This window comes from Thalia democratica, chromosome 8 (genome assembly GCF_965202585.1).
Source record: "Thalia democratica chromosome 8, ktThaDemo2.hap1.1, whole genome shotgun sequence".
In the NCBI taxonomy this organism is placed as follows: Eukaryota; Metazoa; Chordata; class Thaliacea; order Salpida; family Salpidae; genus Thalia; species Thalia democratica.
The window spans coordinates 13,172,606-13,244,694 of record NC_139172.1 but is presented as its reverse complement, the minus strand read 5'-3'; the positions used below and the strand labels follow the sequence as shown (position 1 = coordinate 13,244,694).

Sequence of the window (72,089 nt, the reverse complement as noted above, 5' to 3'; positions counted from 1 at the left end):
TACTTTTTTATATGTACAGAAAACAACAATGACTAAAATAAAAATAATACTGAGAATTATAATATTTCTAGTTTTATTACTTCACAAATAACTTTTTTCGAACTTAGAAAATTAAAAAATATAAAATGAAAAAGAAATTTGTTTAATTATTTTATTAAATAAATACTTGCAGTTATTTATGCAATTCTTAAAGTTAACTTTGAATGCTTTATTGAAACGTACTTATGTATTCATCAATTAATTACAATAATATTTTCAAACTTTCTGTAGCTTTAGTACTTTCAAATATATTTGAGTGATTTTTTTTAACTAAACCATTTAAATCTATTTTAACTTCATAACAGTTGTGGTTTTTTATATGTTTCATTTTAATAGATTTGTTTATAATGCTATTATTATCTTTACGTTGCAGCATTTATTCGCAAGCACCATGCATTCGAAGTTTTTTTTCAAAAGATATTTTATCATATAAAAGCTAGGTACATACCAAAAAAAAAGTTCTTTCTTGTTCTAGAAGGTCTGAAGTTTAGAAAACTGTTTTTATTTTTAATTATATAATTTTTAACTTACCTTCAATTACGTCACAGTAGTTTTTTTTTTCTATTTATGATACCCTAAAAATACTTGTTTCGGAGAATTCTCCTATAAAGAGTCAAAGTTGGTCTTTAAATATGGTATGGGCGTCTTTCCCAAGGTCTGTAGTTTTGCAAATCAGTCTTTGATTTTTAATTTTTGACGTATTTTGTTCAAAAATGGCGTCAAAAAAAGTCATTTTTTGCTATAAAAAAAAATTTCGAAGAATTCTCATATAAGGAGTCAAAAATGGTCTTAAAAATGGTAAGGGCGTCTTCTCCAAGCCCAGTAGTTTTGCAATTCAGTTTGTTTTAAAAACTTTTATATATTAAAATATGAATTTTTTTTTAAGTGTTAGCGTCCTCTTTTAGCACTTTAGTTTTTCGAAATACTTTTAAAATTTTAAACTAAATTGTTAAACCTATCCTGATTATATATAAAGTTATTTAAGCAATTTGATATAAAATCAACTTCAATAGTATTTTAAATTGAATAATTTTTAATGATTTAATAACAATTTCAAAAAAGATTTAAATTCTGTTTGTTGTACTAGTCAAAGTCTTAATTATTTTTATAATTTTAAACAATATTAATTAATTTTATTCAGTGAAATTAAGTTTAAGTACAAAGAGTTTCAAAAAAAGAAGTAGAAACGCCACATAAAAAAAACATTAAAGTAGTTATAAAAACAAATTCGTAAAATATTTATCTGTCAAAGTTAAAATAGTGTTTTAAAACACTAGTACAATAAGTTGCAGAACTAAAATTTAATATTAACAATAAAAAGCATAGTTAATATAGTAACTGACTAAATTAATCAATTCAATTTAAAGTTAGCTAAAACAAGTTACTTTGTTATTGTAAATAAAGTAAAAACTAAGCTATTTACTGATAGCCGTTTAAAAATATTTTACAGTTTGTAAAACAAAATAAATAAATTGTTGTGCAATTTGTAGTGAAACTTTTAGTAATAAAATTGTTTTGTAAAAAAATTTTTTATTATCATGGTTTTTTTTTATGCTTCATCAAAGTAAGAAGTATAGTTTTCTTTTCTTTGTTGTTCACTGAAAACAATAAAAATAAAAACTATTTTCTAAAAAGTACTTTTACTAACGACGCTATATTTATATGATAAATTTTCTAGATGTTTTCGAACATTAATTTATCATTTACTTGTATAATTAATCAGTGGTAAGTTATAAAAGCTTTTTAAAATGTTATATTACTAAAACCTTTGTGAATTATCAAAACCGCAAAAGAATGTTACGTCAATTGACCGTCTTGAATATAATTAATAGAATACTACTTAGTCCTACAGCAAAAAAAGTCACTAAAGCTTAAACAGACTTATTTGATTATATAAAAAGTCCGAGGGTAATTGAATCTCGTTCAGTTAGTCTTCTTTAAAACTTTTACATAAGTTTATATAATATCCGAAATGTTTCAATTACGACTTAAACTAGTACTTTAGCTGACAAACATTTTTTTAAATCTACTTTTGTAAGAAGAAATGAAACAACGTAAGTAAAAAAAAACTATATAGTTTCAAGTTTAAAATCTACAGATATTACTATTCTTAAGAAATCATTTTTTGTATACATTCGTCCTAACTTTGAAAACAACAAGTCAATCTGGTCTCCCTACTCAAATAATATATTTTTACCATTTAGAACCTCTTCAAAAAAAATACAGAAAAGTCTCCAACTGCTGCAATATTTCTTGTATCTCTTACATTGAGGACATTTTATTTATTCTTATAACCTATAACTTTTCTAGAGTTTACTTAACTCAAATTACTAAAAATTTAGCAAAACATTACTGCCAAAGGAGGTATAATTGGTTCGATGAAATGGAAACAATAAAAAAAGCATATAACGCAGAAGAAAAAAAAAGCAGAGAAATAAAAGGATTTATTCAGCAGCCAAATAAAGACAAATTTGCTGTGTATATGTATACCGAGAAAGGTAATAAATAACAAACATTATATTTTAAATTTACCTATAAATGCTAACTATTTTTATTTTTAATTATATATAGTACAATTGGAAATATTAGCAAAACATTCAAAAACACAAGTAAAAACAAGCTTATTTTTTGACGCAACAGGGAGTGTGATCAAAAAACCAGCAGAAGTTCTAGGTTAAACTTGATTTATTAACAAATAATCAAAACTGCTTGGAAACAGAAATCAACTAGTTTAAAACGCTCAAGTGGAAGTAAACCAAATAAAATTTTTGATGTAATTGCAGAAGATAATGTAATTGCTGCCTCATTAACAAAAAAAACGTACTCAATTGTTTATCACGTAACTTATAACTCAACATAAAAAAAAATTATACTACAGTACGAACCAAGTAGAGTAAAAGATCAGAAAATAATTTTACAAATCTATTTGTTTTGTTACATTGTTTAAAGTAGGATGAGAATACAGCTCTACAACCCGGAGAACTTATAAACTTGTTTATTGTTTTAAACTATTTTTCTTTAGAATTTATATAAAACTCGTAACAGGTTGAATACATTTGGAAAAATGAATGTATAGAATTAATGGATGATCTTATTACGGAAAGAATTTCTAAGGACAAGAAAAACCAAATGAATTTAAGTGCACCATTGTAAAAAATTGCTAATGAAAAAAGACGAAAAAAATTATTTTTGTAACAATCTTTAATTAACGACCATAATTGCTTACTTAAATCTTTGTATAACAAAAGATATTATATAATATATATTAAATTTTTTTATAGACATGTATAACACCAGTTTTGGTGTAGTTTTTAAATAAATATTTTATTTTAATGTTTGCATACCAATTAATTTGACTAACGTAGGATATAAAAAAATTAGACTGTTATTAAGAAAAAAAAAAAAGACTTAATTAAAAAAAACTAAATCGATAGTTGAAAAACAAATTTTAATTATAAAGACCTTAAAGAAAATACCCATATCATTTTCAAAGACCAATTTAGATTCTTTGTAGGAAAATTAGTCTATACAAGGTTTTTAAGGTGAAAGTTTAAATATTTTATGACGTCAATTTTGAGAAAACTTTAAAAATAAACGACTGAATTGCAAAACTACAGGTTTTAGGGAAGACGCCCTTAACATTTTTTATTCTATATATGAGAATTCTCCGAAAATATTTTTAATGGCAAAAAATGACTTTTTTTTTTGACGTCATTTTTGAACAAAATACGTCAAAAATTAAAAATCAAAGACTGATTTGCAAAACTACAGACCGTGGGGAAGACGCCTATACTATTTTTTAATTCTTAATATGAGAATTCCCTAAAACTACTTTTTTATGTCAAAAAATTACTTTTTTTGTGACGTAATTTTTGAACAAAAAACGTCAAAAATTAAAATTTAAACACTTATTTGCAAAACTAAAGACCTTGGGAAAGACACCTAACCCATTCTTAAAGATTAACATTGACACTTTATATGAGAATTTTCCGAAACTATTTTCTTATGGCAAAAAATGACTTTTTTTGTGACGTCGTTTTTCAACAATTTAGTCAAAAATTTAAAATTAAAGATTTATTTGCAAAACTACAGACCGCGGGGAAGACGCCCATACCAATTTTAAAGACCGATTTCGACTCTTTGTAGAGCAAGATAACACGAATACCAACTTAAATGCTGCAACGTGTTATCTTTTGACTTATATAAGGTTTTTAATTGATTTTCATCACAAAAAAAAGTATATATATTATTGTTTAATGCAGCGTAAATAGTAATTTGTTAAAGTTTTGTTTCGGGTTACTAACTTATTACATCTATATATTGTTAAAAACTTAATATTTATATCTTATAAAAAACTTATAATTTTAAAATTTATAAGTTTTTTGATATAAGTTTAGAATTGAATCATGGTTTAAATTCATCAATTCATTTGACAAAGTAGTTATGTTACTAAAAATTATTTATCTTTCTCATTAAAACATTGTTTATTGTGCTTGTCCACTCTAATAAATAATAAATGACCCTGATCTATGTTTATAATTTATTACAAATTTAAGTGAATATGATTTCAACATTTTTGTTGTTATAACTGCCAGTGTAAACAATCTTATGGTGCATTAACTTAGTTTGTTTAGCACTTTTTGCAATCTAAAAAAAATGTCCAAACTTTAGATTCAATTATTTTCCTTATCTTTTAAGCTAACTAAGATTTTATTTTAGAGGATGCTCCTTTACCTTTAATTAAAAAAAATCCATTGGATTGGGTTTTGAATTTTTGAGTGGGTCCCCTTAGAATTTTTTTTTCAAATTTTTTCTTTAACAGATGTTTTAGCCAAAAGAATTTTTTTTTTAATTTTTATTTTATTTGAATACTTTTACTTTGCTGTGTTCTCAAGAGTCATTGTTTTATTTTTTCTGATTTCTAATATTTTAATAATATATACAAATATGCCCGATTGTAAATTTAAAAACCTTCATTTTTGTTAATGTAACTGTAGCAAAAAAAAAAATAATACACTTAATTATGACTATTTTAAGTAGACCACACTTTTTATTTTATTTAAACTGTTTTTATGTAGGACAAGACCCATGTACGTTTTACAAAAATTATCATTAATTGAACATGAAATCCCTCATATTTCTTTTATGAGGGATTAAGCATACTTAAAAGTTGGATGAAGATGATATACATGTTATATTTTTTGCAGCACAATTAAAATTTAATACATATGGACATTCTTAATTTGCAAGTTTCACAAAAAGTGTGTAAATCATATTTGCTATTTTTCAAACCTTTTAACAGATACTGTGGTACAATTTAGAACTACACACTTTAAGCAGCCATCAGAAACATACAGTCATCTAAATGAGAACATTTTTTGAAATAAGATTTGCAAAACTTATCTTTCCCAACTGTAACTGACCCTAGTTCATTTACACAATCTATACAATAAAAAGGATATTCATAATAACATAAAAATTAAACTCATGCTCAGATATTCCCCAACAACTTAGGTTAACATAAGTTTTTATAAGTTAACATAAGTATGTTAAACACAACTATTCTATCCAGGGAAAATTTTAGGTTTTTTAAACAATTTTGAAACTGTGAGTCAATACTGGTAAAGATATTACAACTAAACCTTGAAGTTTCTAGCTTTTTTACTATGTTTTTGCTATACTTGTTTTGAGATATTTTATACATTTTATTTTAAAAGACTAAAAATCATGTTAAGTTTTTAGTACTTACATTGTTTTAACCATCAAAAAAGTAGTAATCCTGTCTCACTGTTATTATATAAAACTTTCAGTGTGTAAAACAGAAAGTGTTATTTGTAATATTCTTGTTTCATGGTACTGTTAAATTTCATGCCATAAAGAAGAGTAATTTATATATTTCAAAAATTAGTCTTGTATTTTCTATATATAACTAACATACTAGTTGTTTTCACCATTTAAAAAAAAATCAAAGTAAATTTTGAGATATAAGCAATTGGCATTGGAAAATTCAATAAATTTTTTATAGAAGGTGTGAACCAAGAAGGCAAAATCAAAGTCTTTTATTGTAGAAGTAAGAGTACCATAAAAAATAGAGTATTTCAATAAAAGTTTTTCATCTATAGTTTTTGAGCAACTCTTTAAAAAGTTTTTTAGTCTAATCTTCAATAATTATGAAAAACCTCCAGCAGAGTTTCCAAAATATCCCTGGAATCCTGGAAAAATAAGGAGTTTGAGAAAATTCCAAAATACTTTAAGTTTTAAACAAAAATCACTAATAAACCTGAAAAACCTGAGATTTCAAACAATTTAATACATGTAAAATAATCAAAATTGGATTAGATTCAAAAAATCTATCATATTTGTAATTAAGCAGAGTGAAAACATTAAATATCTAGGTGTGGTATTAGATGACAAATTGAATTGGATGGTCCATTTAAAAGTGCCCTATGTCTAAGCTTTTAAAAAGCTGTTACATGATGTCAAAATTGAGGTATTATATTGATACAACTGATTTGAAAATGGTGTATTCAGGGTTGCCACTCGGTCAGGAAATCAGGAAAAGTCAGGAAAAATTAAAAAAAATTACAAAAGTCAGGAAAAGTCAGGAAAAAATGGGGGGTTTTGAAAAAAAGTCAGGAAAAGTCAGGAAATTTGATAAAATTTAAAAAAGAAAGTCAGATTTTGTCAGTTTAAATTTACAAAATTCCTTGTTTTCCAAAGCCTTCAAATGGTAAAAATTAATTAAAAGACCTTTAAAGTCAGAAAAAAATTCCAAAATTTTCCCAGAAATTTACAAAAATATTTAATTTTATTTCCAATGCCTTCATCTGGTATAAATTAGAAAAATATCCTTTATAAAACTGCAATAATTTTCTATTAACATATTAAACAAGTACCCTACTTGAACAAGCAGATTTTGTAAGATTTTTAGTATTGATGGTCTTTAGCAAGGACACTTCCATAGTGAAACTGTGGTATATACACAAAAGTTTATCTAGCATAGTTTTAGAATCAAAGTTTTTTTTGTTTAAGTAAATAATTGAGTTCTTTATAACTAAGCAGTTAGTTTAGTATTTTATGTAACAAGTTAATGTGTATACTTTACATCTTTATATTTTTGAAAAATGTATAGATGACAAAGTTCCTTATATGTCGTTAGTTTATCTAGATACATTGATGCTAGTAAATGCTAAAAATTTGTGTCTTTTTTCAGACAAGCTGTGTTTTTAAGGTAATAATACAAGTATTTTGCTGATAGAGCTCTTTATTACAAACATCAATCATACAGAGATGGTTTAAGTGATGTACTGGAAGTTTGATGATAGAATTCAGCAAAAAACTGTTGTTTTTAACCTGTTTAAAAATTAGATTGAAAGCTTTGTATAGTTTTAAGTGTTAGATTATGTATTTTAGATTAAGTTTAATCTAAGAGTTTGATTTAGAAAAGTCAGGAAAATTTTGGTAAAAAGTCAGGAAAAAGTCAGGAAATTTTTCTCAGCTAGATGAGTGGCAACCATGTGTATTACAGTTTGTTATATTGCAAATTCAGTATTGTATATCTGCTTGGGGATGCTACTGCTAGTTGTAATTTAAGCCAATTCTTTGTATGCATAAAAGAATTGTAAGATATGTTTTTTGTGAGCAGGTACTGGCTCTAACAAATGCCTTGTTTGTGAAATATAAGTTTGTATATATATATATATATATATTAAAGGTTTTATACAAAGTTCTGATCGATAGTGCTCGACAAATCAAATTGGAGCTTAATATTTATTTATTTAATTATATAAAAACTATAATTCAAACAGCTGTTTCACACATTGAAATGTAAAATTTCATGTGATCTTCAGTGAGTTGTAGTTTATTATAATAGTAAACAGAAATTTCGATTTTAGAATTTTTTATGGTAATTATGACGTAGTAATGGTACAGTTTATTGTACGATTAGTTGAATTTGAAATACGCTGTAAATGTTATTCTATGCTTTTTAGGAAAGTTTAAAAAGGTTGTTTTGGAAAAAATGTTTTAAGCTATTAGAAAAGTTTTTTAGGCTGTTGGGAAAAATGTTATAAAATGCTATAAAATACTCGTGTTTGCCGCTTCGATTTTATTTTGAATAAATAGAAATCGAAAAATCAGATAAGAACGTAACACTAAACAAGAAAAGCGAAAGACAAAACATATGCATCCATTATCAAAAATACTTTTTTAACAAAATTAAAACCAACTAAATATTAAAACAAAATAAAATCGAAGCGGCAAACACGAGTATTTTATAGCATTTTATAACATTTTTCCCAACAGCCTAAAAAACTTTTCTAATAGCTTAAAACATTTTTTCCAAAACAACCTTTTTAAACTTTCTTAAAAAGCATAGAATAACATTTACAGCGTATTTCAAATTCAACTAATCGTACAATAAACTGTACCATTACTACGTCATAATTACCATAAAAAATTCTAAAATCGAAATTTCTGTTTACTATTATAATAAACTACAACTCACTGAAGATCACATGAAATTTTACATTTCAATGTGTGAAACAGCTGTTTGAATTATAGTTTTTATATAATTAAATAAATAAATATATATATATATATATATATAGATAGTTTTAGTTTGTTCTGTAAAAAAATAAATCCTGTAAGGAAAGAATAGAAGCTAAAGTAGTAGTATTATTTTGTTACAATTAATATATAGGTTTATAACAGTTGAATTTAAAATTATTTATTGTATCTATTATTAACCACTAATACACAATAGTTTAGTAATTATTCTTATTTTTTATAAGCACATACATATATCTACTTTTGCTTCTAATCTTTCCTTACAGTATTTATTTTTTACAGAGCTCCGTTGGAGTTTGTTAATTGTTCACACACAGAAACATGTGTTTATGTAATAAAAAAAGTACTGCTTAAATTTGTCATTGTTATATATTCCAGTGAAGTTTATTTGCTAGGATCTTTTTTAGCAAATGTTTAAATTTATATTTTGAATAGTTATTTTTATTGCAGAAATTAAATAAAAAAGTATTCATTTTTTGACTTGTTTAGATTCTATTTTAATTTAATTATATAAAATTTAAAAGCTTCAATTTTTATAAAATAATATTTTTTGTTATTACTTTTATTACAATAAAATAGTTGTTTAACTTATTAGTTAAAGAAGTGTTTAAAAGTTATTTAATATATAAAGTATTTCTTTATTGTGCTTTGTCAACAGCTGATTGTGGGTTCACTCTGGTGGCAGTGATCACATGGTTGGATGTTATGTTGTATTTTTTTTGTTATAGGCAGATGAAGACTTGCTTGGGGATTTCAGTTTCATGATTTTCCTACACTTATTAGTTTTTATTGTTAAGATATTACTTTGTGAGTGTTCTCCAAATGGGGTGCCACTAAGGGTTTTTTGTTTAAAAGGTAGTATTTTTTTCCAAAGAAAGTTTTCAGTTGCAAAAAATAGATTTTTAGACATATTTATTTTTGCGATTAAAATAATGAATATCTTTACAATTTTTTAAGAGTTTTTTTTATCTTTAGAGTTTTATTTGTTATATAATTCTTTAAAAACCTGAAAAAGAAGTTCAAAAGACCTTGGCAACCCTGTTTTAGGTAGCAAATTTTAAATTAAATTACTTTCTTTTTTTCTTTAAAAACCCTAGTTAAAAAATAGTCATCAAATCACTTAAGTTTTTGTTTTTTAAATCTGCTTTGTACAAGTTATTTGTTATATTGAAAAATATATTGCCTATAAATTTGAAGTAAGTCAATTTTTAATTAAAAAAAGTAGGATTTAAAAAATTTTTGAAAATTATTGAGAGAATCAGCAATGTAAAATTTATATTTGTAATCTTTAAAAAAAAGATTTTTTATAAAACTTTACTTTTTACAATATATCTCAAAAATTAATTGAATTCAAGTTTAACGTTGTAGAAGAAAAAGTTAGACTGATGATTTTCTACCTTAAAGTCAATTGTTCTATAAATTGTATCATATATTATATAATTTTAGCTTTCAAGTAAGTGTTTTTGTAAATACATTTTGAACTCCCTATGACCTTAAACATTTTGGTATTTATTAAACTTATAAATTCAAACTTTTTTGAAAATTGATGGTATTTTTATGATACTTTAAGAGTACATTGAGGGAGATACAGAGTTACTAGATTTAGACATTTTTTAAGCAAAAGTGATTGATACATAGTAAGTCAGATATAAGATGAGTAAGACTAGCATAAAATTCAATTAAGAATATAGTGTTTCTTTAAAGAATGCATTCAAAATTAATTAATATAGCAGTTTTTAAACTTCTGATCATTAAGTTTTTATAAGAAAATATTAAGTGGTAAAAGTATCTAAAGTAGTTTATCAATTTGTTAAAAAATGCTTGTTAAAATTTTTTTGTATATTTACTATTAGTATAGATTATTTTAAAGAAATAAAAAGTCTTATATTTAAAAAAGTTTAGAATAGAATGAAAGATTTATCTGAAAAGAAACATTGGAACATTAAAAGTGAAATAAGCTTAAAAAAACTTATAAACAATATAGAAGGTGCTGATTTTTCTGAGGTATTTTTTTTCTTATTGTAATTTGTAATATTTTTAGATTAACAGTTATTATTTAAAGTTATGGTTTATTATATTTTATAATTTTTTGTTTACTGAGTATTGTTAACATGGTTTCCTGTTTGTAAATAAGTTAAAGAACCATTAAAAATGGTCAGAGAAATTCCCTGTCATGTGGTTGGAATGATTAGTATTTGTTTATCATTAAATTTGTTTCTATTATTTTTATGTTAAAAGTATTTAGTTATTGCAAAAGACCAATAAAAATTGTTACTTAAAAAAACTTTATTTTGTCTACAAGTAACTGCCTTAGCTAGTATTTTTGTGATGTTTTGTAGTTGTAACACATATAATGTTAGTTTATGTATCGTAGCTTATTTAGTACATGCCAAAAATTAAATATAACTAGTACAAATAATAAGAATTTACATCATTTAAATTTACACAAAAACACAATTTTTATTTATTTACAGTATATTATAGTATATACACTTTTTGAATTATAACTTTTCCTATTTTTTAAGAATTACCTTAGTAAATTTTGTTTTTTTATGATAAACTTAGGATAGGTTTAGGTTTTTTTTAATAACTTCAAGACATATTTTTTATATTTTTTGAATGATATTTAGAAGATTTTGTTTCATTATATTGTTGTTTTATAACATATTTTGTTGAAAAATAAATTATTGTTTATTTTAAAATGTTAATTTTTTAAAACTCTGGACAATTTTTTTGACTTAAAAACGGGCAACCATGTTGAATTCCATTTAAAGTTCAAAAAAAAAACTTTTAAATGTTAGTCAAAAAAAATTCTACAATTTTAAATGTGAACTACTTTTCCTATACTTTGAAATCTTGAAGCATTTAAAATATTTTAAAATTAGGAATTGCAGTATCTAATTTAGCCAAGCCATTATTAAAATGTTTAATTAAAAATCTGATATGAGTTTTATATTTTTTGTAAAAGTTTACACATTTTTGCTTTATCTGGGTACTTATTTTAGCTATATGAAAATACAGTTTAACAGGTTAAAAATGAATTTACACTGTTATAAAAGATTATTTGGTAGTTATGAAAGTCGTGATTATAAAGAAGTGTCTAGTATTTAACATCTGCTTTTGAAAGTTTTTTATTAGATATAAAACATTTTGAAATCTTTTAGATAATCTACTTAATGGTTTTTATACTTTATTTTAAGTAAAGTTTATGTCATTTTGTTTCTAACTTAAAAAATATTTTTGTTATACAGATTAATAACGAAACATTATTGCGAGAATTACTTAATCGGTATTCACTAAGAGCTAAAGCTTGGACTACTTTGGCAACACGATATGCTATCGTTGACAAGTTGTTTCAGTTTTCACTTGTTTTTCTACTCTCTTTTTTAATTTTTCTGAAAATTATTGAAGAATTTCCATTGGCAAATTACTTTGGTGTTAGTTTACTTTTTTATTATTATATAATTGTGGTTTTATTACTGCTAATAAACATTGTACAGTTTAAGAGCAGTATGTTACTGTGTTTCATTCATTTAGTATTTTTTTTCAAAAGTAATAAAAGTAGTAAAGAAACATAATGTTTTTCAGTAAAGTATTGTAGCATTATAACTTTTTACAAGTTTTACAAACAGTGTTAAACTTTTAACATTTAGTAAAAGGTAAAAGAATTAATATTGTACATTAAGGGTGCTTATGAAAAATACAACCTTTTATTTTTCAACTTAAAAACTTTTTTTTATTCAACGCATATCACAAAAACACCTTGGGAAAAGTTTTAAATGATTTTAAGCAGTATCTATAGGGGCTATTTTCGGTTTTCTAAAATTTAAACATTTTATGACCCAAAAAATGAGACCTTAGAGTTTTTAGCTGAGTATTTTTGTACATGTAGCAATTATTACAAAAACACTTTGTGTAGAATTTCCTTTTTTTTTTGTTTTGTAATTTAAAGTTTTTTTTTTCAAAAAACAAGAATTGCCTGTTGAAACTGTCTTTAAATCGTTTTAAATTCTGCACAATGTGTTTATGTGATAGTTCCCTAGATCAGCGTAAACTGTTGCTTTGTAAATAAAGTTTTCAAAACGGCAATTGCCCCCTTTAAAATTATATTTACAGTTACCAGCGCAACCAAACAGACTTTTAATACTCTGTTTAATATTTTTAGTTATGTACCTAAATTATTTACTCCAAATTTGCTGTAAATTGATAGCTAATTTTCATATTATAGCTACTGAAAACAAAAGTAAATGGACTGCTATTGTTATTTTTTTACTCAATTTATAATTTTTTGTTGATGTTTGTTGTTATTGAATGGTGATTATAATAAATTAAGTTTTTTATGTTTTTTGTTCACATTGTTGCAGTATTACTGCGGTAAATTTATTTAAAAGCGGATGTTGTAAACTGTTTTACGCAGTTTTTGTGGACGTGCTTCCAGTATTGAAAAAACAAACAACAAAAAAGATCGGCGAAAGTCTGCAGAACAAGTCCGGACTTCCGTTTGCCGTGAGACAAGCTCAAATTTAACAAAAGGGTTGATCATGCCAATTCGATCATCAGACCACAAGTTTCGGTAGACTGATACCGGTATCAGTCTACCAAAACTTGTGGTCTAATGATCGAATTGGCATGATCAACCCTTTTGTTAGTATTGAAAAAACGAGCATTTTTTATTGTTAGGAGTTAATTTCTTTACAATGAATACGTAAGAAAAAAAGAAGTTTTCTTTGCTTTTGATATAAAATAAACAACATTTTGAAAGTTATGAGCATTTGGCAGTTATTGGTGTGCTTAAATTTAAGATGCATTTCATACACGTTGAATTTAAGATGCTTTCTTGGTTAAGTTCTAATATACTTATCAGTATTTTATTATCGTTTGTGTTTAAAAGTAGTTATAGTGTAGTGTGGTGTAGTTATAATGTATCTTTGTGTTTTTTAGTTCATGTAATAAAATATAAGTGTTGTTTTGATTGTTGTACTAATCTGCTATACTATTCCCTATTACCTTTAAGAACATCTCTTATTAAGATATTAGACACCACGTCGGGTCCTCTTATTGAGATAACATTAGTTTTTTGCTGAGAGTTTTCGTATTTAAGTTTTATCATTATATCTGCATTTTTTTATTTCGATTCATATTTGTTTTTTATCTTTACGAAACTTCCTTGTTATTTGATCTTTTGTTGTTCATTAATTATATTTAGGATTTGTTTTGTAATGTTTTTGGGTGTCTAGAATTGGTTAATATACTCAATTTTTGTATTTGGCTTTTTATAAGGCATAAAAGAGAGATGTCATTCAAGTTGAGCTTCACATCCAGGTAGTCTGTTGTCTTTATTGGGTTTTCCACGGTCACTCGTAAACCAATAGATTTGAAGAAAACATGCGTTTGTTTTTTTAATATCTAAACTTTAAATCTGGAAAATTTGGCCATTTCTGTTAAAAGTTGATTTAGTTAATTAAATCTAATCTAGTTATAAATATTTATTATATAAATACTATAGAACAGAGGCGTCGCTTGGGGTGGAACGCTGGAGCTGTAGCTCCACCTAAAAAAATAAAAAAATGTGCTATTTTTTTTTATTTAAGAGTTTAAGCCTTTAAACACTCTGCTTTAAATGGGCTTTAGCTGTACAATCCCAAACTACGTCAAAGTAACTTTATTTTAAAGTTGAGGAATTGAGCTTTAAAATGATATATATTTTTTTTAGATTAGCTTAAAAAACAAGAAAGTTATATTATCATAAAGTTTTACAAAAAATACAGCCAAATGTGTACATAAACGTCGTTAATTTCCTTGCTAAATCAGTTTTTTCAAATTTTTATATTTGATGTTCAAAATGTTCGCAAAATTGGAGCTGCAAGCTCAATCTGTGTCAGCTGCATCTTAAATGTTTACAGATTTTCAATACAAAAAAATGTTGAAAAGTTGAATTCTATAGCTGCATTAACTTTCAGCACCATGTGAATTAAATCTTGATCGTTGTTAAAAATTAACTACAACGCAAGAACAATAAGAAAAGTTGAACTTGAGCAGAAGAAAATCGAGCAGGAACAACTCGAGCTAAGGCAACTCAAGCAGGAAAAGCTCGAGCAGGGAAAACTCGAGCAGGGGGACAACTCGAGCAGGGAAAACCCGAGCAGGATAACCTCAAGTAGGAACAAATCGAGCAGGAGCTATTCAAGCAGGGAAAACTCGAGCAGGAAAAACTTGAGCAGGAACAACTCGAGTAGGAGCAACTCAAGCAGGTAAAATTAGAGCAGGGGCAACTCCGTTTTTTTAAGTTCCTTGCATGTTTTTTTTTTGTTTTTTATTACTATTTAGACAAGTCATAAAACTAAGCTATTAAATTTATAAATAATGCAAATCAATTAATTAATTAATTAATTCAAATACAGAAACTTACATGGATATAAATAAAAAGTAGTTTTAGTTGTTAAGAAAGGGTGATGATATACAAAGGTATGAGATATGTGTTTTTTTTTTTAATAAAACAAATATTTTAAACTTTTTTTCTTAGAGTGTGCTATTTCTTTAAATTACCTTTATGATTTCAATCTAAATATTTCAAACTAGGGGATTTTATAATTTGAAAATGTCAATCTGCAGCACTCCCTAACAAAAAGACCACGCGAAGCCACTGCAATAGACTAGAAGATTAAAAAAAATAGTATGACAGGCAGTTCAAGTTGAGTTGTAATTTTAAGTAAAAAATATTCAGTAATTTAATATTTATTTTCTTCCTTTATAATAAGTAAAGTAATTTGTTAAGCTCAAGGGCATAGGGGAAGGGATAAAGCACTTTTTTACATGATGATCTTAAATTAAAGATATTTAACTAAGCTAGCAGTTGCTTTTTACTGTTTTGTAAAAATTCAAATTAGTTTTTGAGATATGAGAGTACAAAGTCGGAAAACTCAATAGGTTCTATATGGAAGGGCCAAAGTAAAAAGGCAAACAAATACTAAATTATTAAAAATCTATCTTCGTTTTTAAGCAACCTTTCTGAAACTTTCTCAGTTTAATCTTAACTAAATAAAAAATATTAATATTTTAGGATTTGTTTTTGAGTTAAAATATTTTTTTACTTAAAAAACTTTGAAAAAGTTGACCATTTATTTAAATTTTGGTCATAAAAGTCTTAAATGCTTTTTTTTTTTTTTTAATTTTTACAATAAGATTGTTTTTTATAATGCAAGGATCATTTTCTAAAAATTTGAGGTTAATTGATCAAAAAATGAAGAAGTTAGATTTTTAAAGAATTTTAGAAAATACCAAGGAAATTGGCAATGAAAAATTTTTCCTCCATACATTTGTATTTGAAACTTTTAGCTCAACTAACGATACCTCAAAAATGAAAAATATTTTTCTTTATGTAAAGAGTAACTTATATATATAAAATCACAGATTTTATATAAGGTCTAATGTTAATTTTTAAAAAATGTTGGATCCGTATGTACTGCACTGTAGTTCCTAAAGTTTAGTTTATTTGAGCTTACATTTTTTAAGAAAAAAAAAGAAAAACAACTCAAAAGTTTTGAAAGTATTTTAAGAAAACTAAAATTTATAATTTTATCAGTAGCATTGCGTGTAGGGGATGCTGCAGATTGACATTGTCATATTAAGAAATCCCTAATTTGAAACACTTAGATAAAAATCATAAAGGTAACGTAAAGAAATAGCAAACTTTTCAGAAAAAAACTGTAATATAATTGTTTAAATAAATATTAAATAAAATATAAAAGAATAAAAAAAGTATATATATCATACCTTTGTTTATCATCACCCTTTTTTAACAACTATAGCTACTTTTTTTAAATTTATATCCATGTAAGTTTCTAAATTTGCACAATTTATAAACTTAGTATTATGACTTGACTAACTAATAATAAAAAATAAAAAGCGAAAATTAAGCAAGTAATTAAGAAAAAACAAGTTATTAAAATCTAATTTTCAAAAAATACTTATCTAAAACAGCTAAAATTTTATATACTTAGCAAAATAAAAAGTAAAGTTTATTGAAACTTTATATGAAAGATTTTAAACTTTCTACACGTAATAATATCTTATTGTGAAAAATACTTGTATAAAAAATGTAAATTTTATATAAAATATGTAGAAATTTTCAAAAAATTATATAAAACTGAAAAGTAAAGTTTAGTTAGACTTAGCTTTCAATACATATATTCAACAAATAAAGCAAAACTTATATAAAAGTTCCTTGTTTGCAAATTAAAAAAAATAAAAGTTGTAAAATAATTTATTATTTTTAAAGTCTTTTTTCAAGAAATTAAAACTGAAACGTCTTATTTTTTCTTCAAATAAAAAATTAAGATGAATGAAAATTAGTTTTGATATGCAAACTCAACAAATAAAGCAACATCTATGAAGTAGTACAATATTTTAAACTAACAAAATTGAAAGTTGTAAAATAACCTGTAAACTTTAATATCTCAATTATAAATTTTACTTTAATATTTAATTATACTTTTTACTTTAAAGATGACAATCAAAGTTCTCAACTTAAATATAAGGAGAATGATCAATTTTAAATTTTATTAATAATATAATGTTTAAACTCGCTTGAAACTAGTCAAACGATATCATCAGTTGAATAAAATCTTATTCAAAAAGAATTCTATTTGATAAGATTTTATTCAAGTGATGAACTGGTGAATTTAAACTCATCCTTATTTTTTACAAAAAAATTTCCCACTAAGTGATTACCAAACTTTTTTATAGGGATTATTTTTAATTTTTGAAAAGTCTTTTTTTGTACACAATATGTATTATCAATACAGACAAGCACATTTAAAACTTTCATTTAACCTGTTAGCTACATATTGCTTTAATAAATAATGAAAACTATCAAAAAACTAAATTAATTAATCAATAAAAAAATCCAAATGTTATACGTAAATAGAATAGATAGCTTTTATTTTCTCAAAATGTTTTAAGGTATTCTGAAATAAGAAAATAATGATGTGAAAATACTGGTAAATTTTTTAAAAACAATCACTAAAACAATTATCAATAAAACACACACAAAACTATAAAATTTGGTAATTTTTAACAGTAATTCATTTTAAGAACTTTTAAGAACTTTTGGCTTTAATAGTTTTAATTTTGTTGTATATGTCTTGACCACTGGGTTTTGATCTTGCAACATTTAACTCAAAAAGTAAACTTTACATTCAGTATGTTCAGTTTGTTTACAATCATCACATATTTCAATCAATGTATAACATTCAAAAATTATTTTTAATTCACTTGTTGCTGCAGTTCATTGCAGCTCTAAAGTTGAGCTTTTCAACAACTTTTTGTATGGATAATTTGAATATGTTTAAAATGCAGCTGACACAGATTGAGCTTGCAGAGACATTTCACCGAATATTTGAAGATCAAATAAGACTACTTGAAAAACTAACAAATTTATTGTTGAAATTAATGAAAAAAAGCAGAAAAACTAAAATTAATGGAATTTTTATATTTTCTTTTTTTTTGGAATAGTTGGAATTGCAGCTCCAGTGTGCCCCTGCTAAAGATTAAAACTGTCTAAAAATAGATAAAGTATTATAGGTAAATAAAACTTGAATCAAGTTTTGTTAACAAATATTATTTAATACAACTATAACAATATATAAATGCAACAGCTTTTTAAAAGCACTGTTTTTCGTGGATTGACTTAGCTAATTTTTCCCATGCATATTAAGTTTAATTTATATAAGAAACGAAATGAATTATTTCTTTAAATTTATGTTGTTTAAAAATACATTATTATCATGTAACACAGGAATTTTACATTCTGACGGCATCTGTAATCATATTTTCCATACATTTAAACTTGAAATTGTACATAAAAGCTGAATTATATAGAAAAGGTGCTGAAACTTACTCAAAACTAGAGAGTGCTGCGCAATACAGTCTGTGGATTGTGGAAAACTGTGGTAAATTTGAAAATATGTCTCTATTTCTTAACGAATGCCTTCAAACTGAGATTCAAATCAGCTTGACGCTTTAGTTTTATATTTATTGAGTGTTAGAAACGGATTAAAATAGTATATCTATAAGAAAGGTCAAGTTATTAGTTTAATCAAATATATTATTATGATTTTGTTAAAACTACGTTTTTGACTATGAGATTGTACTAAAGAAAGGTTAAGTATTAAGCGGGGTAATTTAGGAAAATTATATAGTATTTACTGTTATAACTAATCTGCATTAATTTAAAAGATGGGCTTCATTTAAAATGTTTTATAGCATATATAATTTTTCAAAACTTCTCTTCGTTTTCTTAAATTCTACCAAAAAACGTCATTTACATATGTTTTTTTTATTTATTTTCTTTAAAAAATGTTTTTTTTCTATTTACTTTTATAGTTACAAATAAACCGTATAATTAGAATATATTGAACTGTTTTAACACAAATATATATATTCATAGCCATCAATTATATTTTAAAATTGCAAAAGAGCATACTAAAAGTTTTTGCTTAATGTATAACCCTTAACTTTTTTTATAGCTTTGTTTAAGCATGCTTAAAATGTTTAACAACAGATTCATAAGCTGGTATTATTAAACCGTAAGAAGTTTTTGAAATTGAAAGTTAAGTATTTAAGAACAATATATAGTTTATTTAATTAAAACGTTCCTACCATTGGTAAAAATCAAGGTATACAACGTTTTGTAATGTTTCTAATATAGTATATTAACAAAATGTGCTATTATACAGTTCTAATTTAACAATATTAAATACTTAAACTAAAGCTATATGATTTAATACAATACTTGCATAGAATAACGATGTTTTTCATTTTTTATAGATACAACTTAATTATGTTCTAGTATTCTGTGTGCAGTTTGTTTATTTATTCTACTGTTAGTCTTATAAAGTTTAATGTTGTCGTACGTGTAAAGTAAGCTATCAATAATTTTTTGGTTAATATTTTAGTTTTTACACTTTTCAGTAAAGTAATAAATATACAAGTGTTTATACACGTTTATTTAACTGCGCTTTATACACGCTTTTTTTAAAATTTATAAACAATTTAACTGAACCATTAAATTATTGAAATATAATCTAAAATACGTTTCGTTAGCTTATCTGTTTTCGTTGACTTAATTTTCTTATCTTGATATTTTTTATGAAGTTTTCAATCTTTTTTGAAGTGAGCTATTTAACTTAAAAATAGTTCATTCAAAAATATTTTTTATAATGCTTCTCAACTATAGTTGGTCAATCAAGCTAAATGCAAGTAGATTCTTTTTTTTTTTGACATTGTAGCAAACCGTACTTACATTACAAGAAAATAGTTAATTTAACATTTTACAAACTCGGAATAGTTGTAAAATCGAAGTCCGAGAGATTATAACTTGGACAAATCTTAAATTTTAATGTTTAGAGTCATAAATATAGTTACGAAAGCTTTTTTAATTTACAAAAAGTCCAATGCATTCTTATTTTAAAAGTGTCTGATTATATCTTACATTATGTATGGAACAGTCTTAAAAAAGTCGCATTAAAAGTTTAACTGTTTGTAGTTTTTTATTTTCTTAAGCGATAGACAACTTAGAAAATAACATAACTGGATAATGTGTTATAAGACTAAATTAGTGGGAGCACTGTAATGACGAAAACAGTAAGTGAAATAACATAGTTGAGTATTCTTGCAAAATATTGATTACAAGAGCTTTCTGTACCCGTTGTATCTTTATTTCTTTCATCTTTCCCTTCTATAAAAAAGTATGTTAATATTTTATCAATACACTATTACAATGTTATTCCTAATTTTTCTAGACTATGCGCAATAGCGTTCATCTGTTGCCCCGATCTTGGAGTCAAGTTTAGTTTACGTTTTTGTACGTGGCAAATCATATAAAGAGACAGCACGAAAAATAATTGTTTCTTAGCTTCTCTGAAAACAACCCTTATGTAGATTGAATGGGACCATAAAATTCAGTCTTCAAGATTTTGGCTAACTTTTTTGTACATGTAACAATCATCACAAAAACACATTCTACGCGTTTTAAGACGAATTGAAAAAAAGTTCCATGGAGACGTGTTTGATTTTCTGTACTTATTTATCATTATTAGTTAATTTTAGGTTATTTTTCGAAAAAAATTCATTTTGAAACTTTATTTGAATAGTTTGGTTTTGGAACTGGTTTTAGATAAAAAAATTAAACATAAGTCACTCATTTTATAAAGGTTTATTAATTAATTTCATTCAGCGCGTCATCAGAATAATCTTTCTAAAAACTCATAATAATATAATGTAAATTTAGTCACATACAATGGTTTTGAAATGTCTAGCTAAAAATAGTTTCGTCATTAAGTATAAAAGTCTGTTTAAAAGGTTTAAATTAGAGTTAAGTTATACTTTGCTGATTTGAAGTTATTTATAAGAAAAATTGTTAAAACAAAAACATTTAAGAAAGAACAAATTATACTTAAAGCTAAATTAAATAAAAAGTACATTACAAAATATGACAACAATAATACTAAGAACACGCTATTTATAAAGTTTTAAATTGTAAAAACTTTTTGTTTGCAAATTTTCGGCTCGCAAGTTTCAATAAACAAAGATTCTAGAACTGAGAGATGGTAAGATCTTTATTTATTAGAACTCGCGAGCTAAAAATTTGCAAACAAAGAGATTTTTACAATTTAAAACTTTATAAATAGCGTGTTCTTAGAATTATTGTTGTCGTATACAGGGTTCGTGCGCGTCAGGCTAAGTCAGGCTAAATCAGTTTTTTTGAAAAAAGTTGGAAAACGTCAGGCTAAATCAGTTTTTTATTAAAAAACTTGAGAATCTCAGTTTTTCTCAGTTCAAATGCTTGAAAATTTTTGATTTAAAAAATTGAGAAATATTTTTAAGATTAAATTTAGATGTGAATTAATTCTAAATAAAGATTTAGTTATTAAATTCAAAATCAGTCAGTATTTGTAAAAATAAATGCTTAAAACCTTATCAGGGTTCGTGCGCGTCAGGCTAAATCAGGCTAAGTGAGGCTAAATCATTTTTTTTTTTAAGTTGAAAAACGTCAGGCTAAATCAGTTTTTTATTTAAAAATTTGAGAATATCAGTTTTTCTCAGTTCAAGTGCTTGAAAAATTTTGATTAAGAAAAATTGAGAAATGTTTTAAGATCAAATGAGATGTGAATTTATTTCTAAATAAAGATTTAGTTATTAAAGAAAAAATCAGTTAGTATTTGTAAAAATAAACGCTTAAAACACTTGTTGAATCTCTAAAAAATTTTTAAGAGTCTTCATAATTTAGTTTTGAGTAGATTATATACGTCATAATTATGAAAATTTATCAAACTAATACAGTTTAAACATTACAGTTTAGTTCAACAACTTAGCTGTTTGTTTGAATTTTAATACTCCTGTAAGCGTTTCATTTTGAATTTAAATAAAACACGACATTTCACGTCGTTTTAATGTAAATCTTCTGGTTATAATGTTTTTACTTAGTGATTAATTAAATTAAACAATTGTATTTAGTAATGTATATTAAATTTTTACACTAGTAATAGATTATATCTAACACTTATTTTAAAACTTATTACTGAATTTGTTATGTTAAGAGCATAGGGAGGGGTCAATCACCTTTTTGACAATTTAGTCTTATTTTATTGAGTTATAACTAAGCTATGAGTTGCTTTTTGCAAAGTTTTTAAGCTCAAAATATGTTTGAGATTAAGCTGACTGAAGTTGGAGACTATAATAGTACTAATCAAGACCCCCCAATACCTAAAATTACTTCTAAAGGGGATTTTTTTTTTTTTTGAAAAAATGTCAGGCTAAATCTGTCTCAGTCAGGCTAAATGAAAAAAATTTTGCGCACGAACCCTGCCTTATGTTGAATCTCTGAAAATTTTTTAAAAACATTCAATATTTGTTTTGAGTAGATTACATACGTCATAATTATGAAAATTCATAAAAAAATACAGTTTAAACATTACAGTTTAGTTCAACAACTTAGCTGTTTGTTTGAATTTGTTTACATCAGCTATGTTTTTCAGAGCTTAGTTGGTTAAACTGTTTGATTTTCTAATTTAAAGGCTTTATACCAAATACTTTTTAGGTTAAAACTCTTAGCAGTTTATTCATATATTTTACTGTGTGTTTAAAGTTATTAGAGATATTCACAACACTAAAACTTAGCTTTAAGATATAAGTACTAGGTTATTTTTAAATCTGATATGACATCAACAATCACTATATTTATTTAGAGTTTAGGATTTATAATTATGTATCAATTTTAAGTACTAGCCAAAATACTATAAAAAATATTTTTTTACTTAATTTTAATACTCGTGTAAGCATTTCATTTTAAATTTTACTAAATACGACAATGCTCGTTGTTTTATTATAAGTCTTCTGTTTATAATGTTTTTACTTAGTGCTTAATTAAATTGAAAAATTGTGTTAAGTAATATATATTAAATTTTTACACTTGTAATAGATTAGATATAACACGTATTTTAAAACTTATCACTGAATTTGTTAAGGGCATAGGGGGGTCAATCACCTTTTTCACAATTTAGTCTTATTTTATTGAGTTGTAACTAAGCTATAAGTTGCTTTCAGCAGATTTTTAAAGCTCAAAATATTTTTGAGATAAAGCTGATTGAAGTCGGAGACTACAATAGTACTAATCAAGACCCTGCAATACCTAAAATGACTTATACAGGGGATTTTCCTTACTTTGAAAAAATGTCAGGCTAAATTGGTCTCAGTCAGGCTAAATGAAAAAAATTTCGCGCACGAACCCTGCGTATATTGTAATGTACTTTTTATTTAATTTAGTTTCAAGTATAATATAATTTCTACTATCTTAAATGTCTCTGTTTTAAAATTTTTTCTTATAACTTCAAATCAGCAAAGTATAACTTAACTCTAATTTAAACCTTTTAAACAGACATTTATACTTTATGACGTAACTATTTTTAGCTAGACATTTTAAAATCATTTTATATAACTAAATTTACACTATATAATTATCATATTTTAGAAAAATTATTCTGATGACGCGCTAAATAAAATTAATTAAAAACCTTTATAAAATGAGTGACTTATAGTTAAATTTTTTAGTTGAAACTTTACTTAAATCGTTTTATAACGTGTAGAATGTGTTTTTGTGATAATTGTTACATGTACAAAAAATATCAGCCAAAAGCTTGAAGGTTGAATTCTTAAGGTCCCATACAGTTTATATGGTTGTTTTCAGAAAAAATGCAGTTAGCAAGACGGAGGTAAAAGCTAGGAATTCAATATTTTTTATGCTGGTTTTTTGTATGATTTGCCACGCACAAAAAAATTAAATTAAGCTCTGCTAAAAAAATTTCATTTTGAGTGGCAACAAATGCGCAGTAAATATGATAAAATTATGTGCAAAATTTACTTTTAAGTTAAATTAATAGCTAATCCTATTCATTTTTCTATGTATCTGTTTTGTAATTAGTATAACAAGTTTTTTAAAGAGCTGTAAAAAATAACGTTTAAAACCAATCCAAAGTATTTAGCACATTTATTAGGAAAACGTTTTACTTTTCTTTAAAACTTCTGTTCAAAGTAAAATTAGTTATATGCCTGGAAGTGATTTAGAAATTTAATTATACTACAATGTAAACTTATGTGCTAAAATTCAAATTTTGAGAAACACCGCTTTTATTAAAAAACAGAGGAATTACTTATATGTTGTTTCCATATGCTAGTTTAAACTATATTTTACCTTTTAAAAAACTTAAAATAAAGTAGTTTGTTTTTTAGCTGGTAAAAACTTATATATTAGTTAATTTGAAACAAAAACAAGTATGATAACAAAAGAGTTATTAGTAAAATGTTTTATAAGATTATTAATAATATGTATATAAATTATTCAATGCTTATGTACTAATTTTACGTTATATTTTACAGTCAAATTCTTTTACCACTAATTTTTTTTTAAAGTAAGTAGTGTACTGTAATATTAAAATTATCTAATTAAAACTTTACTTGTATTTGTCTTCTTAGTTGCCTCTGTGACTTCTTCAATAACTGGTTTTTCTGAAGCTTTTGCTAAAAATTAAAAAATGGTAATTAATATAGTTTTATTGAACGACAAAAAAGACGCTTAAAATATTTGGTTCTAAGACCTGGTGCACGAAAAAACCTTTTGGTTATTGAGTCGCACACCACGGGTACCTTTTAGCGTCTTGTCCAGGACCTGTTTAAACAGTTTTACTTTATTGAAAACCATAACAGACCTAGTGTACGAAAGAACCTTTCAGTTATCTAATCGTACATCACATCGATAACGTTTAACGTCATTGTCCAGGACAAATTAAACATTGTTAAGTAGCCATATCTAAAACATAACTAAAAATTAAAAATGTACCGAGGTCCTATCAATTTTGATGATAAAAAATAAAAATTCATAACTATCTAAGCAGGATTGCCACTATACCTGGAAACACATGAAACTTCTCATATACATATCTTAAAATAATTTAAAATTAAAAAAAGTTAAAAGCATACCAGAATGTCCAATTATTAAAATTAAGATGGCAAAGAAAATATAAAAACATCAGATTATTTATTTAAACAGGTAATTTACACAAGATAGCTATCACCAGAATAAAAGTTGTCAGAATTTAAATTGTTGTGCACCATGTCTTTATTTAATGATGAAAATTATCAAATATAATTTTAGCTTAGGATAGTATTTGTATCATTGATTTTATGTATTTAACAATACAAAATATTCAACGCATAGTTAAAGTATAGACAAATAAGTACTTAGTTTTAGTCATAAGGGTATAGTTTATCGAAATTTTACCTAACAAGATTTAACCACCCTTTTATTACAAAATATGAAATTGAATTCTATTTAAACGTTAGTTATAACTATGTAAAATAATGTATTATATTTAAGATAAGATTCAAAAAAAAGCTCTAAAATTAGTTTTTTTGTGTTTACAAAAGTTAAAAACTATTTAATTTAGGATTTAATGTATTAACAGGGTAAAATTTATACTAAATTATGGCATTACTGAAACAGCTAAATTACTTTCGAATATAAAAATATCATCATTACATGTTGAAATATTATTTACTGTATGAACGTTGTGGTACGCTAAATAATTTACATAAAAAATTAATTATTGAAAAATGGGTAACTTTACTATTTTGTTGGTAAGACTTATTAATAATAAGTTTGCGAGCTGTGTAAGTTTGAATAGTTCGTATTAAAAGTCGATTTAAAAACAAAATTGTTGATAAACGATCTTATAATCAGCATTACCGTATATAAAAAAAATTCATTTCAAACAATAAATAATCTCAACTTTATCAAGTTGTTTGTTACCAAAAAATATCGTCACATGCTTGGTATGTTTAGCCGCAAATTCCAAGCTCCTAGACTAGAAAAAAACTTACTTGACTAAAAAATAAAAACTATAAGTTTACATTATCATAATAATAATTTTTAAAATCACTACCAGAACAGACAGTAGTAAAATGATATTTTTTATAAAATTACAATAGGAAAAATTAAAAATCATAGTATATAACAAAAACTAAACCATTTTTCCCATTATGCTTAATTTGCAACTAAAATTTATAATCCTGACAAGAAAAAAAAATTTAGAAAAATATATTTTTAAGTCCTATTTTTATAATTAAGGTTAACTTTGTCTTAAATACTTTATTATATTGAATAATTTAGTAATCTTATATTATTTTGGTAATAAAAGTCTTACTGACTATTATAAATTATTTTAAATATTAAGTGTGTAAAAAGTTCGAAATAGATCAAGACAAATGAAAAATACTCTGTAAAACGTATTTTATAAAAGTCATACAAGTTAAAACTATTTATTATTATATACTTTCAAATGATTTTATTTCAAAAATGAAAGTTACTGATTTTTAAAAATACTAAAATATTTGTTTAAATTAAAGGATGCTGTAAAAAATTTGTTTAAAATAATGTTTTTAAAAACATTATTGTTTCAAAAGTATAATGATTCATCTAAATATTATTATTAATTAATATAAATAACAGTTTGTTGTAAGTATCTTATTGATTTGTTAATATGGAAGTTTGTTGCAAAAAATCTTTTTAATGGTGTATTCTGTATGTTTAGTAGTTAATAAAAAGAACGTACATTAAATAAAGTTAAAAGCAGATTTGAGGATGTATACAGTATTGAAATATTTTAAACACTTAAAACTGTTAGTTAGTCAAACTTACAACGAGACGTCATAAAAGAAATATAAAAGTTTATGTTTTTTTAAGTTAGTTTGACTCTAAATCAACTTTTTAGTATAGTAAATAAAACAATGTCATTTAAAAAATTGCTTAGTCTCATTTTACTTTATTTTCTTATAGTATTTAAAAATTGTATCTAAGAAAACAATCTAAAATAAGCAGAATTTGTTTAAGTTTATTTTTTGTACTACCTTACGTGTTTTTTAGATACAACTTTGAAAAAGAAAACTTTTGTATTGTTTCAAAATATGCTTTTAAAATTATTACAGACTCTATTGCAACAAAAATATTTTCCTAATTAGTACATACTTATATTTATGGATTAAAATGAATTCTAAGCGTTAAAGTCTGCAAAAAGTGTAATTTTTATAAGAAATTGTAGAAACCTGTTCATTTTTGTTAACGATTATCTAATCCGATATAAGTTTAACAAGTTTAAACAATTTATTAAATTATAAGTAATCTTATTTATTTAGTAGTGTTGCATTTGAAGATATTCCTAGAATGCAAATTTAAACTGCATGGTTTGTAATAGTCAATATATATTAGAAGTTGCAATACTATGAAATTACAGTATAAACTTTTAGATAATAATAAGAAACTAGCTTACTTGTTGATGCAGTCTCTTTTATAGATTTTGTTGTGGTATCTAAAATTTTGTAACACACATTATAAAATATCAATACTATGCACACGTACCTTTTCTATAAGCTTACAATACACAAAAAGCTAAGAATATTTCAAACACGACTTATAAATAAAATATTTATTTTTATAGGATGGAAATAAAAGTTACACTAAATAGCAGTCCATTTTTGTTAAAGATTTTATACCTGTATTATTCAAACTAAGTACTTTTTAATATCACAATAATTTTTTAAAATGTATTTTGTATTAGTTTAATGCTTTTAAAATGCAATTTTGAGCATTTTTAAATTTTGATAGCTGTATAAGTCTTATAAAAATTTTGAGAAAATTTTTGTACATAAATAGCTGTTGAAATGATGAAGTACGTTACTTTACGTTACAAAATTAATAATATTTTGTTAAATTAACTTAGATTGCTCTACATAAAGTGTATACAGAAATTTTAGTTTTTAATTGGTTTTAGACAAAAATGAGTAATAAGAGTTATTTAAAATTTTAAAAATTCAGTTTTGTTTTTAAAGTTGTTTTAATTTAGAATTTATGCTCGCAAAAAATTAGAACTATTACATATACATGCTACGTAAAATTTAAGTTGTAGTACGTTGTTAGTATTTAAACCGTTTTTTATTATTATATTCGTCTATGAAACGAAAGTAAAAATTAAAACGCATTATTTAAGTAGGTTAAGATATTTAAAAACATATTTCAATTAATTATAATTGTTTTATTCTCTAAAAAATATTTCAATAAAATAAGGCATGAAAATATTAGTTTTTTTGAACTAAGTAACAAATATAAACTTACTATACTGGTTTTAAAACATAAGCTTAACAACTTCAAACTAAATGAACAAATTTACAATTAATAACTGATTGATGCAGGGTGTAATTTTTAAAAGAAAATAAAATCGATAAAAAAGCTTCTTACAAAGTTTTACAAAATATACATGCCCGTTGTTTTATTTACTAGTAGCAAAAAAAATAATGATTACTCTTCAAATAGAAAAATAAACTTTAAAGTTTTCATTTATTAGTGTTTAATAGTAAATACTTTTACATAACACTTTTACAGAAAAAATTATTGACTTACTTGCGGCTTCAGTTTTGCTTGTAACTTTTACTGTGACAGCTGTAAAAAGTTTTATGATAGTTTGTATGTGAAAAAGTATTGAACAAAATTTATATAGAATAAAGAGTTATAAATTATGCTCATGTAATTATTTTTTACGGAAATAGAAAACCTTTAAGTAATATAAATTATATCTTGAATTGTAAAAATTTGTTTACATATTAGCATTATAGATCAGGACACGGCAGGCATTTGGTGGTCGCGGGCAAATTACTAAAATAAAAATATTTTAGGGTCGCAGTTGTAGCTTTAGTTTTTGCTCTTCAAAACTAACTCGAAATATCAAGTGCAATTTTAAAGTTTACCTAAGACCTTTCTTTTGTGTTTTTTTGCTTTTCATTTCAAACTCCAGAGTATCTAGTGTACGTTTTAAAATTTTCGTGAAATGTACCTAATATTTTTTTACTCTTTATTTTAAGCCCAAGAATATCTAGTTTAATAACTTTAAAGTTTTATTCTGCGGACTAAACTTAATTCTTTGCGGCCCGTAGCTTTACTTTTCATGGGCCGCATCTCATTTAAAATAAAAATATGCTCGCGAGCCATAGTTTACCGACCCCTGCCATAGGTAGAGGTTTTATTACAATTAACAAAAAAACTTTAAAATATTTCTTAAATATATTTAAATTGTTAAACATTTTAGTCTAACTTTTTACTGGCTGTAGTCGTCATTTATACTATACAATGAATTTAGGTCATTGATTCTGTTTGTGGAGTTTTTTTGTTACATTTTGTTGTTTTGTTGAAAGTTTAAAAAAATCAAAAACAGTTTTTACACGAAAATAGTAAAAGTATAATTGCTTAATGATTTTAGCTTAGTTTTAGAAAAACTTTTAACTACTAGTTAAGAATAACTTGCAAGATATTCGTTAAGGAGTATTATGTAAACAAATATAAGATAGCCTTATAATTTAATCATATTAATATTTATACAACATATTCAAAGTTATATAATTATGAAGGGTTGTTATAAAATTATCAAAAAACTTAGATTAAAGTTCAAGAACAAAAAATCTTTGAAGAAATGGTAACTATAAATAATTTTTTATCTTAAACGCAATAGTTATTTTCGATATAATTAAAGTTAAAACAACTTAAAATTGTTTATACGTGGCTTAGAACTTTAGTTTGTTTTGACGAACAATTATTCAAGTCTGCAATAAAGCGGCGGTATTCGCTATCTGACAATTTAGATTGCTTATCAGGATTAAAATAACGTTTACACGTTATAAAATTTAGCGTATTACTGTTATTAGAAACTTTTAGTAAAGACTGTTTTTTCTTTTCAATTTAACATGTTTAAACTCTTTGAATAATAGTTATTACAAAATTTGTTAACCGAAAGTTCAATGTTTTTTACTTTTAGAAAATCATTAATTGTTTAAACTTTTATTTTTAATTAAAAAATATATAAATTCAAAATATAAACTTTAAAGTTAAATGAAAATCTCGACTTTCTTGTTGCTTTAGTGTTGCTAGGACATTTTATAGTAGTAGTATCTTTAGTAGATTAGTTTTTGAAAAGTTTAATAAAGTGTTAAACAAAAGTTTCTCTACTGTTAGTTAAGTATATTTCTATTTTCACAAAGTGGTTTTGTTTTCTGAAATTAATGAATTTTTTTCTTCTAAACCTTTTTTTATAGTTAATATTTATGCTCTTAAATGTTATCTAAATTAATTTAGTTCTTTATAAATTGCAACACTTTTAAATGTAAAAATATATTTTCAAAATGTAGTGTTATTTTTTAATGTGTAAATAATAACTCATGTTAACAAAAAAAAAAGTTCCTTACTCACTTTTAAGATTATAAACTGTATATGTATTATTTTTTACAAAATCTAAAAATAGTGTAGTTTTATTCTATAAATTCATGTTTAGTAATTTGGCTTATAAAATTTAAAACAAATCACTAGCCTAAAGTAAACAAAATCTAAATATTAATGAATAAGACGTAGTAACTTAAATTATATACCAAACTAATAAATTATTTTTTCATTTTAAATTTAGCTTTAGAGTTATATTAAGATTAATTAAATAACTTCTCGTCAACTTTGACAGTTAATTATTAGTTTATATAACAATAACAATATGGTTACTGAATAAGATGAATAAATTGAAAGCTAGACAAAAAAGTCAAATTTATCGACAAACTGTTTAAATTAGCAGAAAAACAAAAATTAAATTGTAGTTAATTAAAAATTAATTACATATTTTACTGTAATCGATGAAATATATCTTCTCTCATGTAGCAAGTGGTTTGTTAAAGTAGCAATTAACTTGTAGTTTGTAAAGTTTATTAAGATTGAAGATAGATAGTTATAAAAATTTGTTAATTAATGTTGATAAAAATAAAACACATTGCTACACAAATTTCTGATATACAAAAGTTTAGATTTTTAACAAAAGAGTGATAAAAAGGGCAAAAATAGATAGATAAGCTTAAACGACGATCATATGAGACGAGCATAACTTTAACACATTTCTATTAAAATGTTTATAATAGTATTTATCTTTTAAATACCGACATTTTAAATTCATTGATCGTGTTTTTTGAATCGAAAGTAGTTGATATAAGTGTTTTTTTAAAGTTTTAAACTACAATTAAAATTTTGGTGTATTTAATCTAGACTTTCTTATAACTTTAAACCGTAGATATATGTATCAAACAGGGTTAATGTTTTTTGCTTGAAAAAAAAGTTATAAACTTTATTAATCAGTAAACAATAGTTTAAATAAACTTGTTTGAATGGATTTGTTAAAAGTTGCCAGACTTAAGTTTTTTTTCAAGTGCACGGTTTATAGAAATATAAATAACCTTTTAAAATGTTCAAAAAATAGTTTAAATAATACTTTAAAAGGGATTATAACTTTTCGGTTGAACTAGTCTTACGAACTAAACAACTTTAATCATACAAACAAAACAAAAATAATGAAATCCAATATATTTTTAATCTAATTGGTACTAATTAAGTGTTATCTCTAGTCTTCGTTTCAATTTTATTAAATAATGTAAAATCTATACTTGTCAATGCTTTAAGTGTGTGTGTCAAAGTGTAATTTCTAAGTAAAATATTGAATATTATTAGCAAAATTTAGTTAATTTAATCAATTGCTTTACTTTTTATAAGCCTGAATTTTACCAACATAAGGAGTTTGATTAAAAATTCCATTTAATTAGAATAAAGAATGCTTTGTTTGTTTGGTAACTACTACTAATACTACTAACTAGTAACTTGGTTTTTTTGTCTTATTATTTACTCATGGTTTAAAAATATAAAAACCATTTTTATAAAATTTTTTTGTATATTATTCTGTTTTTTTTTTATTTTTGTACATTTCTAATGAACAATAGTTGAAATATGTTTAATAAATAACACAATTATGAGTTTATTTATTTTAAGCTTTTATAAAATAAACATGAATGCTTCTTGAAAATTTGCTTTTGCTGATATAAAACAGTGTATTCAAAAAATATCTGTTGTATTAAAAGATATATCATATACAGTATTCAAAATAGGCAACTAACAATAAATTTGTATTCTTGTTTTGTTATGTTAAAAAAACATGCAAAGTTTTATATTGATAAAAACTATTTAAGCTAAAAAAAAATCTTAGATTTCAAATGACTTGACTAAAGTGACTATAATTAATGATTAACAGTAAGAATAGAGCAAATCATATTTATTAGCGGATAAAAACGTTTGAAAGATAGTTTTAATTTAAATACAAATTATAATTTAAATTTTGATGACTTTCAATTGATTTAATTATACCTATAGCTTTCAAAAAAGTCTTTTTTTTTGAATATTTATATTGCTTTTGAATAAGAAAAACTTAAAATACTAATCTATAACTATATTTAAAAAAAAAATAAATAGAAATAATGTTTAATAATTTTTAAGTAGACATTAGTTTTAATAAGTTACTGTTTGTCTCTTATCATTATACTAAACATTGTAAACAAATTATAACTGATGTTCTAAATAAATAAAAACCGTGATAAAGAAGTAAGCAACTTAGTTTAGAGTATAAATATTTTAAAACTAGTTAGAAAACGTTTTACCCTCTAACAACATATTTTTACTAATTTGTAATAATTTTTTTTAAATAATCTATATAGTATTCAAAAACTAATTATCGTTTTTGTACAATAAAGTTTCTTAGTTTTAAATAAATAAAATAAACTACAGTATATAAACATCTAAAAAGTTTAAACCTTAAAATCAAAAAAAAACTCAACACTAACATTTGCTTATATAAAAATTATATTTGTAGTTTATTTATTTTTTTAAACTAGTTAGTTATAATATTTGAAAAGTTTGTTTAACTTCATCGATTCTAATAAAAAGACTGTTATGAAGTACTAAACAATCAACTAACCTGTAGCGTTAGTAGTTTCATTTTTTGCATAGCCTTAAAAATTTTAAGTGTTAGTGGTTTAATTAATAAAATTTTACTTAAATAAATTACTTAAAAATTACAAACAATAAAAAAGAACATTTTGATAACACAAAAACTTTGTACTTCTTTTAACAAAAATTATTTTTTTAGGTTAATAAGCTTTGTTTGTTTGCTTTTATTTAGTTCAGTATTAAATGATCTAGAAAATATTAACCCTTTTTAAAATTAATTATTCTTATTTTAATTAGTTGAGCATGATTAAATTAACTTTATAATATATTAAGCAAATATATAGAAACTTTCTATGACTTTTTTCTTAATAAGTTTTTCTTTTGTTTAAGAGGTATTCATTTTTAAAAGGAAAACTTTTACCTCAATTGAAAAGATTACTAAAAACTTAGCATCAAATATAAACAAATTTGAGATTTAAAAACGCTGTCGTTTTTGTTAAAGTAATATAGTTTTACTAACTATAAAAAGTTTTTAACAATATAGATAAGTTTCAACTTTAAAAACTTTATAAAAAATAAAAGCTTTATTTAACCTCTGAAAAATTTAGTTGCTTATTTGTTATTATCTATAATTTTTAAATTAAAAATTATTATACACATACATAAAAACTTTAATATTTAATATATAGAAATGAGTTATTTATGTATAAATAAGTTTATAAAGAAGACTGCTAATAATTGTCATATATACTCTAATGATCATCTTTTTATTTTATAGTATTTGTTAGGAGCTGTCGAAAACAAGTTTTATGATTGTAATGATAAGCTTTATATCTTAAATACAAATACCTTTACCGAAAAAGTTAATTATGTGCAAACTAGTATACAAGTGTGATCTCTTAAAATAAGACTATTTTAATTTTATATGTACATTGTAAATTATTTTGTGAAAGCATTAGAATAAAACCATAATTTATTACAATGTTATTAGGTATTGTTTAAATAAAATTTTGAAACAGGGTATATATGTTTTTAAACTTAGTAATTTAATGAAAGTAGTAAAAACAGTTAAAATTGTAACAGCAACTTTACTTGATAATTATTAAATGTTAAAGTAGACTTAATAGCTAAATTACCTGTGTAATAGACAAAAAATTAAACTTAGTTTTACATTTAAAAGAATCTAACTTTGTTTAAAATCGTAAATTCTTTACTTTTACCACAAAACTAACCTGAATTGATAAAAGCAAACAAAAAAAGAAAGAAAATAACTTCTTTAAATACCATGTTTATAGCTGAAGACTTAAACTTTATAATAAAAAATACTTATGGTTCTGCTAGGTTCTTGTATGTACACGTATAATTTGTGTAGGTGGAACCTTTACTTCCTGCTTATGTTAATAGTCATCGAAGTTTTAGTAAAAACTGTTTAGTAACTTATAACAAGTAGTTTATTGTTTCTATCAGTCAAAAACTTTAAACAAAGATAAACAAGAATTAGTTCAACAATATTACAATCTAAAAATCCTTGTTTTTTTTACATCATTTCTTGTTTTAGTTGCTTATAACTTTATTGTCTTAAAACAAGATTTAGCTTACAATAAGCTACAAAATTTAATAAAACAACATATTTTTAAACTTTAAGTTTAATTGAAAAGCTCTAAAGTGTCTTTTACAACCGGCTTAAAAGTATATAGTTTCTTGAATTATCTAATTTTTATTACTAAAACTGTTGTTTTAAAAACTAATTTCGTTGACAAAGAATGATCAATAGTTTTCAACTACTTTGTAGTAAAAAGAAACTAAATAGTTAGTTACAGAATAATTGATTCTTTTAGCAAAAAAATTAATATTTCAATTCCATTTGGTGCAAAAAGTTGTACATTAAAGAAAATTAAATGTAAAACTAGGACAAATTAAGCAAGTATTTTTGTTAAAATGTTGTCTTTTAAAAAATAATTTTAAAAACCGGATAATTTAACTAAAGCATCTTTTTGATAGTGTAGTATGTAATATACATCTAAAATCATAATGGTAAATATTTGCTTATAATTTACACAAGTCTTCATGTTTTTTCACATTTATATTTTTTTCTAGCTTATTTATAAAACATTTTAAAGCTTAACTTTGCTTTATTTTATGTTATCGCTGCGTACTGTTTTTCAGCTTTTTTATGTCTGAAGAGCATAGTTTAGCATTATTCAGCGAAACATCGTCACATAAATACATTTAAAGAAAAATACTTGAGTAAAATGTTTATCTTTAAAAGAAGTTAAACAGTTTCATTCTACTTACAAAAACAGTAATTAATTGAGACAAAAACTTATATAGCATTATTTTAAACTTAGGGTTGTACTAGAAAAAAATAATAATATAACAATAGCAGTTAATAGAACTTATTTAGCTCAAAAATAATTAGCTCTAGAGAAAATAGCATCTCAAAAGTACAGTATAGTCTAAAACTAAAAAAAAAATCTTAAGCAACTTAAAATTTTAAAACTATATGAATACTATCCTGAAAACTTATAATCAAAAAAACGTTTAATTTAAATCAAGTAACATATGCATAGAAGTGAAAAGTTTAAGTTTGGTAAAGCGAGCTGCATTTAAAAAAAATAATCGTTTGTCGGAGCTTGGGTTAAAACAATTACTAGTATAAGGTTACAAATCTTATTTTGCGTAATTGGTCGATTAATATAACTTTGGAAAGAATTTCTAATATATGTATATGATACTTGTTATTACAAAGTTATTTTTAGTTCAAGCAGCTTTGTTTAAAACAGCAATTACATGATTTCAAACGTATTTTACAACGCATAAAAAGATTTTTTAAAGCCACATTTTAAGTAGTTTATCTAGTTCAGGTAAAAGTATTTCTAAGAGAAAGGTTATAAACAACAATCGACATCTACAACTGTTAGAACTGTTAGTTTCTGTACTTATTGTCTTTTATCAATAAATGAATTTTTAAATTGACGAAACAAATTCATTACTGTAGGAATCGTTTCTCTAACTGCAAGTCAAAACATTGCTAAATCAGATCATTTTGTTTTAGACTGAACTTTTTATTCGAGTTTTTTGTCGTTCAATAAACATTAGTTTAACTTCCTTCCTCTTGTTCAAAATTCAGTTTATAGCCGTTCCTGGTTTATACTGCTATAAATTTATACAAAAGGTATTAATGTAAACAACAAAAAAAGTAATTATGTTCTATTAAAATAAAATAGTTTTGGTTGTAAACGAAAAGTAGATGAAAATTTAAGAGCACATTAAAATTTCTATTTTGTTTTATTACTAGTTTAAAAGTAACATAAAATTTTTGAATTATCTTACTTAATGCAGATTAAAAAGTTCACAGATTTTAAAATGCTTTTAAACATTTTTTTTTGCATTGAAGTCTTAAAAATAACAGTACTTAAATTAGAATCAAACTTCAAAAAAGCTTAGTTTGAATTATCATTATTTAGTTTGATTAAACTTATTTCTTGCTTACATACATGTATATTTGGAAAATTAACAAAACACATTTAAATTTTTTTTTTTAATTTTTTTCAGTACTTTCAAGTAAGTCTTTTCAAAAATTGTATCTTACTAAATTACACTGAATTGAAATTGAAATAAAACTATATTGCAGTTGCAACGTTTAAGTTGAAAATATATAATGAAGTAATAATCAAGTGTAAAGATTAAATTAATGCTAATACTAAAGAACTTTGCTGTACTAATAAAACTTGTTACATTAAAATCAAACTAAAATAAACCATCGATAAAAACTAACAGTAATAAAACTAAACTTTTTTGAAATTTAAGGAACCAATTACTTTAAGGTTAATTTATGTAAGGATTTAAAAAGTCTAGTTTGATATACGAACTTTTTCTGCTTACATAAATTGGGCCTTTTAGATTGAATGCATAAGGCTTCCAAAATATTTAGCTGAAAAGAGTTCTCCGCTCTCACTAAAACTGAAAAGTTCTCTTCTTTATAACTATTCGCACACCCATGATTTTCTAACAAATGTTGTCCAATCGCAGAGAAATATTTTCATGCAGGTTTCTCCGAACGACCATCAAACTAACTTTTTAAGAGTGTTGGAACATGTTGATCGATTCTTACGTGAAACCTTTGAGATGATTTTCCCACGTAGTCACTACCACAGTGACAATGAATTTATAGAGGGTGTTACTTTTTTCTTTGGTGGAAGAATCTTTGTAAGTCCACTTAGAGGTCGGTCAGTATACAAAGTTGTTCTTGAACGAACAGAGCCGAAAACCTTGTTTACTTCCTTAGAAAACCTCTCAGAAATATTTCCAAGGTAATTCTGGACACTTCTGAGGGCCAATCATTTTTAAAGCTGTTGAACTTCTTGCTCTTGTTATAACTTAAAAAACTAAGTTACTTGGATAACCAAGGAAAAGGAAAGTATTTTTAAGTATTTTCAACTCGCCTTCAAGATAGCAACGAGATTAAAGTATGGTGAAACATTTAGTCAATTTTCGGTAAGGCTTTTTATGGGTACCATTTTACGGGCACTACTTTGTGGGTAGAACATATTTTTTAAAGTATATTTGGTTGTTTTACATACTAAAGATAAATTATGAACTTTATTTGATGTTTTATAACAAAGCGTGAATCTTATACATTTAGGTGTATATAACGAAATTTTTATTTATTTTAGTTTATGTGAAAAAGTTAACATGACTTAAAATAATAAACTAAAAAATACGAAACTGTTTTTATTTATTTTTTTATCAAGTAAAATTAAAGTAGATATATAGTTTGTATACAACTAAAGATAACTTTTAAATCAAATTTATAATTAACAGTATAACAAAATGTAATAATTATAATTGAATAACTTTAAAATTTAACTTAAGCTTTCAAATAAGAGCAATGATAAATTTTGGTAAACAATAAATTTAAGAACACTAATGGCTACTTTTAAGTATTAATTAAATTAATATATCAAACAGCTTACAATATTTTAAAAAATTACTAAGTTTTTCTTTTTAAATGCGAGTAATCTCTTTAAAATTAGTTTAAAACTAATTTGTTTAATTATTCCTTATTTCAGTTTACCTAAACACATATATGCCTTTAATCATTTTATTAACTGGTCAAGTGTGTTTTGACAAGCAAAACATAGGATAGATAATGATTTTCATACGTTTAATTGTATTTATTTTAAAAAAGTCACAAACCGAGTCTATTTCTCATAAACCGAGACGTTTTTTCTTGTATGTTTACAATATTAAAGCCCTATAAACTAGCAGTAGTTTTTACATTTAATGTAGCATTAGAAAAGAAAAAGAAAATTTGTAAATTGTTCAATTAACTTTTAAGCGTAACGTATTTTAGTAACTTTTTTGTGTAATTTTTTAAATACAAAATAATGACTTCACATCAAATTATGGGCAGATTTAATTGCAGCAATTCTACCCACAAAATAGTGCCCATAAAAAGTCCTACCCATTTCAATTCAGTTTAATTTAGTAAGATAGAATTTTTGAAAAAACTTACTTAAAAGTGCTCAAATAAATTTAAAAAAAAATGAAATGTGTTTTGTTATATTTTTTAAATAAGTTATGCACTGGAAAATTATATATTTTCCATATCATTTTTTTTCTTCGATAAAGCTTGAAAAGGTAATTTACGCTAAAATTATACTATAGTTTTATTAAAGCATGTAAGTATTTTTACTTGTTCTACTTTTATAATCGAAAAGAGTAAATTATTACGTCTACTAAAAGGTTTGGTTTTAATTATTACAAGTTTATTTATTGATTGAAACAAAAACAAAATACTTTTTGTTAGGAAACGGGTTTAATAAATTCACTATAATTCAGTTCAATTAAACAGAAGATTAAAAGTATTAATGACACAACTTATACAACTTTTATAATTAAAGCAAAACGATAATAAAATATTTTAAGTTTAAATCAGTCAATAAAAAGAACATTGAAAAGAAGAACGATGATAATTTTATTACTTAATTTTCAACTTGATATTTTTTATTAACTTATTTAAATATTTTAAAGTACTAATTTTCAGTGTGTATATAACATATAGGAAAACTTACTAATCTTGCTTTATGAATAATGCTATTAGCGTAAAAAACGCTGAATTCAAAATTGGTTTTTCACACTGTAGCTTGTTATTATAATTTAATTGCTTGTTGATAATTACCTTAAACTCAATATAAGCTGTAAAAAAATAACTTTTTAAGGAAAAAATAACAACTTTGATGTACAGACTCAACAAGATTTTTGTATTTAATTTAAGGTTTGATACTACGTCTTTACAAGTTCTGAAAGAAGATTTAAAAGACTTTAAAAGTATTAAATATTAAACACTTTCATTAAACGTTTTTGGGTCATTTTTGTGTAGGGTTTGAATTAATGTGGCATTAAATTTTATTTGAAAACCAACAGCTTGCCTGCGGGCACCTTTAGCTACTGCATCTAGTTTGGTTATTACTCGAAATTATGCGATATAGTATGAAGTGTGATCTAAGTGTGCAGGGTTTAGTGTAAAAGTTTTAGTTTCAAGTTTTTCTAACAGCCTTACTTTGTAAATATTTACGTTTGGTTTTGTATATTTCAAGTATTATTTTGTACATAAAGTAAGTTTTGTGTTAGTAATTTGCACATTAAGTTTGATTAAATATTAAAAGAATAGCCTTATTTTTGAAACTTTAAATGAGTTATTAGATCAGTTATAAATACCAATGTTTTAGAAACATAACAAAAGCTTAGTCCACATCTATACATATGTTAAGACTAAAAAATCGTTTATGGCAGTTATAAAATGATATGTTAATTTATTAGCGTGATTTATTATTTGCGAACTTTAAACAAGTGATCAATAACAGTGTATGTACAAATTAGGTTAACGTATTGACAGATCAATTGTTTATTTCATGACTGTTATCCAGAAACGAGCTTCTAGTACTCAATTTCAAAAAAGTTATTCAGTACTTAAGCGTAGTAAGTACATTTAGTTTTTTTTTTGTAAATAATGGTCTTGACTAAACTTTTTCCGTATCCTTTTAATTTTGGTAAATCGTAGTTTTTCCTGATAGATTTTGTTAACATAAGTTTATAACGAAAAAACTTAATCTAAAAACTCAGTTTTTACTTTAAGAAGATTTTTCTGAACGTTAGCTTTTAGTATTTTGTTAAAAAATAACTATACCTGCACCATTTATAAAAAGATAAAAACTTAAATATTTTAGCTAGGATTATTTTTGCATCATCACAAAAACATTGACAAGCCTCGGATTAAACACAAAACGTTTTTCTAAATATTAAATTATATGTCAAAGAATAGTGCACACGCTGTATGTGTTGTTTTTATACAAATATAAGGTGCTGGAAGTGAACTGCTTTATCAGGTTGTAATCACTTACAAAAGAGCCTGCAGGGAAGTAAGAGTTTCAATGGAATGTTGTAATTCACCTCATTTATTTTAAATGTTTTTTTATCTTAAAGTTTTTTGGTTTGCAATATTCAATTTTGGGGTTTAGATTTAAACTTACAATTTTCTAGCAAAAAAAGCAAATATTTTTTTGGTATATAAGTTGATAAACGGAGTTAAAAGTTGTTTTAACTATACTTAAAACCATATATACCTTTTGAGTTTTAATTTTTCAGTTCATGTTCAGGTATAACCAAATGTTAAACAAGCTTAGTTTTATGCTATTTTTTTACAAGAGTATTGAGATATATAAATTATCTGTCTAACGTTATTTTGGTACTCACGCTATTTTTTGTATAAATCTCGTGTCGTTGTTTAATAATCTGATAGTGACAACTTACTTAACTTTAGTTGTTCCAACGATTAAAAATAAAACGGAGCCTTTTGTTGAATTTAGACTTTATAAACGTTTAACATATCAGACTGAAAAAACTTACAGCTTTGAAGATATTTTTTTCAAACTGCTTAATGGCAAAAATCTTTTTAAATTATAACTTTTGTGCTTTTATTTTTTATAATAAAAAAACTAAAATTGCACAATAATTTTTTATAAGTTATATATTTAAGCGTTTAACTTTGTCAAACAAACTAAATTTCAAACAAATCTGTTTGTGTTTTTCATCAGTTCGTGTCTTGACTTTATACCTTTTTTTTTTTTTGCTAACATAATTGTTTTGTTTATAAATGTATAAAGAAAATTATCCAAAACTTTTACAACTTTAAATTTTTATTGAAATTATTATTTTGAAAAATATTTTATGTATAATATTCATTTTAACTAAAAAAATCAATTATCTAAAATTTAAGAAAAACATTGGTATAGCTCATTTTTACATAACTTTTACAAACAAAGTAAAATAAAACATATGTGGCTAAGATTCTAAACAATCTTGTAAAACTTTACAAAAATAATAAGTTATTTTATAAAAGATCTTTTAAAAGATCAGAGCTGTTTAAAAAAATCAATACTTGTATAAAAAATATGAACATTTTAAGTATTGAACTTATATCAATTTAAAAAAAATGTCTAAATCCTTTAGGCAAATAAATTTAAAATTGTCAAGTTTTATATAAGTAAAACTTTATCTTAAAAATACTTAAAATTGTAAAAATACAATTCGCACAATACTTGTGCTGCAAACTTGCTTCCTTACAACCTGTATTAAGATACCATTAGCTTTTAAAATTGAATATTTATAAAGATTTTTTTTACATTAAAGTATTTTTGTCGAGCATCTATTTTTTCACCAAGTAAACATGGTAAATTGAATTTAAAAAACTCAATAATGTTTTTTGGCAGAATCATAAACTTGTATTATGAACTAATGCGATGCAGAAAAGTAGTTTTATAGTTTTACTATTAGTATTTAGCTTCCTATCGGGTTCTAGTGTGAAAAGTGATGCCATATTTGAAAAATTCGATCTTTTTCATTGTTAGTTGACAATAATGGTTAAAATGAAAATCTAAAACAACTTTTTGTTTGTTTTAAAAAATGTACTTGTAAAGATATTTTGCAATGTTAAGAACGATAAATCTATTGATTTTTTACAAAATAATACTTATCTGTCATTTGTAACTGTATAACAAAACACAACAAAATTTATCTATTTTCATTGAAATATTTAAAATGCTCCATTAGTACTTTAAGCATAAAAATCTAAAAAATTGTTCAATCTATCGATTTTTAAAATATTAAAAACAAAATAGACATTGTTTATTTATTAAAGAATAAAAAGCGCTCAAAAACTTTGGTCAAAGGACCTGGTGTACGAAAAAACCTTTTGTTTATCAAATCACGCACCACGGATACAGTTTAACTTTTGTCCAGGTATTTGCTTTTGATTGAGCCGTTTTAAGTTATAAAATTTTTATCAAATCATATTCGTGTTAAAAATAGCAAAAGTTAGTAAAAAATAACCGTTTTTTTTTAAATAAAGTAAAAATTAAAAAGGTTAAACAAATAAATATTTCATGTAAATAATTAAATTACTTTAACAAGACATGAAACAGTATCCGTGGAGTATGACTTGATAACCGAAATGTTTTTTCGTACACAAGGTCCTTAGACTAAATTTATTAAACGCTTTTTTGTTGATCAATAAACAATTACAATTAAAACAAGTTTAAAATAACTAAATTATAAAATTCTTCAACATTTTAGTCCAAAAATATTTTATACTCAGCACTTATAATACTTTAGGGGTAAGGATTGTTTTATAAGTATCAGGCTGAATTCAACTAACAAAAACATTTTTAATACTTTTCTTAAAATTGTATTACAAAAATCTATTTTTATAACTTTATACTGCTATTTGTAATACTAAATATTTTATGAGTTTTCTGTAAATAACAAAAATAATTGAAGTTATAACAAAAGTAATATTTCATATCAGAAATAAACTTATAACTAATAAAAGTAAAAATTTTCCTGTTGAAAAACAAGATAAAGACATAGCAACAAGGCGTTAAATTTTAGGGATCAAAACATTCAACGCTCAATTAAAAATTAAAACAACTGACTCATAGAGCTTTTCAGATTTTATTAGAAGCAAAACGCAGTAGGTCATTAAAGTAGAGCGTACACATACTGCCGTTTTATTGAGTTAGAAAAAACCTAAAGTAAAACCTATCTTTTTTTGCTTTATTTGTTAAAAAATTTCAGCAAAAAGAAGCTGCTATTGTGAAGTCTTAGAAGGTTACAGGGAACCGTGTGGAGAAAATGCAGCCGATCTTGATCAATTAACTTGTCATAAGTATGGGTGCTGCTATATTGAACCATTGAGTGAGGATGCTCCAAGATGTTTTTTAAAAAAAAGTTTGTACTTAAATATAACTTTTTTGCTCTTAATAAAATGCTACGCAAGAATTTTTTTCCTAAAATTTGTTTTAATTAAGTTAGTTAGTTAGCTATTATAAAAGATTGGCAGCACACAGAAAATTTCATACATAATAATATTTTTTACTTAGTATAAATAGTTACAATCTGTGAATCGGCAGCCTTTTATAAGTCGCAAGACAATTTTTTTAGAAAAACTTGCTCGCGGGCCGCACTGTATAAAAATTCATCTTTTGTAATTTCACCTGCCCTTACTTTTAATTTAAAATAGACTAATATTTGATTAAGAAAAATAATAATTGTATTTGTCTATAAAAATATAAACAAATTAATCACAATGAAAAACATGTAAATCTGTTTCCAGTTTTGAATAAAGTTTAAATGTAAGCTTTAGTAGTATTAATACGTCATAATTGCAAACTAAATTGCAGAATTTATAATTACACTTTAAACTTTCTTACAGAATAAAAGCTTAAATAATTGTATCACACAAAAGTGTTTGTGTTAAATATTGATTTTTTTTTTCTTCTCAAGTAAAACTTTACGGATAAGTGAATAAACACTGTATACATAATTTTCAATATTTTAAAACTTTTAAATAAAGTTTAAAACTTTTAATTTTTCTAAAACTGAAAATGTTATACTTTGCACCTATCTCATTTACAGAATCTTGTGTAAATCGTTGTTCGGTCGAAAAAAGACTTCGGAGTCCTTGCTTGAGCTGGATGGCATCTAAATCTGCTTGTGAGAGTAAGGGGTGTTGTTTTGACAGACGAACATTTCCATCTTGTTACTATGCACAAGGTTTAATTTAAATATATAACTTTGATTAAAAAAAGCCTGTTAAAATACATTATGACTCTGTTAATTGACAAGTTTTGGTGATGAACTTAAGAAAAATTGTTCTAAAACTATAAACTTTTAGATAACTCATCATAATTTATTTATCAATACAGTTCTTATCAGTTAAAAATTGGCGTCTTGTAAGCTGCTAGAACTATATTTCTACAAAAGTTGCTATGTTTAAATGCTTTAAATAAATTCCATTTGCAACTGAAAAGTAAAATAGTTTTATTCATTATCAATTTGAAGCTTTTCATATTACTTCAATAAATCTTTAAAAGAATGATAACTAGTTTAACAAAAAGAAATATGTGTCAGTTTCAATATAGAAAGTACTTAGTAAAAAGATGTTGTTATACTCCGATGAATTTGTTGTAGATTTTTTTGTCAAACATGCAAGTAATCTAACATTTTTAACATCTAAACTTAAGTTCTGTGTTAAGATATACAGCACAGTATTAAAAAAGAATTAGCAAAAACAAATATCTAAAAGTAGTTTCGATAAATTAAAAGTACATTGTTTTAATTGTTAGTTAAACAAATGTTTAAAATATTTGTTTACAGTTTGATTTAACAGCTAAATTCAAAGAACATAATACAAAACCATTTAAGCACTTTTACTTCATATTTTTTAGTTTAGAACATAAATATAAAGTTAAACTTATCAAATACACAACTAAATTTTTCGTAGAAAGTTTAATTATTGAAATAAATTAAAAGAAAAACACCTAGTACGGCTCTACTTGCATCAAATTTTTTTTATAAAAAATTCTAATTGCAAATCTGGTAAAACTATCTAAAAACTTTACTACATAATTTAAAAAAAACTTGTTACACTGTTTAACTTTTTACTTATTTGCAGATTTTTGTATGCAAAGTTTATTGTTTCAAAGTTTTATAAGTTTGAGAAATAACTAAAGTACTTTTTAAATATGTAACTATGACTAAATAAGTTTAAAAGTATAGTTTAATTCTCTTAAATTTTTTAAAGAATAGTAAAATGTATGGTTAACTGATTAAGAAAAAAAAATCGATCATTACAAAACAATATAGAAAACATTACTTAATTTAATAGATAAACTTTAAGCAGTTTATTTTTACACAAAGTTCTAAAGGTTTAACATACATTTTAACTAGAGCACCATAATAGTAAAAAATGTTCTATTTATCTATGAAAACTTTTAAACGAGAAGCGTTAGTTTTACAAAAACAAAATTTTTTGTAGGCTGAAAGATATAGTTAAATACAGCTTTTTAAATAAAATAAGCAAAGAATTGTTGGTATAAAAATAGTTTATGTAACAAATAAAAACAGAAGATGTTTTCGAAAACTTTGTTAACAAGGGTGAGACAATGCAAACTGAGTATCCTGAGGAGCTAGAAAAATTGTACGGAAAAACAAAGGACAGCGGAAGCAACAAAAATAGTTTTTTTTTTTGAAATTTTAAAATTAATGTCATATTTTAATTCTAAAAAGAAAGATAACTTAACTTTATTAGTTTAATATTTATTTATCTGATTAACTGAAAACGACTTTTTTTAGAAGAAAACGTGATAAAAGAGAACAACTTTGATTTTACAAAAATCTTCCCTCGTCATCTTAATTGCTACTGCAAAATACCTGATAGTGAGCGAAAAGATTGCCCTCGAGGTCAAGGAAAACTTGATAGAAAAGAATGTAACAAAAATGGTTGTTGCTACCAACAAAGTCAACATGAAAATGTCCCAGACTGCTATGAAAGAAAGGGTCACTAAAGTAACATACTTTGTAAACTAGTTTTAGAATAACAAGCTTGTGCTAATAAAAATATATATAAACAACTATAAAAAAGTATATCATATGCTTAGAAAAATATTTAGCACACATAGTATTAAGTGTTGAAAAGGTAAACTTTTACCAAATGTGTTTTTAATTTTTTATCTCTTTAAATATATTGGTATAACATAAACTCCAAACAATTTAAAGATTTATGGCATTTCTTTAATATTACAAATTTAAAAAACATTTTTTTATAGTTTTTTCAAACGTTCGCTTATATGCTAAAAAAATCTATCTTAGTTTGCACATGAAAGTAATTTTATATCAAAGATTATGTTCAAAAATAATACATACTGTCTCCAAATAAAAATTTAAACTCTTTTGTAAAAAGATTAAAACTTTAAAAATTTAGTTTCATTTTAATGTTCAAGGTATTTAATTATCGTAAATAGATGTACTCAAACTGAATTAGACTTTATTTTTATAAGTTATCAAGTGAGCATAAGCTAAAAGCGGTTACGAACAAAGTATAAAATTTCAGTTATTGACACAAAACATTATTACAACAGAATTTTGCAAGGACCAATGTTTTATAGAAGTTTTTCAAAGAAAGCCATGTTCAAATACATTTATTTCGCAATCAAAGTGTCTAAGTAAAGGGTGCTGCTATGATAGTAAAAATTTTCCGTCTTGCTACCACAACATTGGTTAGATTTGTTAATTAAAATATAAATATACCTCAAAAAGTGTAAGTATAAACATTCTTATTCTAATGTTATCCAAAGTAAGAAAATAAAGATTCTAAAAGCTTTTGTCAATATTTAAAAAGAAAGTAAATAATCTTTTCTCAACCTTTACTTGAAAAGAATAGTGTTTTTGTAGGTCTGTTAGTAATTTTAATACAGATAATTTTTTTGATATTTTATAAATAAGCGTCAACTTTTAAATTTGTTTGTCGTGCGTTTTATAATATAAGTTCTTATTAAAACTAAATAAATGTTTGCTTGTTTGAACCTTAAGTTTTATGCACAAAATAATTATGTGGTCACTTGCTTAGAGAAATCTAGAAACTATGTTACACATACAGTTTATATTAAAAAAAAAGTAAAAGGTGACAAAAAATTAAATGGACTTTTAAGTAATACGTATAAAAAATGTATCTACTTAATTTAAGACTAAAATAATGTTATATTGTGGTCAGAAGGTTAAAACTTTAAAATATAAAATGAAGTTAAAGTAAAAAACTAAGGTTAGATTAAAAATTAATTAAATGCGATACGACTTTCCTGTACTATTAAAACTTGTTAGAGTACAATTAAACTGAAACAAAGCGGAAAGCGATAGCATGTCTAAAAAATAGTACTAGACAAATGGTTATTAAACTAAAGTAGAAACTAAACTTTTATATCTTAATATTTTGTATTATTTAGTAGTACATTTTTTGTTAATTGTACATTTCATTGCTGAGAAACTTTTCCAAAAGAAAGATAAAATGTGGGTGAATCAAATAATGTTGATATTTTAGCTAACAATTTTAGTTGTAGAAGCCCTTAAGTTAGTTTTCAACTAAAACATTTAATGTTTTTAACAAAAATTTTTTGAATTATTTGCTTAACAAATTGCATTTATTTTTGAATAAAACTACACAATTACTTTATATAAAAAAGACTTAAAAACAAGTATTGTTTAAAATAACGTAAATAAATTTTTTTTAAAAGAACACAAAGACAATTAAAAGTGTTTCTAAAAAGCTTACAAAATTCTTTAAACATTTTAGATACAACATTCAAAAATTTTCTAAAAAATACTGAGGAATCTGGTTGGTCAAATTGGAATTCTTGGTCAAAATGCTCAAATGAATGTAGTCCAGGAATAACAAACAGAACAAGAACTTGCCTAAACAATGCTGACAATCAGTTAGACAATGTCAATTGTAACGAAAACGAAAGCAGCCAAACAAAACCTTGTAATGAAGCTTCATGCTCACGTTGGAGCGATTGGATGCCGGATGGAGATTGTCAAGCCGAATGCCAGGGTAGAGGGTACCGAATTTTTAAAAGAGTATGTAATACAAATGATTTTCGTTTCGATTATCAAAGTTTAAAGTCTACATGCTATTCTCAAATTAGAGCTTGTGTAAGTGAAAAAAGTTGTCGAAGTGATACTAAATATACTTTAGGAGAATGGAACCAATGGTCAGATTGTTCACAATCGTGCACAAGAGGTTTTCAAGAACGTTCAAGAGTGTGCTTTGTAGGTGGTAAAGCTGTTAGTGAAATGGAATGTCCTGCTGGGGACTTAAAAGAAAAAAGAACTTGCAATTCAAAACTCTGTTTTATTTGGTCTGAATGGGAATTTAGTAAAAGCTGTGATGCTAAATGCGAATCTATAGGCTATGAAACCTATAACAAAACATGTTTGCGTGAACCAATTAATTTCGATCTCAAGGACCACGACGAAGCCTGCTATTTTGAAAAAATAAATTGCATTAATGAAAGACAGTGTTTAACTAAATGGAGCTTATGGGAAAATTGGTCAGCATGTTCCTCTGATTGTAGTCCTGGAACTACAGTTAGAACGAGAAAATGCATGGATAAAAGTAATTCAGTATTAAATAATTTAGAGTGTGGAAACAGCGAAAATTACATTCAACAAAAGAAATGTAACAAGGAACTATGCCCGGCGTGGTCAGATTGGGTACCGATTGAAAACTGCACGGCTGATTGCCGTTCAAAAACAAATCAAAAGTTTAAGAAAACATGTACAAAAAGTACAAGTTTAAGTATACATGCTAAAAAATGTTACGAAGAAACAAGAGTTTGTTACGGACCTCTTATATGCCCTCCTGAATGGGGATCATGGGAGTCCTGGTCAGATTGCTCTAACTCATGTTCACCAGGATTGCATCAACGTGTCAGACCTTGTCTTAACGAGAACGGTACAGCTGTAGAAGTTTCACAGTGTAAAAACCCTGGTTCGTCTTTTGAAGAAGAAAAATGCAACGAAAACTTATGTCCTGATTGGTCTGAATGGAAAGCTTTAGAAAATTGTACAGCTGAGTGTAGATCTTCAACAGATCAACTATTCCTTAAATCCTGTAAAGAAAATGTTGACTTGAATTTACATGATCTTAACTGTTATGAAGAAACTAGAACTTGTTACGGACCACCAATATGCCCACCTCAATGGGGTGATTGGGAACCTTGGTCTACTTGTTCTGAAGACTGTACACCGGGAATTAAACATAGAACAAGACCGTGTTTAAATGAAAATGGTACTATAGTTGATAGATCTGAATGTCCAGTACCAACTGAATATTCAGAAAAAGAAGCTTGTAACCAAAATCTATGTCCTGTTTGGTCAGATTGGCAACCAACAGAAAACTGCACTGCCAATTGCCGTTCAAAATCCGATCTAGTATTTGTAAAATTGTGTACAAAAGATATTGACTTAAAAATTCACGCTAAAAAGTGTTACGAAGAAACGAGAGTTTGTTACGGACCTCCAATATGCCCTCCTGAATGGGGATCATGGGAGTCCTGGTCAGATTGCTCTAACTCATGTTCACCAGGATTGCATCAACGTTTCAGACCTTGTCTTAACGAAAATGGAACTGTTGTAGAAGTCTCACATTGTGAAAATCCTGATTCTTATTATGAGGAAAAAAAATGCAACGAAAATTTATGTCCTGATTGGTCTGAATGGAACGCTTCAGAAAATTGTACAGCTGAGTGTAGATCTTCAACAGATCAACTATTCCTTAAATCTTGTAAAGAAAATGTTGATTTGCATTTGCACGATATCAACTGTTATGAAGAAACTAGAACTTGTTACGGACCACCGATATGCCCACCTCAATGGGGTGATTGGGAACCTTGGTCTACTTGTTCTGAAGACTGTACACCAGGAATTAAACATAGAACAAGACCGTGTTTAAATGAAAATGGTACTATAGTTGATACAAATGACTGTCCAGTACCAACAGAATATTTAGAAGAAGAAGCTTGTAACCAAAACCTATGTCCTGTTTGGTCAGATTGGCAACCGACAGAAAACTGCACTGCTGATTGCCGTTCAAAATCCGATCTAGTATTTGTAAAATCGTGTACAAAAGATATTGACTTGAATATTCATGCTAAAAAATGTTACGAAGAAACAAGAGTTTGTTACGGACCTCTTATATGCCCTCCTGAATGGGGATCATGGGAGTCCTGGTCTAATTGCTCTAACTCATGTTCACCAGGATTGCATCAACGTGTCAGACCTTGTCTTAACGAGAACGGTACAGTTGTAGAAGTCTCACAGTGTGAAAATCCTGAATCTTTTATTGAAGAAGAAAAATGTAACGAAAATTTATGTCCTGATTGGTCTGACTGGAAAGCTTTAGATAATTGTACAGCTGAGTGTAGATCTTCAACAGATCAACAATTTGTTAAAACTTGTAAAGAAAATATTGATATAAATTTACATGATCTTAACTGTTATGAAGAAACTAAAATTTGTTACGGACCACCAATATGCCCACCTCAATGGGGTGATTGGAAACCTTGGTCTACTTGTTCTGAAGACTGTACACCGGGAGTTAAACATAGAACAAGACCGTGTTTAAATGAAAATGGTACTATAGTTGATAGATCTGAATGTCCAGTACCAACAGAATATTCAGAAAAGGAAGCTTGTAACCAAAACCTTTGTCCTGTATGGTCAGACTGGCAACCAACAGAAAACTGCACTGCTGAATGTCGTTCGAAATCCGATCTAGTATTTGTAAAAACGTGTACAAAAGATATAGACTTAAACATTCACGCTAAAAAATGTTATGAAGAAACAAGAGTTTGTTACGGACCTCCAATATGCCCTCCTGAATGGGGATCATGGGAGTCCTGGTCAGATTGCTCTAACTCATGTTCACCAGGATTGCATCAACGTTTCAGACCTTGTCTTAACGAGAATGGAACTGTTGTAGAAGTTTCACAGTGTAAAAACCCTGGTTCGTCTATTGAAGAAAGTAAATGCAACGAAAACTTATGTCCTGATTGGTCTGAATGGGAGGCTTTAGAAAATTGTACAGCTGAGTGTAGATCCTCAACAGATCAACTATTTGTTAAATATTGTAAAGAAAATGTTGACTTGCATTTGCACGATATCAACTGTTATGAAGAAACTAGAACTTGTTACGGACCACCGATATGCCCACCTCAATGGGGTGATTGGGAAACTTGGTCTACTTGTTCTGAAGACTGTACACCGGGAGTTAAACATAGAACAAGACCGTGTATAAATGAAAATGGTACTATAGTTGATAGATCTGAATGTCCAGTACCAACAGAATATTCAGAAGAAGAAGCTTGTAACCAAAACCTATGTCCTGTTTGGTCAGACTGGCAACCGACAGAAAACTGCACTGCTGAATGCCGTTCGAAATCCGATCTAGTATTTGTAAAATCGTGTACAAAAGATATTGACTTAAACATTCACGCTAAAAAGTGTTACGAAGAAACGAGAGTTTGTTACGGACCTCTTATATGCCCTCCTGAATGGGGATCATGGGAGTCCTGGTCAGATTGCTCTAACTCATGTTCACCAGGATTGCATCAACGTTTCAGACCTTGTCTTAACGAGAATGGAACTGTTGTAGAAGTTTCACAGTGTAAAAACCCTGGTTCGTCTATTGAAGAAAGTAAATGCAACGAAAACTTATGTCCTGATTGGTCTGAATGGGAGGCTTTAGAAAATTGTACAGCTGAGTGTAGATCCTCAACAGATCAACTATTTGTTAAATATTGTAAAAAAAAAAAAGATATAAATTTGCACGATATTAACTGTTATGAAGAAACTAGAACTTGTTACGGAGCACCGATATGCCCATCCCAATGGGGCGAATGGGAAGCTTGGTCTACTTGTTCTGAAGACTGTACACCGGGAATTAAACATAGAACAAGACCGTGTATAAATGAAAATGGTATTATAGTTAATAGATTTGAATGTCCAGTACCACGGGAATATTTAGAAGAAGAAGCTTGTAACCAAAACCTATGTCCTGTTTGGTCAGATTGGATAGCAAAAGAAAATTGTAAAGCAAAGTGTAGATCTTCTACCAATCAATTGTTTGTAAAGAGTTGCCTTCAAAATGTTGACTTAAGTTTTCACGAGAAAAAATGTTATGAAGAAATTAGAGCTTGTTCAGGACCTAAAATATGTCCACCACGATGGGGGAATTGGGAAACGTGGTCTTCATGTTCGAAATCCTGTACTCCAGGTGTACAAACACGCTTAAGACCTTGTGTAAATGAAAATGGAACGACTATAAACAAATCTGAATGTGATGATCCAAATGATTATATCGAAGAACAAGCTTGTAACATAGAACTATGTCCAGTTTGGTCAGATGTATGGGAACCAACTGGACAATGCACAGCAAAATGTAGATCGACTGCTGAGCTTGTTTACAGAAAAACTTGTTTTGGAAAGAATGATATCAATTTCAGTTTACATTCGCCAAGCTGTTACGTAGAAACTAGAACATGTGATGGACCTTCCATATGTCCTCCAGAATGGGGGTCATGGAAACCATGGTCTAATTGTTCCGAAACTTGTACGCCGGGTTTTCAAGAAAGAACAAGGTTATGTTTGAATGAAAATTCAACTATCGCAGACTATTTAAAATGTCCAAACAGTGAATATAAACAAAAGCAACTTTGCAATGAAAATTTATGTCGCCTTTGGTCTAAATGGAAACCTTCGAAAAACTGCACAGCTAAATGCAGATCATCAGCAAAACTAAATTATTTTAAAACGTGTGAAAGCGAAACTAACTTAAGTTTACATCAAGAATTATGTTATAAAGATACAAAGACTTGTCATGGCCCACCAGTCTGTCCTCCACAGTGGAATGAATGGGAAGCCTGGTCAAGCTGTTCTCAATCTTGTTCTCCAGGAATCCAACAAAGATCAAGAAAATGTTCAAATGAAAACGGTACAATAGTAGATGTTTCTCATTGTCCAAGTTTCGACAAATATAGTGAACAAATTGAATGTAACAAAAACTTGTGTCCAGTTTGGTCTGACTGGGAAGAAATTGAAAACTGTACAGCTGATTGCAGATCAACAGCTGATATTTTGTTGTTGAAAAAATGTAAACAAGAAACTGACTTGACTTTACACTCTTCAGAATGCTATATGGAGAATAGTACTTGTAATGGACCATCTATTTGTCCTTCTAAGTGGGGTACATGGCATCATTGGTCAGGGTGTTCAGAAAGCTGTGCAAAAGGTGTAAAAACTAGATCAAGATCGTGTTTTAATGAAAATGGTATACTAGTTGACAATTTCGAATGTGAAAACCCTAACACTGACAAAGAAGTATCGACCTGTAATGAAAAATTGTGTCCATTATGGTCAGACTGGAAAGCAATTGAAAATTGCACTGCTCTCTGCCGTTCATCTGCTGAGCTAGTATTCATTAAAACTTGTTCTGAACCAACAGATTTATCTTTACACAGTTTAGAGTGCTATAAAGATACTAGACTATGTTATGGTTCTCCAGTATGTGCTCCACACTGGGGAGATTGGGAACCTTGGTCAAACTGTTCGGTTTCGTGCAGTCCAGGAATAAAAACGCGTAATAGGGCATGTTATAATGAAAACAATACGCTAGTAGAAAACAAAGAATGTGTAAATCCTGATTCTTTTTATGAAAAAGAAGTATGTAACTCTAATTATTGTCCATATTGGAACAACTGGGAGCCTACACAAAATTGCACGGCGAATTGTAGGTCACAAGGTGAACAAGTGTTTAAAAGAAATTGCTCGATTGAAATGGATCACAAAGTTCATAATGAAGAGTGCTATTCTGAAACAAGAACTTGCACAGGACCACCTATATGTCCTCCTGAATGGGGTGAATGGCAAGCTTGGTCGAATTGCTCAAATTCTTGTACTCCAGGATTACAGAGAAGAAATAGACTATGTTTGAATGAAAACGGAACAAGTGTTAATTTTACAGCTTGTTCAAATCCAGAAAAGTACATTGACGAACGAACTTGTAACGAAAACTTGTGTCAATCATGGCTCGAATGGAAACCAACAGCAGTTTGCAGTGCAAAATGTAAATCTACAAGTAGTCAAGAGTTCGAAAGAAAATGCTCTCAATCAACAATTATTACAAACCATAATATTGAATGTTATAAGGAAACAAAAGTATGTAAGGGGCCATCAGTTTGTCCACCTCAATGGGGTGATTGGGAAGCTTGGTCTACTTGTTCTGAAGACTGTACACTGGGAATTAAACATAGAACAAGACCGTGTATAAATGAAAATGGTACTATAGTTGATAGATCTGAATGTCCAGTACCAACAGAACATTTAGAAGAAGAAGCTTGTAACCAAAACCTATGTCCTGTTTGGTCAGACTGGCAACCAACAGAAAACTGCACTGCTGAATGTCGTTCGAAATCCGATCTAGTATTTGTAAAAACGTGTACAAAAGATATTGACTTGAATATTCATGCTAAAAAATGTTACGAAGAAACAAGAGTTTGTTACGGACCTCCAATATGCCCTCCTGAATGGGGATCATGGGAAACGTGGTCTAGTTGCTCTAACTCATGTTCACCAGGATTGCATCAACGTGTCAGACCTTGTCTTGACGAGAATAAAACTGTTGTAGAAGTTTCACAGTGTGAAAACCCTGAATCTTTTATCGAAGTACGAAAATGCAACAAAGAATTATGTCCTGATTGGTCTGAATGGGAGGCTTTAGAAAACTGTACAGCTGAGTGTAGATCCTCAACAGATCAACTATTTTTTAAATCTTGTAAAAAAAATTTTGACTTGCAATTGCACGATATTAACTGTTATGAAGAAACTAGAACTTGTTACGGACCACCGATATGCCCACCTCAATGGGGTGATTGGGAACCTTGGTCTACTTGTTCTGAAGACTGTACACCGGGAGTTAAACATAGAACAAGACAGTGTTTGAATGAAAATGGTACTATAGTTGATAGATCTGAATGTCCAGTACCAACAGAACATTTAGAAGAAGAAGCTTGTAACCAAAACCTATGTCCTTTTTGGTCAGATTGGCAACCAACAGAAAACTGCACTGCTGAATGTCGTTCAAAATCCGATCTAGTATTTGTAAAATCGTGTACAAAAGATATTGACTTGAATATTCATGCAAAAAAATGTTATAAAGAAACGAGAGTTTGTTACGGACCTCTTATATGCCCTCCTGAATGGGGATCATGGGAGTCCTGGTCTAATTGCTCTAACTCATGTTCACCAGGATTGCATCAACGTGTCAGACCTTGTCTTAACGAAAATGGAACTGTTGTAGAAATATCACAGTGTGAAAACCCTGAATCTTATATCGAAGAAGGGAAATGCAACGAAAACTTATGTCCTGATTGGTCTGAATGGGAGGCTTTAGATAATTGTACAGCTGAGTGTAGATCCTCAACAGATCAACTATTTATTAAATCTTGTAAAGAAAATAATGATATAAATTTGCACGATATTAACTGTTATGAAGAAACTAGAACTTGTTACGGACCACCGATATGCCCACCTCAATGGGGTGATTGGGAACCTTGGTCTACTTGTTCTGAAGACTGTACACCGGGAGTTAAACATAGAACAAGACCGTGTTTGAATGAAAATGGTACTATAGTTGATAGATTTGAATGTCCAGTACCAACAGAATATTTAGAAGAAGAAGCTTGTAACCAAAATCTATGTCCTGCTTGGTTAGATTGGCAACCAACAGAAAACTGCACTGCTGAATGCCGTTCGAAATCCGATCTAGTATTTGTAAAATTGTGTACAAAAGATATTGACTTAAAAATTCACGCTAAAAAGTGTTACGAAGAAACGAGAGTTTGTTACGGACCTCCAATATGCCCTCCTGAATGGGGATCATGGGAAACGTGGTCTAGTTGCTCTAACTCATGTTCACCAGGATTGCATCAACGTGTCAGACCTTGTCTTAACGAGAACGGTACAGTTGTAGAAGTCTCACATTGTGAAAATCCTGATTCTTATAATGAGGAAAAAAAATGCAACGAAAATTTATGTCCTGATTGGTCTGAATGGAAAGCTTTAGAAAATTGTACAGCTGAGTGTAGATCTTCAACAGATCAACTATTTGTTAAATCTTGTAAAGAAAATGTTGAATTGCATTTGCACGACATTAACTGTTATGAAGAAACTAGAACTTGTTACGGACCACCGATATGCCCACCTCAATGGGGTGATTGGGAACCTTGGTCTACTTGTTCTGAAGACTGTACACCGGGAAGTAAACATAGAAAAAGACCGTGTATAAATGAAAATGGTACTATAGTTGATAGATCTGAATGTCCAGTACCAACAGAACATTTAGAAGAAGAAGCTTGTAACCAAAACCTATGTCCTGTTTGGTCAGATTGGCAACCAACAGAAAACTGCACTGCTGAATGCCGTTCGAAATCCGATCTAGTACTTGTAAAATCGTGTACAAAAGATATTGACTTAAACATTCACGCTAAAAAGTGTTACGAAGAAACGAGAGTTTGTTACGGACCTCTTGTATGCCCTCCTGAATGGGGATCATGGGAGTCCTGGACTAGTTGCTCTAACTCATGTTCACCAGGATTGCATCAACGTGTCAGACCTTGTCTTAACGAAAATGGAACTGTTGTAGAAATATCACAGTGTGAAAACCCTGAATCTTATATCGAAGAAGGGAAATGCAACGAAGATTTATGTCCTGATTGGTCTGAATGGAAAGCTTTAGAAAATTGCACAGCTGAGTGTAGATCTTCTCAAGACCAAATATTTTTTAAAACTTGTAAAGAAATTCTTGACTTGCATTTGCACGACATTAACTGTTATGAAGAAACTAGAACTTGTTACGGACCACCGATATGCCCACCTCAATGGGGTGATTGGGAACCTTGGTCTACTTGTTCTGAAGACTGTACACCGGGAGTTAAATATAGAAAAAGACCGTGTTTAAATGAAAATGGTACTATAGTTGATAGATCTGAATGTCCAGTACCAACTGAATATTCAGAAGAAGAAGCTTGTAACCAAAATCTATGTCCTTTTTGGTCAGATTGGCAACCAACAGAAAACTGCACTGCTGAATGTCGTTCAAAATCCGATCTAGTACTTGTAAAATCGTGTACAAAAGATATTGACTTGAATATTCATGCAAAAAAATGTTACGAAGAAACAAGAGTTTGTTACGGACCTCTTATATGCCCTCCTGAATGGGGATCATGGGAGTCCTGGTCTAATTGCTCTAACTCATGTTCACCAGGATTGCATCAACGTGTCAGACCTTGTCTTAACGAAAATGGAACTGTTGTAGAAATATCACAGTGTGAAAACCCTGAATCTTATATCGAAGTAGGGAAATGCAACGAAGATTTATGTCCTGATTGGTCTGAATGGAAAGCTTTAGAAAATTGTACAGCTGAGTGTAGATCTTCAACAGATCAACTATTTGTTAAATCTTGTAATGAAAATGTTGACTTGAATTTACATGATCTTAACTGTTATGAAGAAACTAGAACTTGTTACGGACCACCAATATGCCCACCTCAATGGGGTGATTGGGAAGCTTGGTCTACCTGTTCTGAAGACTGTACACCTGGAATTAAACATAGAACAAGACCGTGTATAAATGAAAATGGTACTATAGTTGATAGATCTGAATGTCCAGTACCAACAGAATATTCAGAAAAAGAAGCTTGTAACCAAAACCTATGTCCTGTATGGTCAGACTGGCAACCAACAGAAAACTGCACTGCTGAATGTCGTTCGAAATCCGATCTAGTATTTGTAAAAACGTGTACAAAAGATATTGACTTAAACATTCACGCTAAAAAATGTTATGAAGAAACAAGAGTTTGTTACGGACCTCCAATATGCCCTCCTGAATGGGGATCATGGGAGTCCTGGTCTAATTGCTCTAACTCATGTTCACCAGGATTGCATCAACGTTTCAGACCTTGTCTTAATGAAAATGGAACTGTTGTAGAAGTCTCACAGTGTGAAAATCCTGAATCTTTTATTGAAGAAAGTAAATGCAACGATAATTTATGTCCTGATTGGTCTGAATGGGAGGCTTTAGATAATTGTACAGCTGAGTGTAGATCTTCAACAGATCAACTATTTGTTAAAACTTGTAATGAAAATGTTGACTTGAATTTACATGATCTTAACTGTTATGAGGAAACTAGAACTTGTTACGGACCACCGATATGCCCACCTCAATGGGGTGATTGGGAACCTTGGTCTACTTGTTCTGAAGACTGTACACCGGGAGTTAAACATAGGACAAGACCGTGTATAAATGAAAACGGAACAGTTGTTCACAATGCTGAATGTTATAGTGCGGAAAGTCATACTGAAAGTAAACCTTGTAACACCAATCTTTGTCCTCTCTGGCTACAGTGGCAACCTTCTGAGAGTTGTAATGCTAATTGCAGGTCAACAAGTGATCAAAAATTCAATAGGATGTGCAAAGAAAACGTGGAACTTGAAGTTCACCAATCTTTTTGCTACGAACAAAAAAGAATATGCTCCGGAACTCCAATATGTCCGCCAGAATGGGGTGATTGGCAGCCTTGGACAAATTGTTCATCTTCATGTACACCTGGTATCAGAGAAAGAATAAGAAAATGTTTTAATGAAAACGGAACTTTAGTTGACAATTTACAGTGTTCAAGTACAAGCTCTAGTTTACAAACAGAAGTTTGCAACCCAAATCTTTGTTCTCTATGGTCTAATTGGACCGCTGCTGAAAACTGTTCAGCATTGTGTAGATCCTTAGCTGACCAAACTTTTGTAAGAACTTGCTTTGAAGAAATAGACATAGAAGAACATGATTCAGACTGCTACTTAGAAACCAGGATTTGTTCAGGTGCCTCTATATGCCCACCTGAGTGGGGATCTTGGAAACCGTGGACAAGTTGCTCTGACTCTTGCGGTCCTGGTTTTAAAGAACGTCAGAGACCATGTCTAAGTGAGAATGGTACTGAAGTCAGTAATAAAGAGTGTAAAGATCCATTTAGTTTTGTTGAAGAGCAAAGTTGCAACAGTCATCTTTGCCCATACTGGTCCAATTGGTCTCCTGAAAATGATTGTTTTGCAGAGTGTAGAAAAACTGCAAATCAAACTTGGCAAAGATCATGCAATACCACTATTGATCTTTATTTACATATTGAAAGTTGTTATAAGGAAAACAGAGTATGTTATGGAGCACTTGTATGCCCTCCACAGTGGGGAGAATGGGATTCTTGGTCTTCATGTTCTGAAGTTTGTGTTCCAGGTGTAAGCACAAGAAAAAGGAATTGCATAAATGAAAACGGAACAGTAGTAGTTGTGTCTAAATGTACTGGTGATGAAAGTTATCTACAGACTCGAGACTGTAATGAAGAACTTTGTCCAAAATGGTTACCATGGATTGAAGCAGAAAACTGTTCTGCAGAGTGTAGAAGTACAGCAGATCAGCCATTTAAAAGGTCATGTAGTATTTTTGTTGACTTAACTACTCATAAAGAATCATGCTATTCTGAAACTAGAACATGCCTAGGTGTCCCAGTATGTCCTCCTGAATATGGAGAATGGAATGACTGGTCACTTTGCTCTGAATCTTGTGGTCCAGGAGTAAAAGAGCGCATAAGACCATGCCTAAATGAAAATGGAACTCAAGTTGATAATTCTCAATGCCCTGATACTTTAGACTATATTGAAGAAAAAGTATGCAACAGTGATTTGTGTTCACAATGGTCGGACTGGCAACCTACAGAAAAATGTCAGGCGAAGTGTCGCCAAAAATCTATGCAAAATTTCACAAAGTTATGTTTGGTTAATACTGATCTAAACTTGCATAAAAAAACTTGTTACGAAGACACTAGAACGTGCAATGGACCACCAATATGTCCCGCTCAATGGGGGCAATGGCAAGAATGGTCGAATTGTTCTAATATATGCTCTCCAGGAGAACAGACACGTGAAAGATTTTGCTTTAACGAAAATGGCACGCTTGTAGATAACTCAGAGTGTCCGAAACAAGGCTTGAACTTAGAAACAAAAACTTGCAACGAAAACTTATGCTCTGTTTGGTACGACTGGGAACCTGCAGAAGAATGCGACGCTCCTTGTAGATCTACTTCTATGCAACGTTGGAAAAGAATGTGTTCATCAGAAACTAAAAATTTCAGGCTCAGATCTCACCAACGTTTGTGCTACGCTGAAATGCGAGAATGTGAAGGTCCACCTACATGTCCACCTGAATGGGGTGATTGGGGAGAGTGGTCACAATGTTCCACCTCCTGTACGCCAGGTTTTAGAACGCGAACAAGGTCATGCTTGACAGAGTTTGGAGATTTAACTCAAAATGGGGATTGTGGAAATGAAGAAAACTTTTTAGAAGAAGGAGAGTGTAATGAAGAAATGTGTAGTAACTGGTCAGAATTTACTTTAGCAACACCTTGCAATGCTTTTTGTGAAGAAGAAGGAACTATAGAGTGGAAAAGACACTGCAATTCACCAAGTAGTTTTCCTTCTAATGCGCAGTGTGAAAAAAATGTAACAAAATGCTTAGGCGACTTGTGTCCTGGAATTTTCGGTCCTTGGAGTGACTGGTCTTATTGCGATAGCTTTTGTAGTCCAACTTGGCATAATCGAACCAGGAGTTGCTACGTAAAAGGGGAACTCGTGGAAAGTAGTAGATGTGAAGATGGAGAGCCATATGAGGAAAAACAATGTCAAGAAGATTTCTGTGAAATTTGGAATGATTGGCAAGAGACTAGTTGCGAAGCCAGCTGCAATAGCTTAGGTTTCTTAGTCAAAACAAGGACATGTTCTAACCCAATGTACAACAAAATGGACACGCCGGAAGAGTGTACATTCCAAACAGTCGAATGCTTCCGGGAATGCATATTTTCTTGGGGTCCCTGGACAGAATGGTCAAAATGCTCAAATAAATGTGCTGTTGGTGAAACAAAGAGAACTCGCGGTTGCTTATTGGACGGGGAAGCTGTAGAACTAGAACAATGTGCTGACTTAAAAATTGGTGAGCCTGCAGACCTAGAGGAAATTGTTCGCGAAGGCAACACTGAAGTTAAAGTTTGTAATATAGGTATCTGTCCTAAATGGTCTACGTGGGTAGTAGGAAGTTGTACAGCATCTATGTGTGGTCAGAGAGGAATTCAGAAACGAAATCGTGTTTGTCAATCTAACAGGTCTTTTTCTCCTAAAACAGCTCAAATATTTGATCAGTCCTGCTACACTGATTTTAAAGAGTGCAAAGGATACTGCCGAGCAGTATTTTCACAATGGTCACAATGGGCAATGTGCGACGAAAAATGTGGTGAAGGTGAAACATTCAGAACCAGAAGCTGTGTGCAAAAAGGAAAACCGGTAGATCCGAAATTTTGCGCAGATACCCGTTTTGGAAACAGTAACAGCAACGAGACTAAGGCATGTAATCGTGGAATGTGTAATAACTGGAGCGAATGGAAGGAAATAGGCAAATGCAGTGCTGAATGCAATGGAAAAGTTACTGTAATGAGAAGATGTGACGGAAAAGGACTTGTAAGGCCTCAAAGTGCCAGACCTCGAGACCAAAGCTGCATGCTAAAGGTTTTAGTCATTTGAAATCTACATTAATATATTTCAATAAATTGGTAAAATTAAAAAAAAATAGTATATTTCTAATACTACTAGTCGATGACTAAAAGTAGAATTATAAAAAAAACAACAAGTTTAATTAACAGGTGGAAGAGTGTGGCAGTGAAGAGTGTACGACACGTTTCACCGAATGGACTTCTTGGGGCCCATGTAGCAGGCGATGCGGAAGGGGAAACAGAAGGAGGTTTAGGTATTGCATTAGCGAAAGGGGAGGTGAAACTGTGTCAGAGCCATTTACGAAATGTGTAACATTTGGCTTGCCTGTGGATAGACAACGTTGTGTTGGAACTAGGTGTTAAAACTGTTATTATCATACCGGAAAAAAAATTTTAGTAACAAAGTCCAGTGTTTAATTACTTTAACAAGCTTAAATAATAAATATTATTATTCGATTTTACCTTTCAAATCTGAAAACTGTTATTTTATTACTATTTAGCTTTTCTTAGGAAAATTTTCTTTCTAAAACTTGTATAAATATGTCTAAAAAAATATTACTCTTGACTTCTTTTAAAAGTAAATATGTGTTGTTTATCAAACTTTTTATTTTTATTAACTGCCTTCTGCTTTTAGTTTGTACGCTCTTTTACATGTAAAAGTTTGAGAAATAATTTTGATGTAAAATCTTTTAACGTATTCAACTAACTTACGTAAAATACTATAAAAACTTTTTTTTTGCATTTAGCGAATCAAATTTTTTGACTCGTTAAACTTAAAACAAGTATTGTAAAACTGAAAGTAGTTACGATGTTAAGTTTTTTTATTAAATTTCAAAAAAATATATACGCATAATATGTTGCTTACTGAGTTATAACTTTTCAAATAGCGACTATTATTACTACTAAGTAGTGTTTAATAATTTATTTCTTTAATTTTCGCAAAAATATAATTGAAATTCCATGTTATCTAGAAAAAAAAAGTAATACAAAACAGTAATTAAATTATACATGTTTTAAACATTAAAGTTAACTAACTTTTTTCTAACATAAATGAAAGCTTATATTAATAATGAGATAAAAGTTATAGGTCTATCACATGCATATGAAAAATTTTTAAGAAACTTAATATTATATTTAAATTAAAACCATTTTACAAAACAAAAAAATGTTTGTTCGTTTTTTTCAGTTTATAATTGCAGTTAATCAACTAACTTCACTAAATTTATACTGCATATATTCTTTTAATTAAAACCAATAATAATGTTTGTTCATTGCAATAGAAAAAAATGGTATTTTTTATATTAAACTGATAGTATTTAATTTAGTTATTTAAATAATGTTAGATAAAAAATTTGACCACATCTTCATAAAAAATAACATTAATAGCTTAATTACTGCAATAGTTTTTATAAGTTAGTTAGTTCTTTGAAATTTTATATATAACATCGTTTATGAACTAACAAAAAATACAATTAAAATAAATTATATTCAATATTTAAAAAAATACTAACTTAAATGTACAAAAAAATTATAAGTCGATAAACTACCTACTAATTTTGAAAAGTATTTGTATTCATAGTTGATAAATAGTATCACAAAAATGGTTACATCAACTAACTAAATAAGTTATTCGTTTTTAGTGTAAACAAAAATGTTATATAACCAAGACAATACAGTTTTATAAGAAACTGTTTTACCATGATGGCAACGTATATCCATCTCCGACATCACATGGGTGGTCTTCTATTTCTTTATAGGGGTTGAGGTCAGGCCCATAGGTTGGTGTCCAGTAGTAAAATCTTTTCAAGCCATGTGAAAGTTCAGCTAAGCACATTTCACCATTAACAACATAAGGTCTAACATCTGTATTTCTTTCTTTTATACGCTTGTTAGCTAAAAGCTGGCCAATGGCTGCACATCCTTTTGAGTTAGTAGTATTATTACCCCAAACATACAAGTTTTTTAGTACTTTATTGTGGTACAGCGACTGTGACAAATTGTATAAACCAGCTGGTCCTATTTGATTAAATCGTACTGAAAGAGCTAGTAGATGTGTGTTGTATAAAGCAAGAGAGTTTGATATGATTGAAATACCCTCATCTTCTAGTCTATTATTAGATACATCAAGAATTTCAAGAGGAGTATTTTCTTTTAAATATTTAGCCAATATATGACCTCCATCTCGAGAAAAACGGTTGCTGCTTATGTTAAGGTACTTAAGCACACAGTTTTCTAACAAGCCTTCACATAACGTTTTTAAACCAAAGTCTTGCAGATCGAATTTTTCTAAATGAATCTCTGTAAGGCTCGAATTCATTCGAAGCATTCTGCTAATGTGAACTGCCTGCTCTTCCTGATGTGAGAAAAAAATAGGACGACTTAGTACCACTGCCTTTAGATGCGTATTTTGTGTAAGAACAGTTGACAACGCAATGATACACTCTATACGTAAATCACAATCTCCAACATCCAATATATGTAAACTTTTATTGACCTGTTAGATACAGAGCAAACTCAATTTTTACTTATAATGAAAAAGTTTTTTATTTTTAAAGTTTGAATACTATTGTGTAAAGTTAAGTGTTTATTTAGGTATATTATATATTTTCAAAGCTGTAGTTATGGGATTTATCAGTTTAATTTATTAATATCTTAAATAACCAATTATTTTTATTAGTAAATACTTATTAATAAATTTCATCTTGTTAGTATTGTAGTTTTAAAAGACTCTCAATATTTACGGCTTAACAACTCTACAGCTTTGTCTAACTAAAACAAAAATAAACTGTTTCATGTTTGTCGAACCCGGAGTAATCAAAAATTTACCTAAAGAACAACCAATGTAAAACTATATCCACAAAACTTACATTTGCAAATGTTTTAAAGTTAAATCAAGTAAAAAGAGATGCGTAAAATTAATAGTTTTTGAACCTGTAAAACAAGAATGTAAACTTGAGCTTGTTTTACAGCATACAAGTATATAAAAATCCAGGCTTAGGCTCTATAGACTTTCGCAATGATTTTGTTTATTTTAAAACAAAAAAACAAAACTTGAAAAAAAAAAGTTATTAATTAAAAAAAAAGTTGTTTAATAGGTTGAAGTACTAGAATGTATAAATGTTAATTAAAATGTTTTTGACTGTACAGTACTAATATTGTTAAACTAGCTATTTAAACTGTTTAAACCATATATTAGTTACGTCATAATGATAGTATCAATAACATTCGAAAATTTTCAATGCACTTTTCAATTATTTGGATTTAACTTAAGTCAGCTAGTAGCCTATCAAGTTATAAATTTAATTATGCTCTCTTTCTGTTATACTGTTATAAAACTACATTTAAGTTAAGTTAAGTATTTAATTTATCCGTATGGGATACTTAATTTATACACCCGACTGCTACTTTATCAATCAATTATTTCTATATTTTTATAATTATTAAACACAATATATAAGTAACTTAAGTAATTGTGATTTTATGTATGTATGTCACTGTAACTTAATTATCGGTCAGTACTTTGTAAGCTCAATAACAAGTTTGGTTTTCTTTTGTGTTTTGCTTTCTTAAATTTTAATTTTTTTCATTTTTGATTTTTACATTTAACCTAAATCTGCTTCCTAATTGTATATAATTTTGATATAATCATTACAAGCATTTAATATATAATATACATGTTACATCGAGTTTCTGTGACTTTTATTGTCTTCACCGTTGTTAAGTTTTATGAAATTTTATTGATTCCTTAACTAATGGTTGATGTTTTATTTTTGTTCAAAATAGATTACAAACATAAAAACTAAGTTAACAAACTTTGCAATACAAATTAAATAGTTGAAATAACCTCATTTATATTGTAACATAATTATTAGATGTAATTAATGTATTTTGTATATTCATTGACAACAGTAAAATTTGAATCAGTTATTCTTTCCATTAAAATGAGTGCTTTGTTTATGTTATGATTTGTTGTTTTGTTGTGTATTTTAGTTTACTTTACTTATTTTAGATTTAATAATCACAAATATTATATAGTTTTATAACAGTCGGATTTAATATTAAGTATTTTTACCTATTATTAACTATTATCTGTAGAAATCATTTTATTTTAATGAAAACATGTATACACTTACTTTATTCTATGCTTCTATTCTGTCATTACAGTAATTATTTTTTTACAGAACCAAGTTGAAGTGTGTTGATTCGTTAACACACAGAAACATATGTTGGTACAATAAAGGAAGATTACTGTGCAATTTGTTTTTATTTTTAAATATAGTATAGTTATTTTTCGAAGCTCTCAGAGTTGCATGAGCCGAAAAACCTTGTAAACTGTAAACACAATGGGTGGGCTTTTTAATCAGAAAAATACATTGCGGTCTAAATTGATTCTATGTGGCATGCGTCAAGTGTCATAAAAATTATTAAATGGTAAGCACTTGAAATTAAATTCTACTTTTTTTCAAACTTACACTTGTCAACTAGATTAGTGCTTCTGAAATGGGGTTCCGCGGAACCCTAGGGTTCCGCAACGCCTCTCAGGGGTTCCGTGAAGCCTTTCGAAATTTAAAAGAGAAATTTGAAAGAAAAAAAAAACATAAATCATAAAACTTAAAAAAAAATGGAAAACATATATAATTATAGCATTCATTAATCTGTTTAGTGTGTATCTAGCGGTAGGAATTTTAATGGGTATTCATTATTAATAGGTGTCCTGGTTGCGCAAATTTTTGAAATTTTTTTAATTTCTATTTTTAGTGAAGTCAAGAAAATATCCTTTTTTTACTATTGATCTGTGCGAGGAAGTTGCATCAAAAGCACATGTTAAAAAACTTAGAACAATTCCTCTGTCTAATGACACAATCCAATCCAGGGTCATGGAGATAGCTAGTGATACAGAGGATCAACTACTGGAGAAATTAAAAGCCAGTCTATTTTATGTTGTGCAATTAGACGAGTCCACTGACGTAAGCGGCAACGCCTTGTTACTCGTTTTTGTTAGATATTGTGGGGGCAGGAAGGATTCAACGAAGGGGTGCACGACAACTCAAATTTGGACAATTCAAATTCCGACAATTAAAATTCTTAAAATAAAATTGAAAGGGCCACAAACAAAAAAAATAATGTATATTTGTCTAATATAAAAAATGCATATGTAGGTCATATTTAATATCTACAAGACTTTTTTTTTTTGCAAGACATTAAATATTTTTTGAGATATAGCTTAAATAAGGTAAAAAATATAGTTATTTTTAGTATTTTTAAAGTTTCTTGAAAAATGTTTAAGATTTTGCAAAAAAGGAAAAAGTGGCCTGTAGATAGTAATAAAATCAACATATTCATACAGATTATATCTGTATTCAAATCACAGATAAACCGTGCTTTTTTACCTACTACGCCCAAGAGAGCTAGTAGGTTTTTTACTGCAGGTTTATACTTAGCATATGACTACCTTGTTGTTTTACATTTTAACTTTCATATATAACACAATTTACTTATTAAATATTTAAAATATCTGTATGGGATATTTAAATTAAACAGCCGACTCCTACTTTACCAATTATTATTTTATTAATTATAAAATACAATATATATTTAATTTAGGTCATTATGATTTTATGTATGTTGCTGTAAATTAATTATCGGTCAGTACATTTTAAGCCCAATAACAATTTTGTTTTTTGTGTTTTTTTTTTTTTTTTTTTTTAAGTTTAATTTTTTCATTTTTTATTTATACATTTGAACTAAATTTGCTTCCTAACTCTATATAACTTTGATTCAATCATTACAAATATTCAATATATAATATACATGTTACATCAAGTTTCTGTGACTTTTATTGCCTTCAGCGTCGTTAAGTTTTATTAGATTTTATTGATTCACTAACTGTTAATGTTTTATTTTTGTTCAAAATAGATTACATAAAAACTAAATTAATGTACTTTGCAATACAAATTAAATAGTTTAAGGGCATAGGGGGGGGGTAAATCAAAAAAGAAATTTATAATAAAAAAACAAAAAAAAACTGTTTTTTTTTGTTTATTTTTTATATAATTTTTTCATTTTTAATTTTTTTTTCAAATTCCTTATGACAGAATTTTCTAAATATATCAAGGAACACTTCCTGAAAGTTTGAGGTAGTTATCTTGAAAAACGTAGGAGAAGATAGATTTTTAGTGAAATAGTCTATTTTTGCCGTTTTAGTTTGCGCCTTCCATAAGGAACCTATTGTTGGCTCCGACTTTGACCGGCTATATCTCAAAAATTGATTTGAATTTTTTAAATCTGTAAAAAGCATCTTGTAGCTTAGTAAAAACTATATAAAATAAGATCAAAAACCAAAAAAGGGTGTTTACCCCCCCTATGCCCTTAAATAACCTAATTTACATTGTGACGTAATTATTAGTTGTAACGAATGTATTTTTCATTAGTTAACAACAATAAAATTTGAATTAGTTATCTTTCCCATTAACGTGAGTTATTTGTTTATATTATGTTTTGTTGTGTAATTTAGCTTAATTTACTTATTTTAGACTATAATCAAAAACATTATATAGTTTTATAACAGTCGGACTTAATATTAAGTATTTCACCTATTAATAACTATTATCTGTAGAAAATATCTTATTTTAATGAAAACATGTATACACCTACTTTATTCTATGCTTCTATTCTCTCATTACAGTAATTATTTTTTACAGAACCCAGTTGAAGTGTGTTGATTCGTTGACACACAGAAATGTTGGTAGAATAAAGGAAGATTACTGTATAATTTGTTTTTATTTATAAGATCAACATATATATCTTTATTTTTTTTTTAATTTATATTACTTATTGAGATATAGTCTTTTGAACTTTTTTTTAAGAATTTGAATTGTCAGAATTTGAGTTGTCTGAATTTGAATTGTCATGTAACCCAGGAAGGATTCAACGAAGATATATTATTTTGTGGAGAATTATCCACAAAAATAGTGATGTACCGGACTCACTATCTGGGTCAGGATCCGGCCGGATATTGCCATTTTTGTTTGATATCCGGATCCAGCATCTTGATATAAAAAAAAAAAGTCCGAATCCGGTTCCGGCCGGATTCTAATTTGAAAAAAAAAGTCCGGATCCGGGTCCGGCCGGACTCAAAATTGTGGGTTCGGTACATCACTATACAAAAACAACTTCCGTTGAAGTAATGAAAGGTGTCAAAAATTATTTCATCAGCAAGGGTTTAGAGTGGAAAAATGTGTCGGCATTTGTACTGACGGTGCAGCGTCTATGACTGGGTCCAAAAATGGTGTAGTGAGAAAAATGAAGGATAAAGCAGTTGAAGCTAAATGGATACATTGTTTTTTACATAGAGAAAATTTCGCAACAAAACATCTTCCATCTTGTTTACAAGAAGTTCTCTCAGCGTCGAATAAAACTTTTAATTATATAAAGAAAAGTGACACAAAGGCCAGATGTTTCAAAGACCTATGTGAAAGTTTAGATGCTGACCATCTGCGACTTCTTTATCACAACAAAGTTTGCTGGCTGTCGAAGAGGCGGACTTTGGTTCGTCTCGTTGAATTAAAGAAGCAGGTGTTCACCTTTCTTAAAGATGAAGGCTCAGAATTAGTGAAGTTCTTTAAAGATGATGTTTTTTGGCCAGGCTAGCTTATCTCACCGATATTTTTGAAGAATTGAACGCTTTGAACTTAAGCATGCAAGGGAAGCATTTTTGTCATGACAGACAAGATTGAGGCGTTTAAATTAGAATTAAATTTTGGAAGAAAAAGGTAAGCAATGGTAATTTTGCAATGTTTCACCGGTTTGATGAGGCCCATGAAAAATGCATAGAATTCAACTTCTCTGACAATATACAACCACCTTGATCTTTTGTCCATAAAGTTTCATCATTATTTTCCTGAAGATGTTTGCATCGGAAATTTATGGATTTTGAATCCTTTTATGTGTGATATTGCTTCAGAAGAAGTGAATCTTCCTACAGATACAGAAAACAAATTGCTGCAACTATCTGAAGATAGCAATTCAAAATTGAGTTTCAAAGGGAAGGAGCTTTTAGATATGTGCAATTTCAGAGTACCCCGTCTTAGCAAAGCGTGCAGTAAAATTTATTTTACTATTCACCACCACTTATCTTTGCGAGTCCGGCTTTTCGCATGTAACAAACATTAAATCGAAGCAAAGGAACTGTATGCTGACTCTAACCTTATCTGCCTGTCTCTATCTATCAAAATCTATCCGCGCATTGACATGCTTGTTGCTAAGAGATAAGTTCAAGTTTCGCACAAAATGTTTTTTATTTATTATCGTTGGGCTTCTTACCCGTTTATTACAGTAATCTGTGAATTCGATTTGGTTCATGTTCATTTTGTTAATGGTTGTAGCTTTCATTTTGTTTTTATTATGCAAGGAAAGATTTTTATGACGTTGCGATTAATCAGGTTTGTTTTAGTTTACTTATTATAGGATAAAAAATACATATTGCCTCTGGCGCACTTTGAGTTTGACTTGACTTAATAATTACAATTGGTATGATTTTAAACAATGATATAGTTTTGCTAAAAAATTCGTTTTTTCACTGAAATTATTTTTGTTTTTTTGCAGGAAATATTATATTAAACATTTTATGATAAATTAAATTAGGGGTTCCCAGAAACATTGAACTTTGAAAAAAATAATATAATAAATATAAATTAATATTATTATTGCAGAATAGTACTGCTTATTAACAATTAACATAACACCTTTTTTAAAAACTTTAAATATAAACTAAAAATCAAATACGCTGTTTTAAATTAGAAGTTACAAGTGAGAGTATTTTGATTAGACAAGTTTGCCAAACGTTTTACCTTACACCATTTATTAATATATGTAAGTAATAATAAACTACCTGAAGTGCTTGAGCTAGAAACATGCCTCCTCTATTTCCAATTTTGTTGCCAGTTAACCTTAAAGATTTCAGTACCGAGTTTTTTTGTAATGATTGAGCTAAAAGCTTTACACCTTTTTCAGTTATGTTATTTCCCAACAAATTTAACTCTTGTAAGCTAATAGAGTTTTCTAAAAGTTGTCTAAATCCTTGCACAGCATTGTCTGTCAAGTTGTTATACCTAAGATCTATAGAGCGTATAGCAGTATTAAAACTGATTGATTGACAAAACAAGTTTGAGTCATCATCTGTTATTCTATTTGCAGATATACCACAACCAACTCTTTCAGCTGTCTTCAATGTTCCATTGCCACATAAATTTAAGTTAATTTCTGTTATTGAGTCTATTGAATCATCTGAAGCTATATTTTGTAAACACTCTAAGATATAAGAATGAGGTTTTCTATTTTCTTTCTGACAATAATCTTTATACTTTTCTTTAATTTTTAAAGCTAGTTTTGCTGCCATTTCCATTAAACTTTAGTTCCACATTATACTAAGTTAACATCTAAAAGAGAAAAACAAATTTAAGTTTAATTTTTGACATTTTTTTAGTTATTTTTTTAAGTTATTTTTCAACATTTTAGTTTTAAGACAAAAACGTAGGAAATTTTACTATTTTTTTTAGTTACTTAGCTTTTATAAAAGATGTTAAAGAAAACAATAAGAATAAAAATAAAACTTGCTATTTTAATAAGCATTTTGTTGCAACTTGATTTCAGTTAAAGAAATCTTTTGTAATCTAAATATAATTAAAATACAGTTAACATATATTTCTACACATATTAAAGCAAAGTAAATTAGCCTGCAACACTAAAAACTTACCTGAGTTAGCCTGAATTTATAGGTAAAGCTTTTTTTTATTTACTTTTTCAATACTACTTATTCTAAACCTGCAAAATACTATTCATCATTAAATGGCATTTTGTGAGAACATCTGCTATTCAGTTAAAAAAAAATTAATTTGCACAAAAAAAATTTTGAATAAAAACAACTCTACAACAACAGTTGTAATAGTTAACATGAAGGTTTGATCATACTACTTTGATTATCAGACAACTTTTGGTGGACTGAGACCTGGCTTTAATTAAGTCATCCTTAGTATTTTTGAACCCTTAGAAAAACTTAGAAACTTTTCAATATCAATAAAAACGTAATTTTTCAAAAAATTGGTTTTAAAATAAATAAAAAGTTGGAACTAAATCGACCTAATTTAATTCAATATCTTGAAAAAAACTGGCCTTAGATTTTCAGAAATCTTCAAACTATTCTGCTCTGTTTTTTTAAATAACAAAACTATCCTGAGTTTAAAAAATAAACTCAAAATATCCTGGGCTATCCTTGAGTGAAACTGAGTCATCCTAGGGTTTTCTAAAACTTCAATGTCCGAGTATCTTGTGTATTTAGCAAAACTATTGTTAGTCAGTCACAACCCTTAAACCTGCAGTTTTCAATCTACAAACAGTTTATCATGTTTTACTATCAACCTACCATTTGCTGATAAGATTAATGACGTTAGCTTTGTTTAATTGCAGTGCAACATATAAAATTAGTAAGACAGCTGGTGCGCTTCTTTATATAGTGGTTTATTCAGAAAAACAAAAAATTGTTCAAAATTTTT

General features: G+C 27.4%; 2 protein-coding genes across 2 annotated transcripts; one reads left to right on the top strand and one right to left on the bottom strand.

The window, feature by feature from the left end:
- Positions 1-41,782: 41,782 nt before the first annotated feature.
- LOC145842918 (uncharacterized) lies at positions 41,783-62,155 on the top strand. The gene is made up of 8 exons (XM_082950393.1): positions 41,783-41,911; positions 43,142-43,294; positions 43,982-44,119; positions 45,473-45,583; positions 45,701-45,904; positions 46,486-46,623; positions 47,694-61,555; positions 61,690-62,155. The coding sequence occupies exons 1-8, from the start codon at positions 41,809-41,811 to the stop codon at positions 61,900-61,902; spliced, it is 14,922 nt and encodes a 4,973-aa protein (XP_082806519.1). The 5' UTR covers positions 41,783-41,808; the 3' UTR covers positions 61,903-62,155.
- Positions 62,156-63,055: 900 nt separating this feature from the next.
- On the bottom strand, positions 63,056-70,936 carry LOC145842916 (leucine-rich repeat-containing protein 34-like). Its single transcript, XM_082950392.1, has 2 exons — positions 70,430-70,936; positions 63,056-64,033 (listed from the first exon to the last, which is right to left on the bottom strand). The coding sequence occupies exons 1-2, from the start codon at positions 70,934-70,936 to the stop codon at positions 63,233-63,235; spliced, it is 1,308 nt and encodes a 435-aa protein (XP_082806518.1). The 3' UTR covers positions 63,056-63,232.
- Between the last annotated feature and the right edge of the window lie 1,153 nt (positions 70,937-72,089).

Coding starts and splice junctions, on each gene's coding strand:
- LOC145842918 (XM_082950393.1), top strand. CDS start 41,809: ATGCAGAAAAGTAGTTTTATAGTTTTACTATTAGTATTTAGCTTCCTA. Junction 44,120..45,472: donor ATCTTGTTACTATGCACAAG/GTTTAATTTAAA, acceptor AAATAAAAACAG/AAGATGTTTTCGAAAACTTT. Junction 45,905..46,485: donor AGACTGCTATGAAAGAAAGG/GTCACTAAAGTA, acceptor TTATTACAACAG/AATTTTGCAAGGACCAATGT.
- LOC145842916 (XM_082950392.1), bottom strand. CDS start 70,936: ATGGCAGCAAAACTAGCTTTAAAAATTAAAGAAAAGTATAAAGATTAT. Junction 64,034..70,429: donor TTCTAGCTCAAGCACTTCAG/GTAGTTTATTAT, acceptor TGTATCTAACAG/GTCAATAAAAGTTTACATAT.